This window comes from Gordionus sp. m RMFG-2023, chromosome 3, assembly GCF_954871325.1.
Source record: "Gordionus sp. m RMFG-2023 chromosome 3, tfGorSpeb1-WG-v2, whole genome shotgun sequence".
NCBI classification, from domain to species: domain Eukaryota; kingdom Metazoa; phylum Nematomorpha; class Gordioida; order Chordodea; family Parachordodidae; genus Gordionus; species Gordionus sp. m RMFG-2023.
This window is the reverse complement of record NC_088777.1, coordinates 53,036,517-53,108,605: the sequence shown is the minus strand read 5'-3', so window position 1 is coordinate 53,108,605 and position 72,089 is coordinate 53,036,517. Positions and strand designations below refer to the sequence as shown.

General features: G+C 30.1%; 4 protein-coding genes and 1 long non-coding RNA gene across 6 annotated transcripts in view; 3 read left to right on the top strand and 2 right to left on the bottom strand.

Annotated features, from left to right (window-relative positions):
* Positions 1–5,590: 5,590 nt before the first annotated feature.
* Positions 5,591–26,810, bottom strand: LOC135927487 (uncharacterized). Of its 2 annotated transcripts, XM_065463493.1 has the most exons (24): positions 26,229–26,810; positions 24,856–24,923; positions 23,197–23,428; positions 22,822–22,976; positions 20,823–21,042; positions 19,105–19,418; positions 18,836–18,950; positions 18,270–18,439; positions 17,959–18,045; positions 17,779–17,838; positions 17,395–17,529; positions 12,725–12,840; positions 12,228–12,379; positions 11,989–12,105; positions 10,703–10,818; positions 10,377–10,435; positions 9,972–10,053; positions 9,522–9,721; positions 8,864–9,034; positions 8,184–8,306; positions 7,208–7,331; positions 6,942–7,101; positions 6,548–6,725; positions 5,592–6,115 (listed from the first exon to the last, which is right to left on the bottom strand). In XM_065463493.1, exons 1-24 carry the CDS (start codon positions 26,372–26,374, stop codon positions 6,056–6,058), a joined length of 3,360 nt encoding a protein of 1,119 aa, XP_065319565.1. In that variant the 5' UTR covers positions 26,375–26,810; the 3' UTR covers positions 5,592–6,055. The 2 variants fall into 2 exon arrangements, with proteins under 2 accessions (XP_065319566.1, XP_065319565.1); XM_065463494.1 differs by lacking the exon at positions 17,395–17,529 and having other exon boundaries at positions 5,591–6,115.
* An 8,348-nt stretch (positions 26,811–35,158) lies between these two features.
* On the top strand, positions 35,159–47,560 carry LOC135927368 (methylcrotonoyl-CoA carboxylase beta chain, mitochondrial-like). The gene is made up of 16 exons (XM_065463336.1): positions 35,159–35,255; positions 35,296–35,362; positions 35,408–35,489; positions 35,536–35,634; positions 35,688–35,815; positions 38,968–39,080; positions 39,348–39,461; positions 39,639–39,703; positions 39,765–39,873; positions 40,021–40,104; positions 40,578–40,650; positions 43,109–43,185; positions 45,187–45,253; positions 45,965–46,121; positions 46,332–46,538; positions 47,306–47,560. Exons 2-16 carry the CDS (start codon positions 35,311–35,313, stop codon positions 47,424–47,426), a joined length of 1,548 nt encoding a protein of 515 aa, XP_065319408.1. The 5' UTR covers positions 35,159–35,255; positions 35,296–35,310; the 3' UTR covers positions 47,427–47,560.
* A 4,697-nt stretch (positions 47,561–52,257) lies between these two features.
* On the top strand, positions 52,258–69,516 carry LOC135925859 (sodium/hydrogen exchanger 9B2-like). Its single transcript, XM_065461384.1, has 11 exons — positions 52,258–52,405; positions 52,582–52,716; positions 63,828–63,915; positions 64,499–64,681; positions 66,164–66,348; positions 66,661–66,770; positions 67,085–67,252; positions 68,061–68,169; positions 68,345–68,481; positions 68,689–68,766; positions 69,005–69,516. Exons 1-11 carry the CDS (start codon positions 52,324–52,326, stop codon positions 69,332–69,334), a joined length of 1,605 nt encoding a protein of 534 aa, XP_065317456.1. The 5' UTR covers positions 52,258–52,323; the 3' UTR covers positions 69,335–69,516.
* LOC135925672 (uncharacterized) lies at positions 55,811–56,330 on the top strand. Its single transcript, XR_010571706.1, has 3 exons — positions 55,811–55,832; positions 56,159–56,234; positions 56,290–56,330. It is a non-coding gene; the product is annotated as an uncharacterized LOC135925672 (long non-coding RNA).
* Positions 69,517–71,305: 1,789 nt separating the features above from the next.
* LOC135927104 (zinc finger protein 239-like) overlaps positions 71,306–72,089 on the bottom strand; it is a 14,833-nt gene continuing 14,049 nt past the window's right edge. Inside the window, exon 5 of the mRNA XM_065463042.1 lies at positions 71,306–71,521. Within this exon, the coding sequence (XP_065319114.1) occupies positions 71,306–71,521 (216 nt within the window). The remainder of the gene's footprint in view (positions 71,522–72,089) is intronic.

The following is a 72,089-nucleotide window of genomic DNA, read 5'->3' as shown; positions in this document are numbered from 1 at the left end:
ACTAAACTTACAATCTAAAAATTATTTTTATAAATCAGGCTTGAAAAATATAATGTTCTATTAAAATAAAATGATAATAAGAATTTATCAGTGATAAGGACAAAGTAATTTGTAATTTTCACTTTCATCAAAATTTGTTCAATTTATTTCATATTTTAAAAGATTGGGATCATTATTACATCATTTTTTGGGCCTAGAGCCCACAAACTAGCAAAATATCTTCTTAACCTGGGTAGAAAATTTAAAATGACAATTAAGGGTTAACTAACATCAGATTTAATTCATTAAAATTTAAGGAAATTATAACCTGCGGAATCACAAACTTTATCAGAAAGTTCAATCCAGGCAATTTTTTTGGATCTTCCAATATTGTCCGTTGAAATTTGAGGTGAATATTTGATTCTCTTGTAAAAACACTTGCCAGCTGTTTTAGTCAAGCGTGGGTTCCACTTTATATCAAAATCTTGTGGAAGCTATATATATCTAAATTATATATTTTTTTTAAAAAAAATCATATTTTGAACCTGGTTTTTAAAAATATGGGAGTTATAAATTTCATATAATCTTTGGGTTAATTCATGTTTGAATCTTTGAAAAGAAGTAACATATTTGTTTAACAAATTCTTCTTCTCAGAACCATGTATAACTAAAGATTCTAAGAATTTTTCATTCTGGGCACGTGTATCCAATAAGATATCATCATCTTCTAAACAAAATATAATTATTTATAAAAGTTTTTGAAACATTTATACGTGAGAATATTATAGGTTTTTGAAAAAGTGGTGAAACTAATTTGGGTTTTCTGGTGGTTTGAAATTTGAATGGTGGAAATTTTCCTTTTGTCTAGGAAACATTGTCAGATGTATTTATTTTTTTTAAAAAAATACTACTTTCACAATAGGTGTTGATATAATATCTGGTATTAAGAGATTATCTGTATTAAATTTTAAAATTTCCTCATAAATTTCAACTTCATTGCTAGAATCTTCACTCTCAGAAGATAAAATAAAGAGTTTAATATCATCAAATTGTTTGGGTTGACTTTTAATATTTTTTAAATTGAGTTTTTGAAAAAATGATTCTAATTCATCATTGCTCGAGCAAGATTGGTTCACTTTCAATTTTCCTATGGAATCACATTCTTTGAATGGTGTACTCTCAAATATTAACCCTATTATTGAAATAGTAAAATAAAGCATTAAACAAAAATTACTTTTAAAAATAGTGTCTTTTTCTTTTTTTATGTGTGATATTTCTCTATTAAAAATTAAATCATCTGTTTGGTTCAAATCCGATAAACTTAGTGATTTATGACTATTGTTCAAAGGACTTTCTTTGATTGATATTAAGTCATTAGAATTTACAGTAAAATTGAAAACACTGCTACATTGTGATTCTTCTAATATAGTTAAACCATCATTTTTATATTTTACATTTTTAAGAACCATTTGAATTTAAATTTTGCGCGATTTAAAGATTTTTAGGACAACTATATGACAGCTTATATTTATGATTGATTTGCCATACCCACACAATATTTATAGTAAATGGTTGTTATTTCTGGCAAATAAATTCGAATAATATTAACATCATATAGTTTTTAAAATGATAAAATAAATAAAAGATATTTTCAATATTCTACATATTTATAATAATAATGTTTCTTAAATGGTAATATTCTGAAAGATTCCTTCTGTATTTACTCGTGTGAAAATAAATTAACGGAAAATCTTCAGTTGAATTTGATAGATACAAAGCGTCTACATAAATGGGGGGGGGGGGGTAGGAAGAACGTTTACACCCTTTTTTTTGAGGGGTGTAAGGGGTAGGTGGCTTTAATGGGGGTAGGGAATTTTTTTTTGGGGGGGGGGGGGGGGTTATCTATTATTTTGATATCAAATAGGATAAAATTATTGTAAAAATTAATACTTTTAATATAGACCTATTATAATATAATTCATCAACCAAATCTATATATTGCAAACAATCATAGACATTATTTTCAAAATAAAACTTTCTGCTATCCTTTCAAATGTAATTTAAAAGGTTTAAACATCATTAAAAATGATGATATTCACTGTCGATAGTTGGTAGTAGAGATAAAATAATTTAAGTTATTCTTTTTAAATTTTCTGAAAGAGTATCATTACAATTAAAAAGGTGAAATAAAAAATAGAAACAACAAAATTTTTTTTTTTTGGGGGGGGGAGGGCTAGGAATAGGTATTTGAAGGAGGTTTCCAGTGAAAATCCTGTGATGTAGATGCTGTTAACAACAGAGCATAGGCGTAGCCAAGATTTTCCTAAGGGGGGGGGGATTAAAAATTATCCTTCAGCCCGCTTTTCGGCCGTGTTACCTTAGTTTATATATAGTCATAAAATATTTTTACAAATTTTAATAATAAGTCTGGAACAAATATGAAATATATTTTTATTAGTTTATATAAAATATAATAAATTACTTGTATATACATTAATATAAAAGCATGGTAATAATTTATTCCTGGCAATTATACGAAATTTATTTATAAAAAGTAAGTAGACATATAGTTGATATTCCTATATAAAATTTACTAATCAAGGCTCTTGATAATAAATATAACAACAATTTGCATTCAATTATTTAACGCCATCTATTATTTTAAGTAAAAAATGATATTAAAATTTAATTTTCATATTATTCATCCCACAATGTTTAAAGATATTTTCTGATGTCCTTATCAATATTTTATTTTTTTCTGTAAAATATATAATTCGTTATATTGGTAAAAATTACTTAATTGTCATATGATATTAGATATACTGTAAATCTAAGACATATAATATTCCACTGTTTATATTGTGCTTTAATATTTTTTTTTAATTTATGATTTAATTTTATCAATAGTTTTATAATTATATTTTACTTTTATTAAGATAATAAATTAAAATTACTCACTTTACAAAAAATAAATTTGATATATTTTAGTAATTTTATGAATCTATTATTAATAATTATAATACATTTCACTTTTGTCTTAAGACTTATCGTTCATTTATTAAAAAATATTTTTAGTTCATTTTATATATTAATTTTTCCAAAAATGTATAAATTATGATCAATAGTTTTATAAAAAAAATCAACTTTTACATTCTTTCTTTCAAATTATTATTTAAGATATATGCATACATTTTTAAGGGTCAGGGAGTGGGGGGAAGACTAAGGTAGATATTTTTTTATTAGCCTAAATTGATATTCACAAAAAGTGTTAAATTTCTGAGGGGGTGGGGAATTTCCCTTGCCCCCCCCCCCCGGCTATGTCTATGCAACAGAGAGTTAATATACCGTTGATTTTTCACCCAGGAAGTCAGTTTACCTTTAAAAAACATTATAAGTAAAGGTTAACATTTTGAAGAATTGTTATACTATAATTGAAGTCATATGATTAAATATAGTATGTGGTATTGAAGGGGAGCCAGGATAGTCATAGTATTTGGTGCAATGGCTAACTCTGGGTTGAATTTAGAAGGGGTAGCTTTGACTTGTCAATAGATAGAGGAATCACCAAATTAAATAGTTCTTAAAAAAATAAACGAGCCGACTAACCAATCAAGTCAGAAGTTAGTCGAAGCGAGAAAGAGTATATCGTGATTAGTTGATGAAAAAGGACACATAACGTTCCCACCTAATTTTCGATGTTCTGATTGCCTAATAATAATGCTTAGACTATTTTTGGCTCAAATGCAAAGATTATTATAACTCTAAATACCTTTATTTCTACATACCTAGACAATTTTGCCCATAAATGACTAGACTTTTATGGCTTTGAATGAAGACAGGCTCTAGATAACTAGACTATTGATCTCTAATAACCTAGACCCAGACTATTTTAGATATAGATCCCTAGACTGGCTCTAAATTCTTAGATTATTTTGGTTATAAATGCCTTGACTATCTATAAATGACTAGACTATTTTAGCTGCAAATGTCTAAAATATTTTAGCTATAAACGCCCAAACTGGCACTAAGTGTCCTAACTTTTATGGTTCTAAATGCTTAGATTATTAAAGTTCTAAAACGTTCATATCTGGCAATTACAAATCGACAGTTACACCACAAACAATTTATAATACTTTTTTAAAATTTATTATTAATGGTTTCATTATTTATTTTAAAGATATCATTTGAGGAAGTTACCAAAGCTTTCAAGATTAGCCAGAAATATATTGGCAACTTGGAACGAGGATTTGGCATTGCTGGAAGGTTTTTGGAATAAAGAAAAACAAGTTTGAATCCTGAAAAAGTGGATTTATTATTATTTTAGCATCATAATTACACAAGTAATATTAATTATATATTTTTTTTCATAAATATTTTATTTGATCAAACAAATTCCTCCCCCGTAATTTAAATTGAATATTAATTTCCTAAATTACAAAACTCTTTTTGTAGCGATGTAGCCACGAAATAGATTTTTTTTTTATTAGATGCTTGAAAGTATGGGAATATTTATTTTTTTATATGGGTTAGTCGTGGGTTAAAAATATGGGCCGACTTATGGGTTAACAAGCCGCCCGTTGTAGACCCCGATTTTACGATTTAATCTTTAAATGAATCGAACCGTTTGGCTGAGGCTGGGCTTATTAACAACACTATTTTACTTACTATTCATGTAATTTAAACCCCAAAACGACTATAATATACGCGACAATATTTTTTTTACCAACGATATTTGCAATAAAAAAATAATTTCATGTTATAAAACGGCAAACTATTTTCAAAGGAAAAATTATAACCTTTATTTATATTATCTATCTAAATTTTTAGCCCAATTATACTTAACCTAGAAAAAAAAATAATTAAATATTGGTTATAAAATTTTAAATAGTTAAAAAGAAGGTACGATAAAACTATTATAAACAATAAAAATATTATATAAATAATGCTAATATGAATTATGAAAATATAAAATATGGATCAAAGAAATGATGAATTGGTAATAAAGCTACAAACATTTTTAATATTTAAATCTCCAATAATAATTAATACGATACGCGTTAATATGAATTAAAATGAATGAATTAAGTTCTATAATTTTGTTTGTCTTGTTTTTACATAAATAAATTAATTATTATAATAACACGATAGCTTAAGGTTCATTAAATTTATCATTTTATATATTTTTTAACATAATATAATATAATATAATAATAAATTATTTGATTTTTTTTATGGCTAAATTAATATATTCTTTCGTTTACGTTTTTCGTAAAAATATTATTTATTTATATATTTTTTTTTTATAATATATTATTTAATAAAGAATTGGTATATAAATGTGTATGTAAGGGCATTGTCTGTCACTCAGAAGAAAAATAAAATTAGAACAAAATTCACTGATATCAAAAAAAAAATTCTTTGTTCATAAATAAAAAATAAAACGAAGATGTAAAAAGTATTATTATGAATATTTGTATTTTGATTTGATTATCGAAACATTCATTTAAGTAAACAGAGCCATAATTTTTAAACTTTAAATTTTAGTAGCTAAGCCTTTTTTTACAAAAAAAATGAATTAATATATAAAGTTGTACGTTTTTTTTGTTTTATTTTTTTTAAAAAAAATATCATTATATACCTTATAAAAGTCAAATCTTAAAATATATGTCCATTTTATATTATGATATATATATAAAAAAAAAATATATATTTTGGTAGTAAAAATCTAAATAATATAATAAAATATATTAGGTATCAAGAAATTTCTAACAAATGTGGGAGAGAGAGATGTCAAAGTAAATAAATGCGATCATCTAAAAATGTCTGCCATATAAAAAAAATTAAATATAAATATAAGGTGTATATATCAAATCTAATTCGCCAACCATATATGCACTAACGCAAAATTGGGGACTAGTAAAAAAAAAACAAATAAATAAAATGGTGTATGCCAATCAATCATTTCGAAACGTGGAGTTGGTAATTTTTAGATTTACTAAGATCCATTAAATCAGCATAATTCCGAGGATTTACTTCCGCTTCAGCTCCGACTTTTTTTTCAAATTTATTGCTGTCTTCATTTATTTTCTAATTTCACGATGAGAGCGTTAACCAACTTCAGCTTATTCTTAGACATCTTGATATGATCACATGTTTAAAAAAAATCCTTATTATTTACCAAAAAGTAACTTATAAGGTAAAAATTCCTGCAAGACCCAGCCCGAAGGCTCTGAATCGCAACAGGCTAAAAAAAACGATTTTTTTAGGGACTCATCTAAATTTTATACGGGGATTTGAATAGCAAAAAATATTGATATTATGGTCGTGCAATAGACACGACCCAATCCATCGACCAAGGGTGGGGATTTTTAAAAATCTGACTTGAGCGAAAATGTATTTCAGAACGGGTAGTAGGTGACTTTACCGTTAGCAAGTTTACGTCAAAATGTGTCCGAAACAGATTATAAAACCTGCCGAAAATTGGCCCGTATGATATTGATTTTGAATTCCCCATATATTTAGTTATTCAAAAAAAAATATATATATATATGATGTGTTTGTTCTATACCTTGTAAGCCTGGTAGTACTCGATGTTGGGGACGAAATAGGTTCTTTTACCACCCTCTTCTTTTTTTACCTCCCAGGAATCAGAGGCATCGGCCGGTATGTCAAGAGGAATATACGTCATCTTCTTTAATCTTTTTTTGGCTTCCCGAATCTTTTTGCGCTCTTCCAACAAATCTTGCCTGAAGAAAACCACGCCATCAAAAAAATAATATATATTGCTGCGCTCAATTTTCGGTACAGAGTTTTAGAATGAGTATAATCTATGCTATTACTTTAAAACAAGTGCTATTGAAGGTAACTAATTTAGAGTTACTTTAATTGTAACTATTTAACGATACAATTTTTAAAAAAATAATAATTAAGGGATTATTAGGAGTATACTGTAAAATACTTACAAGGAAGCTGAATGAATGTTGGAATTCATGGAAGCTAAAGTGTTAGGATTAGGAAGCTCGGGAAGTTTGTCCATTTCTTCGATCTGGATTTGAGGTTGGGGAGAGGAGTGGTGGAAAAAACCCGCCCCAATGTCTATATCATCTCTCGTCACGCTTTCATCTAAAAAAATAAAATAAATTTAGATAAGTTCTCTTTAAGTTAGGATCCCAAGAATTTTGAGTGACAACTATGAATGGCATGGAGAGAGGAAAAAATGATAATATACATTGGTGATCGGGGACGTCTTTCTCCCTGCCAAGAGCCGGTAAATCCGAACAAGGAAAATTGAAAAAAGGCCGGGAAGGGTTTAAGAAGGAATCGTAGGCTGGCTGAGGTGACAACATGTTGCTCTGTTATAATGTTTTTTTTTTAAATTAAATTTAAAAAGTATAAATATTTCGAGATTCGTTAAAAGTGTGCGCTACTGTAACGTGCTACCTTCTTTGGTTTCGATAATCAATCCATAACCAATAGCGCGCTATTTTTTTTTGGCCAAAATGGCCATCGTGACGAAATTTCCTAACGATTAAATCAGAGGGATAACTGGCCAACCTGGGTAAACCTAGAAATCGCTATTAAACGGAGAAGAAGTGTTGTTAAACGGCTAAGCAGAGTCGACTTAGCTGCGACTCGAGCCTAGTTTCTAAAAATCGACTCCGACTTGAGTCGACTAAATGAACAGCTTAGTTACTTTAAAGATGCGACTTGCAACTTTCCAATTTAATCATTATAGTTAAGAATTAATTATCAAATATATTTTCCCTTTACAAAAAATATAATAAACTAATAATATTTTAGTAGGGTTACCAATGACGATATTAACCCCTCCCCCTAACCCTGATTTCACCGTTTGCGCAAATTAGCGGATAAGAATACAAAAATAAAGCATATTAAATCATTTTCTTAAAGCATAAAGAAACCTTAAAAATTAAGTAAACAAAACAGCAAATTTAAAATCGGCATTTATTAGGACGATTCTTTGTTATAACCCCCATGGTTTTAGAAGTATCTTTACAATAGATGCTAAAGATGGCCATTAACACGTAATACACGGTGCACTGTCATCTACACGCATATGAGTCTGGCCTATCTAATCGAATGCTGATTGGTGTTTACCACTCTTATTATTAACCAATTACAAAGTTACCATTTGGAGGCGAAAAAAACAAATTTTTTTTAAAAAAAAATATATAAATGTAAACTGGGCTGATTTCGGCCGATTTCGCGTTCTTGTAACGCGAAATTCTGTTCGGGATATCTTCGCTCGAGACGTTCCATTGATGACCTTCTATTATAGTCGGTAGTTCCGGCATGGATATTCTCGGCTAGAAACGATTTTTAAAAAAAAATATATATTCTTTTTAAAAGTTAACTAACCTTGTAGTGTTGCTAAACCATCTAACTTTGGACAGCTCTAGGCGTAAGTCAAGGTTTTATTCTAATAAAAATAGTCTCTATCATTAAGAGGCTAAACCTAGACGTTTAAGTCAATTTTTTAGGGGATAATCTTGACCGCGCCATATTGGAGTGGTCAAAGTCAGGTAATAATACATCACCACAACCTTGATCAAGTTTAAAGCCTGATCTCCTACCAAAATTAAACCATGAAAAACGGGTAATTTAATCGAAATCAGGGACACTGGAGCAATGACAGACATTTTTTTTAGGGTCGCTCTATTCTAGTTCTTTTAAATTATTAAAATCCTTTTTTTAGGAGAACCAAGAAAATTCTGGAATGCTGTATTTTGGATAATTTTGCTTAAATCGTTCCAGTTCACTTCCCCTATTTTTCTTAAAGTATACTTTTTTTTAAGTTATGGAACTTTCTACGTTAACTCATTCACAATAAATGTAAACTGTCCTAAAACATAATAAGAGTTACCGAGTTCCTGGTGAGAATATTTTTGATACGCCTATACTTGCAGTACAACGGCTTCATGATATGCATGATGGACTTGAGGGGGAAAGGCGGTTTGCCGTGGACGCTCTCGAAATGCAGCAACACTTTCTGCAGAATCAATTTTTGCTTGTAAATGCTCTCCTTGTTCAATTCCTGTATTCCATTCATAAGTTTTTTTCAAAAGTTTTCGAATGAGAGTATAACAGTTAAAACAAAAGTTACGAGAAGTCCGAACAATATAGATGACAGAAACGGGCGTGGTTCGTTTCGAAATGCGCAGTCTAAGGGCCGGTCCGGACCAATTTGGACCGGAAGTTAAATTTTATATATATATAAAAGCTCACAAATTAAGAAAAAATTTAACGTCCTTTTCCTACCTAGTATAATTATTAGGGACTGATTGGGCTAATTTAAGTCAGTCCGAAAAATATTCCCGAACATTTTCAGGGGAACAAGTTTGGACGGGGTCTTGTCGACCTTTAATGGATGGAATCCAAGGCTTAAAATAAAGAAACACTTCTAAGCGACACATTAGAATCTTGTATAAAAAAATCGCATGATTCAGGATATGACGACTATTACTTCCAACTTGAGGGATGAGCGATTCTCTAATTTTAATAAAAAAAAATAATATATATACCTCCATAATGAGAGCCAACATATGATCGTATTGGGATGACGAGTCCGAAACGATCTGAGGAAAGGTAGATTTGAAGGCGCGCGTTAGGGTGATGACGGGATCCGGAGGGGAAGAAACTTCTCCCTTATCGCCCACTTGAGTATTCGTAGGTGCCAAGTCTAAGTCTAGATAACTTATCGATTTGCTACGAATCCTTATAGCTTTTGTATCGACATAGATTTAAATCATTATCGGATGTTAAGAGAGCATCGATGAAAATTCTTAAGTGATTAAATTTGCAAATCCCGGACCAACCAAAACCGGGATCAGTGTACTCGGATGTCATAAGTGAATCAAATTATATTTTTCAAAAACCCTCCCCGTTGGATAATGATATTTTTAATAACCGCACCACCGCTGCAGGTTTTTAAGATAAGGGGGGGAGGTAAGGGGATAAAGTAAATCAATTACTTTTGAGCTCTTTCTTGATTTTGTCAATCTTGTTGATGTATTTCTTCATTTCGTAAATAGTCAATTTCTCATCTTGAGTGGCCTAAATATTTATTTTTTTTGATTTATAATAAGTTCCTTATTTTCCAATTCGATATATCCAATATTTACATAAAGAAGTGCTATAGAAAAAGGCCCAATATTAAAAAAAATAATAAACACGATTAAATTTTATATACAAAACCAGTCGCGGTGTTCCCTTAATAAAAAGAACCATAATTTAAGCCGAAAAAAAATATTCAATAGAAAAATAGACGGATAAAATAACATCCGCCTAAAGGCTAGCTCTCTTTAAAAAAAACTGCGACAATCACTGGGGCTCTATCTTTCTTTCCATTAAACAGATTTGTATGGTTAAATCCGTACCTTGTGTCCCCTTTTGCGTTCAAAGCTTTCTTCGTAGCGTTTCAATTTCTTTTCGTAAGCTAAAAAAAAACAAAAATTTTATTTTATTTGTTTTGGCAACCTGACAATTTTCCTGATTTTAGCAACAATTTCCAACCTCGTAGGAGATTTTCCATCCTAAGCTATTCATTCACTTCGGGATGAAAAATCCTAGGAAGTTGGGAAATAGGGATTAGGATTTCTATAAACTAATAATGAGGCTATAGATCGGGTCTAACCCCAATACTCCTCAGAAAAAATAAATGTTCCAAATTGATAAGCGGTAAAAAAAAATAATTCGAACTCACTCTGCAATTTTTTGTTCATCTCGTGAAAGGCCGCTGCGGTAGGCGATAGCGGACACCCATTCCTATCCAATTTCCCGCCGGTGGAGCATTTATTGCGCGCCAGATCGAAAAATTCGCTGTTTTATATTTCGATTTTTTTGGGGGGTGAGAAAAAAAAAATACATTCAAAATTGATTCCAAGGAGGAATAGCTCTCTGAAAATGGCCCACCTATGATGAACTCACATCAAATTAAACATTTTAATTTAGTAAATATCTTGCATCGTTAAAAAAATATTAGCCATATAATATCCGCAAAAAATTAGTTCACAAATCTAGTTGCTAACTTTGTTGCTCACTAACTGAGATCTGTATTATAAAAATAAAGCTTATAAAATCACGTTAAGTTGGTCAAATAAATAAACGAAATTTTATCTTAAAAAGTAAATTGTGTCATATAAACCCCAACCACCAACTTATAATAATAATGTTTAACTAAAATAATATATTTATCCCCAAAACCTTGAGGTTAAACTAAAAAAAATATCGCCTTAAACCCGCAAGGTTAGCCAAAAATATTGGCTCGAACCTTAAGTTTAAGTCACGATGAACAGCTTGAAACTAGGTTTAAGCCCCTTTGGGGTTAGCACGAGTTAATCGCTAGACATAAGAAATGAATGGTAAAAAACTTCTGATATCTGCCAAGCTTTATACCGTGCTTTTCAATCCTAATGGTGATTATATTTTAACCGTGTCTCATATCAGACCGATATTAATCCTAGCTCCATCTACTAAGTTGGTTTAAAGTATAAGCCACCCCTAAATTACCTGCTAAATCTTAACCCTTAACTTAATTTATGTGGAATTAAGCGAAATTATAATTAAATACTGTTTCAACTCCAACCCAAATCAGGTCTTGGTTGATGAAATCAAGGATCGGTAAAATTGAATAGTATTTTAAGTGCTATCCCAACTTTTTCTGTGCTATTTTTTTTTACAATTTTAATACTGTCAAAATTGAGTTAAAATGGGGTTCGGAATGCGGTATATATTAAAATAAAATTGTTTATTCCTCTTATAAAGTAAGAAAACATGGGAAATTATGCAAGGAAACGGTAACAAAAAAAAGTCGGCGTATTAATAATAGTAAGTGTTGTACGGAATAAAGAAGACCTATAACCAATTAGTTATATTCGTTTAACCAATCAAATATGAATATCAATATATTAGACCCTAAGGTTTAATATTATACATGTAATATTCCATATTTTAGAAGGCCTAGAGGAGTTAAAATAAATCTAACCAAACCGATAGCTTTGATGAGAGGATGGAGGAGAAGGGGGAGGTAAATCGTAACAGTTCATCGACGACCTAGTATTTTCTCTGCAATTTTTGTAGTAACTCGGACTTGGTGGGTAGGAATATCTGCAGATGATTTAATTTTTATTTTTTTTAAATTTACATGTTTCGAGGGGATAAATTTTTACGAAATAGTAAGTAGTTTTAAAGTAGCATAAATTATTCCGTTAGTAAAAAAAAAATATAACCTGTTAGAGCGATAGCCAGGAAGATCGAACATCGGAATAATCTCATGATTATAACTGTCGGAAAATCTCACCTTCCCGAAAGTTCTGCCCTGAGAGTCATCGTCATGGATATAGCTAATATCGGTCCAATCATCTTCTTCTACTTCCGAACACTTTAAAATAAAGAGAACCGATAGTGTTATGAGTGAGACATATTTTTAAATAAAAAGATTTGAGGTACGTGTCAGAATCCTACATTTTAATAAATTTAAATAACCCTAACTATAAGAGAGGCCTTAGCTATAGCAACTAGTTTAGGTATTCAGAAAATTTTTGATGTTCAAATTGGTCCTAAAAATATAAAGTGGAAAGGTAGATGGGCATAATTTTCCAGTTGGTGGTCAAATCGAACTATGATAACATTAATTTAAATTCGATCGGACACTAATTTCCCGCCGTTTCTAAGTAAATGATGGCGGCGTTTATATCAGTGGGTAAAATTATATATAAAAAAAAACTTGTGATAATATGTCGCGCAAAGAGTCAATATTGCTATCGGGCATGATGTCAGAGTTATAATTGACCAAAGTAGCGTCCGAGCCCCTCTTGCTAGGAAGCGTGGGTATGTAATCATCTGTTTAGTGTTTAAAGTTATAAAAAACGATCATACATACATAATCCTTTTCTAATAAAAATGTCGCCATATTAAATTTAATATCGTACAATTCCGTCGATCAAATCGCGGCATCAGTGATCACGCCACCGCTATATAAAAATTTGGCGACGTGATTATTTGATTTAAAATAATATTCATTATTTATTAATTATATTAATAGGAAAAAAAAAACTAATTTTTAACTTATTTTAAAACTTAATATTACTTGCTATAAAAGAATTTGATTTATTTAATATGATAACATATTAAATAAGCATCCTTTGCTTCCTTTAAGCATATTCAAAGTGGAAATCAAGGGATGATTAGTTGGATAGATACCCTTGGTTGGATCTGAAGGAAACAAGACCCGGGGGGGGCGATCAAAGAACAAGCTGAGTGAAAGTGCCCGATAATGGCATAAAACTGTTAGGTTTGACCCGGGACGATACCCAGGACCGTGGTAAATAGATTAAAGGGCGAGTAGAAGGGGAAATGAACTACCCGGGTAAACCTGTAAAAGCAGCTAAACGATTGAGAAGAAGATTGGAATAGCATAACACAAAAAATAGCTGTTATTATAATTAAAAATTTGCAAATAACATGTCTGTATATTTTAAACAATTTAGAAAAAGACCTATTTCAGATTGCTGAAGTGCCTGCCATGCAAAAAAATAATATAATAATGTAACAACTTTTCTGTTCGAATGCGTTCAAAAACACTTCATCAAATTAACCTATCGATTAAAAGACCGCTCCAATATATATATTTGTTTTCTTCTCTTTTCATATTATTTGATTCGTATCAGCAATGAATAGCATTCGCTCTACGTTTCAATAAAGAAAATTAATATTTTCTGTTGTAGCTGTTGAAAAAAAGAAGAAATAAATTTAATATAATATATCAAATGTCAGTTATTTTCTGACAGGGGAATTAGTGTTTCCTTGTGGTGGATGGGAGTGAAACGAAATGAACACATGGGTTCTTGGTAAAGAACAATAAAAGTTTCTTTGTGTGCGGTTTGGAGTGAAGAAGACATTATATAGGATGAAGCCAGGATGGATCATATTTTTATATATTTGCACGAATAAATGTTGATATTTATTTAATTATTAGAAAAGGATTGTTTTGGATTGTTACGTTATATTTTTGAGAGGGAAGGGTTGAGAGTAAGGGGCATTCATTATATTTAATTAAGGGTAAAAATAACAATCTATAGGGATGTTGCAATACTATAGGTAGATCAGATAGCACTTCTGTATGTAATACTTTATTATTCTCTGTCTGTAATAATATACTTGCGATTACTAAAGAAGGCCAAGCTTTTAGAACATCAAAATATTTTCTAGGCTCTTGCAATGATAAATGACATATTATATCTATTGTGTCACTAATCTTATCACAAAATATACAAGAAGCATATTTTGTAGAAACACGTTAGAATAGTATGTGTGTTATTAAATAATATTTGGTGTTGATGCAAAATAATAGTAGATTTCCAAAACATAGTCTCTTACCGTTGCAAAGTGTAAGGCTTTCTTGGAACGTGGATGTATTTGTTAACGAGTCATAAATTTGTTCTAATTGGTATTTAATATTATATAATAACAGTAACCACGCAGGAATATTGGGGAGTGTAAATATAATTTTCCTATCGAACCAATATTGTACACTTATTGATGTGCAATCCATTGCAATCTTTAATAATGTTATTAACTCTTCTTCACTATTCACATTATTGTTTCTGAGTTCAGTGGTATTGTTCATCATGATGGGAATAAATTCATGAGGGTCATAACAAATTATATTGTATTGATTTAAATAATCTAACAATAATCTATGTTCCTTTTTAATCGCTTTTGGATTATTTTTATATGCGAACATATAATTAATTTCTGACAAGGACAGTGCTCTAGATATATCCATACGTAAAATGGGTTTTTTCTTGATTTGGTTTATATCCACTGATTGTTGAGTACGTCTTTTGTTAAGGAAAGGGAATATCGCGTCTTCATAATCATCTATATTTATGGAATTGGTGACTTGAATAGATACAACAGGCAAGATGATATTGAGGTCAGATTTTCCCATCTACGGACATGAATGAGACATTGAGGAAGAGTTCCCGTGATTCCTTCCATATGCATTTTCCAACTATGTTTACGTAATAATTGCCCACTCAAGGTTGCACAGGGTTTAAAGTAAGGAATATATTCAATAGTAGGATACAGATTGACTTTATTCTCAAGATATCCGCTATAATTCCTCTCGAGGATCTTGATCTCCTCAAATAATGTGTTTGATCCATCATGTAAATTTGTTGTAATAGCTAGTATAGACCAGCGTTATCGAACTTAGATAAATATTGCTCTTGTATACTAATGTTTGTCAATGAATATAATCGATTTCCTAGTTTAGGATTATATGGTGTTAGAGATATAGAAGTTTGTATTAATTTCTCCTTTTCATCTTCAGCATCATCCCCCATTTTATAGTTTACTTTTCCTCTTGGTGTACAAACTTTCGATCAGAAATTGCAACTCCAACATTTTTAGAATTAGACAATGGGTTCGGCCTCCAAAATATTTACTCATACTCACAGATATTCCCAAAGGAAAGCATTCTCATTTTTCAATACTATTGTAATCATAAGGTGCTGTCATTTGGCATATTGTTCTTTTTAATTTCTCTTCAGACATGGTCATAGTCTGACCCGCTATATATGGGAGAATAAAATCGGCTAAATTCTCTTCCATACACACTTGGTAGATCCTCATTTCATGAGTCATTTTACCATAGAAACGACCTGCTAATTTCAATTCGTTATTTTTAACAATTGCAACTAGAATTTTCCACGAAATAGGGACATGGACATCTCCTACGTTTTAAACTACTTTGGCTAAAGTCTCTACCATCATACAGCATCATTATTGTTAATCACACGGCATATAGGAGGTTTTTACTTTATACGGTAATTTCGCAACTAGAGCTATTAAAGATCCACTCACTTTAAATTTATCTATGGTGAAAACACTATATTCACATCCTATCTATAAAGCTATTATAGGTATTTATATAACTTTTTCCCTGAAACACTCTTTAGATTATGGAAGTCTATTAAAAGACCCGGATAGTCTTCCTATTTCGATGCCAACACAACCAGAGAATTACTTATGATCATGTATAGAACAACTTCCAAAGCTAATTCAGAATTCTGCTATTAAAAGAGTATTTGGATGATGCTGAAGATGAAAAGGAGAAATTAATACAAACTCTTATGTCTCTAACACCATATAATCCTAAACTAGGAAATCGATTATATTCATTGACAAACATTAGCATACAAGAGCAATATTTATCTAAGTTCGATAACGCTAGGTCTATACTAGCTATTACAACAAATTTAAATGATGGATCAAACACATTATTTGAGCAGATCAAAATCCTCGAGAGAAATTATAGCGGATATCCTGAGAATAAAGTCAATCTGTATCCTACTATTGAGTATATTCCTTACTTTAAACCCTGTGCAACTTGAGTGGACAATTACTACGTGAACATAGTTGGAAAATGCATATGGAAGGAATCACGGGAACTCCTCCTCAATGTCTCATTCATGTCCGTAGATGGGAAAATCTGACCTCAACAGTGTAATTGATACAGGATTTAGTTGTCTTTGGATTACTAGGCTGCCAGAGAAATGCTAAGCTGAGCTTCTCTACCTAAACCTCGTCTTCTTACACTGAGTTTATACAGATTTTCACTATGAAGGGGGATTTTAATGAATGCTCTTTACTCTCTAAAAACTTTGCTGCTGTTTGAAGAAAAAAAAGTCCAATAAAAGTCGTTCGTAATTTATGTTCGAAAACAGCTATAAATCATAGAGGATGAACGAAAACTAAACATTTTTTCAAAGTAAATTTGTCCAATCAAATCACTTTCTCTAAAGTATCAATCAATGACATAATAATAACAATATCTAGGCTGACGATGCATTCGTTAAAAGTGTACATCAATAAAAACACTGGGGACGCCATTTTGGTAACCCATATCATTATTAGGAAATTTTAAACGAGAGGCCAATTTATTTCTATGTCTGACGCAAACTTTTTTTAAAGAATTGCCTGATCATCGAGATGATAAGGAGGCGGGTCATCAATTAAACAGTAGTTTTAAACATGAGAATAATTACTACATGGGTTACCAAAATGGCGGGTCCAGCTGATCCGCATTCAACGACGCTTTCAAAAAGCATTGTTACGAATGCGTCGTCAGTCTAGGTATTATTATACGTCATTACATCGATGAGGCATTTATTGGACAAACATTCGACACAAAATTTTAGATTACCTTTCTAGAACATTCTGTAAGCGACCAATGATCTTGAAAATACCTCAAAATAAGATTTTATAACTTAATAAGCGGGGAAAAAAGAAATGCCAACATTGATAAAAACCGCCGGTTTGCTTATATACGTATAATCACGTGTTTGGGATTTTAATACAAACGTAATGAGTGAGCAAATAAAATGTTACCGATGATAACGTCGTCCAATTGCTGACCCAGATCCGAAGATTCCAAGATAGAAAAGGATAGGGAAGCGTCCATTTTTGAGGATCTAATGTCACTGTCCCCGCTACTGCTACTGCTTCCACCGCAGATCCAATGCTCTGGATTGTAAACAAAGTAACAATGTTATGTTTTGTTTACGTACACCATAAATCTCAGATATACCGATGATTATATTAGGCCATATGAAAGTTAAAAAAAATAAGACAGTGGGGTTACCAGGGGACTAGTTTTCCCCCCCCCCCTCCGAAGTTCTTGCCATTGTAACGAAAACTTTATTGAACTTAGACTACGAGGATAAACATAGCCAGTCATTAAAAATATTGAATAAACTGTGCACAAATAAAAACCTCTGGTTTTGGTTAAATTGAATTCGGCGGCAACCTGGTTTTCCTCGAGAATCAGAAGTTCTGAAAGAATAAATAAATAAAAAATATTAAGATAAATAAATAATAGGGAAGGAACCCCCCCCCCTCTTGATTAAAAAATTTAAGAAAGTAATACAAATTATTTTGAGAGAAATAAAACACCTGTGACACTGTTGGTGCTGATTTCGTAGACTTTCGGGATTATAGCAGCTCGCACCATTTCCATCTTAGGTTTCAAAGCCAATGATTCTATATTTATAAAACATCGATTGCCGTTAAATGGGTTTATATAGGTAATAATGGATTATGAGTACCCATATATCGAATTGTAATGGTTATTGATCCCTTGTCAATATTTTGGCATAGGACATAACAATGGAGATAAGTTAAATTCAAATAAGAAGACATATAGCATAATTTAAAGTAAATGGAAGGGTGAGTATATATATATATATAAATTTATGGATTCTTACTATAGGTCGAATGATGATGGTTATGCGCGTGCCGATGATGGTGGTGACTATGACAGTGACCGGATACCGGGGGAGTCGTAGGCCTCACAAAGTTGGAACACAGATCGGGCGAAGATTTGGATGGGTGTAATATGGCGTTGGCGTAAAGGGAGGCATCGATGGATTTCGATCTATCAATTTAAAATAAGCCTTCAAATTTGCCCCAAAAAACTATTCATTATAATACTTTAAATTATTTAACAGTTATAAACAGTATTTCATTTCCGTAAAATGAATCCACATACGAATTACGTTCACTAGAGACTAGGAGGCCCCCTAGGAATGCCCGGTTATAAATTTGATTTTTTTTTAAAAAAAGAGACTGATATTATAAAACCGGAAATGGAACAAATTATATAACCAAAAAATATAACGAATTATTATAACCGGAAAAGGAACGAAAAATTTTAACAGTGTTTTAAAACCAAAACATAACGAAAATGCTTAATCGAGGGCTAGAACTGTTAATTACGAGGTGCTTCTGTTCCCTCTAATTGCCACGAAATTCGATGCTATAATAAAGAAACCTTTTGTTTTGAATGTTGCTGGCCAATTTCTTGACGAGTTCGTTGATCGGCATTATCAAGGTCCTTTCACCTCTCATGATCTTCAAGAACGTTAGGTTATTGATCCCGTCTGGTGCTATTAGGTATATATAAAACGCACATTATTTAATTTTAATAAAATATCTAGTTATCTGTTTTACAAGACTCAAAATTATCTTGAAACACCACGAGCATGACCACCCATTGCTTTTCTTAAATAGCGCAACCGTTAATATTTTATCAAGTTTTACCCGTGCTAGTCGACGTGTGAACCGATGATTGTCGAATATCTTCACTACCCGTCCCGATGACATGGCCGGTTATAATATCCGGTTTCGAATGAAATTGCATATCGGTCCTGAAGATGAGGTGACAATGGCTGAGCAAGGCCCTCACAATTTCAGTCCACCCCTTTATAATGAGGGAATCCTTGGAGGATGGGGCGCCCAGCCTAGCGTTAAGTTGGTGGTGATCCCTAGAATTTTGGTGATGATTGTTTTGGCTGTAGTTCAGCACGAGGGGCCCGTCATAGGATAGCGTGTCCAGCAACGTTTCGTTCTTTTGACTATTCACGGGAAAAAAATTATATAAAATGAAGTTCGAGTTTAACATGGCGAAAATGAATAAATAGATAGAATCCTTTGCTCATATAAAATTATTAGTGATTCATTCATCTCTTTTTTTTTGGTAAAATATAACAGATTGGCAGAGTTGCATCATATGTATCTCCCTATTCCAACAGATACTAAGGATACTGCTCAAAAAAGTTCTATCGTGTTTAACGTATTAATTTGTTATATATACTAAGTGGCCTACAATTTATAAGATAGGTTTTTTCCAAACAAGATAGAATATATTTCCCGGCAAAATCCTATTTTCAAATTTATAAAAAAACACGCTCAAAAAATGATTTAAAAATTTGTAAAAATAATACATTTCCGGAAAAAAAGACATGGACGCTAACAGATTAAATAATGGCAAAAATTTATATTCACACACACACTTTCTATTTTAAATAAACTAATCTTTAAAAAGGACGGGAGCCAATCGCGTGATCATTTTTAACCATAAATAGCTATTTATCAGAGTTGTTAAAGGATCTAGATACAAGTATCTAGATATAAAAATGTGGTATCTGTATCTGAATCTAGATAGATTTTTGATTAAATAATCTGTATCTAGATATTATTTTAGACGTTGTATCTGTATCTAGATCCATTTAAAAAGTATCTTTTAACAACTCTGCTATTTATAAAATAGCGTTATAAACACTATTTCTTCTTTTATATATATATATACAACCTAAATTACAATCGACTTTACATTATCCCTTTTTGCATATCTTTGCAAGCAACCTTCTTTTTTTTTTTAAAATGTAGTTTATTTATACATTTAAATTACAATGATTTTAATAACGGTAATTTACGATTAATTTTCAAGATTCTAATGATTTAATAATTTATTTCGATATAACTTAATTTCGAAGTTGCGATAATTTTATAGCGAATTACCTTACGCTACAGGTGATTCAATCTTTGAAAACTTAAATTAAGATGAAGTTTAAAAAAAAATAGAGATAATTATTTTATATAATATTTAACGAAAATCATACATATAGCTTTTTTTATCGAATTCGTTATATTATTCGCAACATATGTTTTTCAATTTTTATCGTAGCTTTATCATCATAACGCCGCGTTAAATAACGTAAAAAATTTAATTTTTAAAAACATTGTTAGCAACGAGATTTTCCCTCCCCCTAAACTATAGGAATATTTCTATCATTTTCTCTTGACTGTTTCGGAAAGGCGCCAGCCCGACGGGTATTCGAAATTTAAAGGGTGAAGTAAGATAAATTATTTCGGAAATTGAAAGAAATATTGGATAACCGGATGTGACGCAACTCTGTCCCACTGCGAGCCGAAATAATGGCACATTCATTTCTTAAAATAAAAGTTAATTTGATTACATGGAGATGGTGGTACAGGAGAAGCAAGTGACGAAGTTTTCCATGAGATTGGGACTTTTGTTGGATTGGATCCAGAGGTCGTGCAGGAAACTCAAAATGTACACCATGAGTCTGTAGTTCCGGGTGGGCATGCTGCTTTCGAGGCACGCCGAATACTGCCTCAGGAGATCCATATCCTCGTTGCCAACGTCAGAGATCACGTGATGAGTTAAAAGCCACTCTACAGAAGAAATTACAAAAAGTTTTCGTAAAATATGTATATCATTGTTATTTTTAAAACATATTCCAAGCAGCTGCGCAGTGCAGAATATTTACCCTAAGAATTTCGTGGACATATTAATGACATCCACGCATTTAATGGAATGGTTCGGGTTCGCGGCAAAGGGTGTCTAAAAAATTCCTAGGGCAGTTATTCTACGCCGCGCTGAAATACATTTCCGCGGAGAAAAAAACGGATTTAAAGAGCCCGACGACTGACACTTTAATATATTAGCATTTTACATCCTTAACACTCATTCCAAACCATAAACGATATTTTTTTTTTGGTTTTTTTTTAGCAATGACATGATACCTGGACTGACGATGCATTCGTTAAAAGTGTAAATCAATGAAAAACAGCTGGGGACGCCATTTTGATTACCCGTATTATTATTAAAGAAAATTTAAACTTAAGGCCAATTTATTCCTATGTCTAAAGCAAACATTTTTATTAAAGAATTGCCCTGATCACCGAGATAATGAGAGAGAGTTAGTTATCAATTTAATAGTAGTTTTTAACACGGGAATAATTACTGTACGGGTTTCCCAAAATGGCGGGTCCAGCTGATTCGCATTCAACGACGCTTTTCAAAACGCCTTATTATGAATGCGTCGTCGGTCTAGGCATTATCATATGTAATTGCTTTTTTTTAGATAACTTTACAAGTTTGAAAATGACACGTGACAGGATGGTAAAATGGTACACAAAAAGTTACTCAAATAATCGTAGATTATTAAAACTGATAAAACTAACGACGAACACTTATTTAGGTGGATAGGTAGTTAGAGGGGATAATGAGCGAAATCTTACGGGATCATACTTTCGATCGAGTGACCCCTGGTAACGAATTCGTTTAATAATCAATGTTCATTTCCATATGACGATAAAAAAAATATGGATTATTTGACAGCTGTAAATCACGGCGATAGATAAAATGAATGAATGAATAAAACGGATATTAATTTCCCCACTTTTAAATTAAAATCTTAAAACATTCAAGATTAAAGAATGAATGAATAAAACGGATATTAATTTCCCCACTTTTAAATTAAAATCTTAAAACATTCAAGATTTAATATAAATAAAAAAAACATCTTGTTCTTCCTAAAAAATTAACCGAACATAAAAAAAGGGGGAAATTCCGTTTTAAAACGCGCCATTTTTATTGCCTTTTAATTTCGTTAAAAATTTATCATCTGTAAAAATTGACGCGAAACAAAAAAATAAATAAAATATATCTCCCCCTCTTAAATTAAATATCCAATTTTTTTTTTAAAAAAAAAAATAACGTGCGAAAGCCAAATAAAAAGGCGGAATTATTCGGGGAAAAATTTCCCGCTCCCGCCATTTTTTTAAATATAAAAAAAAATTTAAGTAAACATTTGGCGAAGAGTCGAAAAAAAAAACTTAATTTATAACATTTTATCACCGACATAAAATTTACTTCATTAATAATTAATTTCGATTTTTTATAAAAAAAAGATGCCACGAAATAATATAAGGCTTTCAAAAAAAATATAACCATTTCCCTCCCCCCCCCCCCTTAAATTTCCAATATTAATTAATATCTATTACCATTATTTTTTGTTCTATTTTTTACCCCCTAAATCGCGTTATTCCTTACAAGAAGATTAATCCACCAAATTATCGATTAAAAATGAATGAATTCCAGTTTTCGCTGGGTTTAGCGGCCCGCATTTACCCGCCAAAAAAAGAATGGGTAAAAAAGTGAGTAATTACTATCGTGCACGCGGATGAGGGTGAGACCGACGCTGGTCGGCACCAAGCACGCGGGTAGATCCTCGAGGAAGTGGAACATGACGAGCAACATGTCGCTGCACAGGGCCCTTTCGTCGTTTGAATTCCCGTGGCAAGTGGGGGAACATTTCGTGACCCTTTTATTTTAGGTTATAATTGATATAAATTTGCGTCAGGCGTCTAAATATATTAGGGGTCTCGAAAGAGGGCACGGTTTTTAATATGGTCCGCGTCTGACTGATTATAAATTAAGGCACCAAAACTGCTTTTATAGGATACAAACTTAAAACGAATCCAATCGATACTACAACTCGCAATTTGCCTTAAAATATAAATGAATGCATGAAAATGGTATACCCCGCCTGGGCCATGTGAGTGCGGAGCAAGGAAGGCGTCAGGAGATTGCGGGCGGGAAAAAAATAGTTGAAGGGCTTGCTACTGGCGGAGGTCGACAAAAGGGGGTCGCGTTGAGGATGAGGAGGCGTGGATGTCGAGTTGGCCTGCGAGAAGTGTCCGCCCACGTACTGGGCCAAGCCAGTAACCCAGGTAGGCACGTCGATAATTTCGGTTTCCCGCGCTTTTTTACCTCCTTTAGGAAAAAAATAATATGGAAATGATACAGGATACGATAAAATAAATTTCGAAGGAAGGAATGAGCGGAAGGATAAGTTCTTGAAATATTTTACTGGCTGAATGGGCATATTATTTATTTTTTTTTATCAGGCTTTAAGAATTAAAATTTTTATTTTTAAAGAATATTGCATCATATTATTTTTTTTTTAAAAAAAAATCGTAATAATAAACAAAAGGTAAATAAGCAAATGTACCGAGTTCAACCAATCAAAGTTACGGGGGAGGGGCGCCTACAACAGATTCTCTCGCGCGTACAATGACCGCGGAAAGGGACACTTAAAAATTTTAAATAATTATAATCGATAAAATCTGCCCCTTAAAAGTCTATTTTGGGAGAGCGTCGTGCGTAACACGCAAACTCCTCTAGCGATAACTACCGTTTAAACTACGAGTAGCGACGAAGAAAAATAAAATAAGGAGAGTGGTCAGGGATGGGAGATATTTTTAAAAAACGGTTTTATTATATATGGGTACGATTCCTATGGGAAATATAATCTCGCAAAATATTTTATTGGAGATTTTTCATTTATCATTCACAAATTTCAATCATCTTAGATGCTAAATACTAGTGTTGTTAAGCGGCTCTAACACAATATTTCGTCCAGAAAAATATAACGCGAGCCTGAAGATTTTGCTCATAGAAGGAACAGAGGTCTAGATAATATATTATCGAAACCTCGAGGCTCAGACAATAATTTTTCTAGCTGAAGTATTGAGTTAGAGCCGTTTTAAAAAATCGGCTCAAAAATAAGCCGTTTAACGACACTGCTAAATACTCGCGAATTTTCACTCACCTCGGCCATCTTGTCGTCCAAACTGTTTACAAAAATAAATTTAATATTTTGATCTTCGAGGCATTCAAAATTTCTTTAATTAAGCGTGTTTTTATTTACATGCTAGCAGAGTTGTTAAAAGATACTTTTTAAATGGATCTAGATACGGATACAACGTCTAAAATAATATCTAGATACAGATTATTTAATCAAAAATCTATCTAGATACAGATACCACATTTTTATATCTAGATACTTGTATCTAGATCCTTTTAACAACTCTGCATACCAGTCTTATATGTCATTCACATTGTCTTTCGATCCAAATTTATATTACTTCTTATGAAACGTATCGAACCAACGACTTTCTCGTTGGAGTTAAATTAGGAGGGGTTAGAAACTAGAGGTCCGTTAATGGACGAATTTTGGACTATAAAGTCGCCCACCTTGCTGCCCATAGTTTTCAAAATAAATATTCCCGCCCGTCGGCTCATTAGTCTAAAATTTTTTACCCGCACACCCATTACTTGTAAACACGAGTTTTCACATGTGCATTATAAAAAGGTGTTCTTCGCAAAAAAAAAAAGAGAAAATAAAATTATAAAAATACCCGCATCCGACTGAGTTTCATCAACGTCTTCCGCCATTTTATCGCGTTCCGTAGCCGGCAACAAAGGCCTAGAAAAATGTTGATGAATAAATCATATATATACATATATATGTGTACAAAGTGGTTTAATCGTTTTCATAGAGGAATTTTTGTATAATTCGCTCTTTTATAAATTGTTTAATTAGGTAAAATATTTCGTCAAAGACCTGCAGACCCGGCCAGTTATATTTTTAAACCAAATATTTGAAATCGCCATTATTAGCTATAAAAATCAAAAATAGATCGAAAATATTTTTTAAAAAAAAAATCCGGGCCGGATCGAGCCTAAAAATATAAAAACCGGGCACGATCGAAAATATTTTTTAAAAAAAATCCGGGCCGGATCGAGCCTAAAAATATAAAAACCGGGCACGATCGAAAATATTTTTAAAAAAAAATCCGGGCCGGATCGAGCCTAAAAATATAAAAACCGGGCACGATCGAAAATATTTTTAAAAAAAAATCCGGGCCGGATCGAGCCTAAAAATATAAAAACCGGGCACGATCGAATATATTTTTTAAAAAAAATCCGGGCCGAGTATATATTTTGAAAAACAAAATGGGAGTTGACACGCGCGAGGTACTCTCGAAAAAGACATTTTCTCAAACAAAAATATCTGGAAGATTTTAATTGGGTAAGAACTATTTTAGGATCGGAAAAAATTTCAAAATATGAATATGACTTGTATTCCTCTCATAATATATATAGGATTCATTGGAACGTTTATAATAATAAATTAACAGCTGATAAAATGATGGACACCGTGAAAACTATTTTTTTTTATTCCCGTTCCTTTATAAGATTTTTTTAAAAAGTTCAGTTTCCGGTATTTCCGGATAATTTTAAAGCATTTAATATTGAAGAATCTCGGGATTGCATCTCGGATAATTTTCGTCTTATCGTTTTCTAGAAAATATGACATTTTTTTGATCCCGAAGGTTTCTAGAACTCTGTGAGGATAACACGAAACCTTCTCATAAAAATCAGACCTTTTAGAACAGGATGAATGAATATTGGATTGAATCAAATTATAATTTTAATATTCGTTAAAACTAATACCAATTATAAATTATTATAAATTATCAATATTTTCGTTTAGACCTACATAAAATGTTGTTTTTTTTTATCGGTGGAGAGATACTGAGAACGAAACAGAATAATTAGAAATATTCTTCGAAAATCTTATGAGGATTTTTTTCCTTGATAATGCTCACAGATAAATTTTTGATCAAATATTATCTAAAATGCATAATCTTTTATTTCATAATAAATCCCACCTCTTTAAAAAAAAGGGATAATCATATAATAATAAAAATAGAAACAGATGTCAAACCTGGTGACGTCATCACGCTTCTCGGTCGAATCATGTGAGTGGGCTTTATTTTTTTCGGCCCGGAGAGTAGAACGGCGACGGGGCGCGAAACAGAAACAAGATGGTGGCGGGCAACATCTTTTGCAAAGAGAATTATCGGCCAGCATTTTATATATGTGTGTATATATATATAGATAGATTCTTGTTTTTCACGGCACTTGAAGTGTGTAAATATAAATCAAACCAAAAAAAAATTGAAAGTGAATAGATGTGGTTTGGGTGACGAACGCGTACAAATATCGTTACGAGTGCTGGGTGTAGCGTGTAAGTGACGGTTAAATATGATTAGGCGTGCGCGAAAATAAATTTCTAAGCTAAATTAGCTAATTGAGCAAAAAAGAGTGACATAGTAGCTGTGAATTAATTGAGGTGCTACGATGACGGGGGTAAAAGGATCTCAAGGTTGCTTCAAAGATCTTGAACAAACTATCAAGGTGTGATGATGCATTTATTTTGCCAGCATTGTTTTTTATTTATGTTTTGTTTCGGGGATAAAAATATTTCCAAAAAAATTTCTCTTTCCTAGTGGAATTTAAAAGTTGTTCGATTTTTTTGTCGCGTTTTCTAAATTCACGATTTTTTTTTTTTATCGAATCTTCTAATAAATGAATTAAATTTTTACGTTAGCAGAAATGGATAAATTTTTTTTTAAATTTTGTAGTTTTTTTTTCCGGAAAAATTTGAAATTATTTTTTGTTGATTCGATGTCGAATTTCAGCTTTGAAAGATGATTTGGGTGACAAATATTTCGCTAAGATCGTCGGAGTCAATCATTTTGTATTCACCTAGTGGAGTTATATATTTTTTTTAAAAAATTCATATAAATCAAAATAATTTTTTTACGAATTTTGATGATTGAATTCAAAGAATCTAAAAAAATAATATCCATATTATAGATGATAAGAAAGAAACAAATTACAAAGAAAATAAAGTGACGTTAGATAATAGGGGAAATCAATCGATCAAGAACGGAACTGGGATTAAGTTAAAAGTGCTATTAAAAAATATAAAAAAATATCAGTCATAATAGGAAAAATATATCAAAATCAATAAAAAAAAATTTCAGAATTTATCGAATCAATACATTATATTATTTTATTTTGGATTTAAATTCAAAAAAAAATATTTTTTTTAATTTTCTGTTATAAATTATTCTGGATTCACTCCAAAAAAGCCATTTTTTTTTAAATAACTTTTTTTCGTGGAGTGAATTTGCGGTTTTGTAAGGAAAAATAAATTTTTATTACATGAGCAGCCATTTTGGTTGGTATTTTTTTTTATTTAAAAAATATTGGTTACCTTATTACCCCTACAAGATGATAGGCGTCGTTGAATGCAAATCAGCTGGACCCGCCATTTTGGGAACCCGTATAGTAATTAATTCTCGTGTTAAAAAAAAACTACTATTATTAAATTGATAACTTGCTTCTTTAATAATAAAGTTTGCGGTTAGACTCAGAACATATTTGATAGTGAGTCCCCCAGCTGTTTTTTAATTGACGTACACTTTTATAACGAATGCACCGTGAGTCTAGGTATTATCATGTCATTGGTAGGTAGGTAGTAAGATTTAAAATGGCTATAGCGGGTGGAATATTTATGGTAAATTAGTTTCACCCCCACGAGGAAACTTTAAAAAAAAAACTTTTTCGGCGCCAAACGCGCTCGAAACTAACTTAAAATAATCCCTTAAAAATAATTTGCGTATTTAATTATCTATTCTAATTCAAATATTTTTATTTTTGAGAAAAAATAATATAATTATCGATAATTTTATTTTCACCTGTCATTTTTTTTGTAAAAAAATATATATATTAGTGTTACCTATGAAAATAAAATATGATCCGTCATTGTACAGGTGTCGCGAAAATAAAGACAAATGCCAAAAACTAATTATTCCGTTTTCCTTACTTTGCTGTCGTGTTAAACTAATATGCAGTTTTCAAAAAAAATGGCGAAATATTCTTCCAATCGGTTGTGTTGATGGGGGGGGGGGGGGGTTGCAGATTTCTTAATCAGGCCAGAAATGTTCTAGAAATGGGAAAAGGAATAACACCAATCGTTCTTTTTCTAACGAAATTCCTCCTATTGGGGATAAACTCTTTTAACATTAAATTTATTGATATCCTCCTACATCTCAAATCTACCCCAAAGCGCTTACCCTATCAGAAGTTCATTCCAAATGCTAACAACTATTTCTGGAATACCTAAATGAGCCCGTATAATTACTAACTGATTATTTTTAACCTTAACTCTTACATCCAATGATATCCCTCTGCTAGGCGGCTTGATGCTTTACCTAGTGACAGAGTAAAGGGATATTAAGTGATGATGAATTAAGAATTGCGGTAGGCCTTTGTCTGGGATGTCATACATCGCCTCACCAGTGCATTAGATGTTCTAACAGTTGATAATTAAGGTAAACATTGTTTACTTTCTCTAATTCAATAGGTCTTTCATTTAATAACTTACGTTCAGATTGTGTCACTATGACTCCCTAGTAGAGAGGTAGGATATCGACTTAGCCGATAGCCACGAGATCAATAAATATTAAAAATTTCCATCTAGATTCATATTTAAAGTTCTCGTCTTAAATTCGTGCAGATCCTTTAGAACCAAATTATGCTTGCAAAATGACCCCAAAAACCATGTACTTTAAACAAACAAAAAAAATTAAATTGGAAATATTTTCCAGGTTTGGGTTCGATAAATAACAACGGTTTAACCGTTTAGTTCAGGTTTGAATATCTAGAAGAAGGTCCAACCCGACCGAACCGAGTTCTGCCGGATAGTAAACGGGCAAAATCACATTTTTACTAGCGTCGATGTTATATTCCCGTACCAATCAAATCCAACATGTTTTCGATATAAATATTTTTTTTTACCTCATTTAAAATCCTACATCATCCTCAGTTGTGGGAGCTTTGGTATCAAAAATTTTGAAATTTTGTGGAGCAGTTTAAAAAAAAAATGTTTAACTTAAAGTCAGCGCAGAGCTTAGCTACCCTTAATTCCACCAGGAATCAAACTCAAAATATCATTTCACTTCATCAAATCTTTCATTTTAACGAGATATAATATTTTATTTTCTTATTTAATTTGTAAATTGGGAACAAAGTTAGTCAAAATGTATATATTTTTTTTTGATAAACAAATATTGAAGAAAAAATATATATATTCATTGATTGTTAACAACGCACACATGTTAGAGTCACGTAACATTTTTATTTTCAATATTTTTCATTTATTTAAAATTTTTTTTACTTTTCTTTCTTTCTTTCTCGTTTGTAAAGTGTCGCTCGCGTTCGTTAAAATTAAATAATTATGCGAAAAAGGTATTTAGGGCGTCTAGCGTCGTTTCACGCCTTTTAACAGCTGATTAAGATTATTTTTTTTAAAAACCAACAATATTTTAGCTTAAATCACTAATTCTCGGTCCAATTAAGAAATTTAGTTTATAGTGTCTAACGTTATATTTTTTTAATATAAAACACCTTTTAAGGTGCGGTATTTTTAGATAAAAACAAAAATCAATATGAAGATGGAGGAGGTAAACATTTGGTAAAAAATACCTCAAAACAAAAACTCATCAATTTCTAGTAGATGATGAATGATGACGTCATTAAAAAGATTTCGTAAATTCGACCTGTTTCAAATTGGTAAATGATGTATAGCTTTGAACGTTATTGATTTTTTTTAATTCATATATTTAGATAGAGTTGTAATTTTTTATCTTAAACAAAAAAAAATTGATGTTTTCGAGTGACGTCTGTGGCATTTTCGGTTCGATGCATGTATCTCGATCCTAAAGTTGGTTCGAATTCAGCGAGAACCATGTTTTTTTTCTAAAGCCTGCTAAGTGGTTCAGTCATTTAGAGGATGATATGCAGTAGATCGGACTAGAACACGTGATCCCGTATCACATATTAAAAAAAAAAGTGTCTTTCTTATTGATTTTCCTGAAACAAATTTGACATTCGAAGCAGCCAATAAGAATTAAGAATATTTTTCTTAGAATTATCTTTCTTAAACAACGAGCTGTGAACGAACTTCCAGTAAACCATATATGATCAAAAACAGACCGGGAGCCAATCAGAATTAACTGGGTAGAAGCCTATTCGATGAACAGTTGAACGCAAATCAGTGAAGCAAATTGATCTTGGTAAAATATTCAATTATTTATGCAAATGCGAAACATTGCCGGGAATATTATAAAAGTTAAGGGGAGCGAGAATATAGATTTAATTCCAATCCAGTCCCTAAATACCTACCCCAAACAGATGATTTGTTCATTAAAATGCGTGTCGAAGCGTCGTCGAATACAAACAGCTGGTGACACGCTATTTTTGGTTTCCAGTATAAGAAATTTTTTTTATAATCAATTTTTAATGCATTATTTTATATACGGAAACCCAATATGGCGCGAAACCAGCTGATTTGTTCTAAAATTTTTATACGCCATTGATAGTAGGTACGTTATTTACGATACTTTTACCTATCCAAAAGTACAAGAGGCCTTGTAACGTTTTACAATACCAAGGATAGATATATCGAAAATATTTTTAAAATAATTATATTTTTTATCAGAGAAGTAATTACGGTACATTAAGAAATATTAAGGTATGCCTAGAGGATATTTTTCATATTATTTTTTTAAAAAAAATTGACAATATTAAAAAAAAAATTATATTATTTGCCAACCAACTCAAAAATTTAAATCAAATTATTGAGTTTTATCTTAAAAGACTATTTCGTCGAATAAACAAAAATAAAAAAAAAGAAATCTAGTTTGGACCAAAATACGAAAAAAAAATAAAATACAAAAAATGATGATTGAATTTGGCATGCCAATGCTGCCTATAAACTTCCGGTGCTAAGGTTCAGAAGCCAGAGTTTGTAGGTGTTTCCAATCATTTTTTTTCTCTAACACCGCTCTTCTCAAAAATTTAAGAAATATAGATGGACCCATGGAACAGATCATTACAACGTAGACGTCTAAGCATTTTTAAAAACCATCCGATAAAATGCGCTATTTGAACGTGTGTCTATATATATTTATTTATATATTATAATGTGGCATTAAGGAATTTGGTGTAACAATTATCCAACATTTCCTGGTCAAGTCTTCCGTTAAATGTTGAATCAACGTTAATTCAAGCATTGTGGGTAGAATTTTTGTTTAAAATAATTAATCGAGGGTAACCCACCAAATTTCGTGTCGAAATTTCTAAGGTAGAACTCTATACTATAGATCTGCAAAGTTAGGCCCGACCCGTACAAGACCCGAACGGGCTTCGGTCCGGGCCTAATTCTTATTAACAATAATCGGTTCGGTCCGGGCCTAATATTTTTAAAAAAATTCGGGCCTGGTCGGGTCGTACCCTGGAAATTTTTTTAAAATATATTTAAATTTATCAATTTTATATTGAATAATTTTTTATGTAAAATAAAAAATTTTTGATTTTATTCATTGAAACTAAACGCCATATAACAATATGTCTTTTATTTTGAGTAATTACAAAAATTAATTTCTTCTATATTTAAATAAATTCGAGCCGGGCTTGAAAAATTATGCCCGATGCAGATCACTACTCTATACACACATGGTAGAATACGATTCTGGCAAAATTAAAAATGCGCCCAAAAAATGATTCAAATTGTGAAGATTCTTCCATACTCAGCCGAATTCCTACATACCACCCCAAGTTATATTATATATTTAGAGCCCTGGGGAAGGACCTTCATAGTAACTAACTCGAACAGACATTCCATGGACTTGGATCGAGTATAGGGCCTTGATTTTATGTTCATCTGAGCTAGCTGGATTTGGAGAATTATTTGCTTAAACCCTGGGCCAGATTTTATTTGATCAAATTGGGCCGGGTGAGAAAAAATAGGTCCGATGTAGGACATTAGTTATAACAATAAAATTTCCTTTTTACCCGCGAGGGAAAACATTTCACCGGGCAATTGGGCCTCTATCGAACGGCCACTCACTTTAAAGAATTTAAAAAAAAAAAAAATTTGTCATAAATTTTATGGACTAAACAAAACTAGGTGATGTCAAAGGATTTTTTTAAAATATTATGACGCGAAAATACATGAATTCTAGGATGATATACGAAGGTCCGACCACTACAAGACAGAATTAAAAAGCCAGGAACAGATGAAGCTCGAAGATAAGAACAGGATTCGCCCTAAGCCCTCTTCTCGTTTAGACGTTCAACTTCCTCAGCAGGCTAAAAGTCGACTAATTTGGCTCAATCTTCAAGCGCCTGTCGGAGAAAATCCGTCAACATTGAAGTGTTTTAATTTGTATCAGTTTTTTTTTTCAAATTTGAGCCGCCATCTCTTTAAGAAAAATCACGAGCCAAGATGATAGTCTTCGGCTAAAAACTAGGTTTTGCCGGTTTAAAAAAATTGGCTTAAACGGCTAAAAATATAGTAATTAACCAACTATACCCATAAGGTAGTATTATTATTAAGATAAAGATTTTTTGGTAGATCTTAGGCGAGATTTATGGATAATCGAAATTATCTTTGTGAATAGTGAACACAGGACGAAGACAGTGCCAAAAAAATGAATATAACAATAAGAAGCAAAATATTGAATGTCAGACCAAACGATATTGGAACAAAGGCCTAATTTATAGTAAAACGCGTTTCGTACGCGATTACGATATTTAACGCTATCAAGATCAGCTGATTCTTCGCAGCTATAATAAAATTACATTCGTTTTTTTTTTCAAAATTTTATCGTAGCGTTTTCGCTCCATATATATTGGCTCGATTTTGGAAATAACGCGGCGTTATTTACCGCACCGCTGGAACAAAACGCGTTTATCTAGAAAATGAGGCGTAAGGCTAATATTTTATTACTATTGCATCATTTTATATCGAATATCAGAAAAAATAAAAAATTCGCTTATCTCATTATTTTAATGAGTCATTTATTTTGGATATATTTAAAAAAAATAGGAGGGGGGTGTGTTTGGTTATTCAAATAAATGCAGCGTTTTTTGGAATAAATTAAATAGGGAGGGAATATAAAAGTAAACAAAATATGATGAAAGATAAACGAATTTATTTTTCACAAAATACAAAGCGACTTGTTCAGTTTGAGCATATCCAAAAATAATGATTGGGCTCTAAAATTAAATTATTTTCCTTTAAATCATTTTTTGTAGAAAATTTTTTTTTCTCACAGAATATATTTGTGTGAGATTCATATATATTAAGTCCTCAACCCCCCCCCCCCCTTGGTCCAATAAGTAAAATATAATTCATCCAAATATAAAATGGGCATCAGCTATGTTTGTTCATTAAAAAGGGTACCCTCTTAGATTTTAATAACATTGATTAATATGTCTCCCCTCATGTTAGAGCATGTAGATATTTACAAATAATTTAACTTAATTTATTCTCAGGATATTACATGTTATATAATATGGAGTTTCTATTGATAAATGTAAGTTAATAAGTAGTATTAAATGTTATTACTTTACTATTAAATTCTTGTTAAATGATGATAGGGCCTATTATAAGTTTTTAGAAATAAATTTTGGAACAAATTCCTTTTATAGTCCTAAGTATCTATAAGTAACTAAAAAATAAGTATAGAAATTTTGAATTGATATTAATATTGTATTTTAGGAAATAAATGGAATTTATATTATTTTCAAAAATTAATCATGACTAAAAAGTTTTAATCTTAAACAATCCTTTTTATCTAGGTTCCAAAATTTGGTGGTGCACATTAAAATTTTTAAAGAAATAGAATGCATTTTTTTTATGAAGCAATAAATAATACTTCGTATATATATACTTATTTTAAATATTATTATATATTTCTGAGGCCAAACAATAAGATTGTATTGATTTTTAGCAATCTAAATATTCATACAAATTTATAAAACAAAGTAGACTATTATACATGTGATATTAAAAAGGAAAAAATATTATATTTAACAAATATAATCATTTATTTTAAAATATAATCTAGTATTTGAAATAACTTACAAGTAGTATATTGCACAATTTTTCAGATTTTAGAAATATATGGCCATTTAAATTACAAATCGACTAAATATATTTGAAATGAAAAAATAAATTAATTTAAATAAAAATGATTCTTAATTTTTTAATAGAGAAAAATATAATATAATATTGCATATAAATGTTCATTATTAAAAAATTTATGAATAAATATTGAAATAATTTTTATAAAAAATTGAGTTAAGAATTTATTGCATGAACTTACTTTTAAATTTTAAAATGGAGGGAGTAGACTTCAATATAATATAAAGGTAGTTAGTTAATTTATTTTATTGCGAAACCTTAGCTGTTTGAATAAAATATTAATGAAATAGAATGCTTATTTTAAGAATAAGTAATTATTTTGAAGAAATAAAAGGGTTTAGGTTGAATATTGAGCACGTAGAATTGAGCGATGATTATAATGATCCGATCAGTATGATCAAATTAAACTATATTATTTGAGAAATTGAAAAATCATTTAAAAACAAAATATTTATTACGGCAAATGATTATATAAAATAAAACCTCAAATTTTCTTAGAAATCATAATCATTTAAAGAATATGTTTAGTTTGTTAATCGACTAGACTTATTTTAAAAAACGGAAATCAATATTTTATCCAGAAAAAAATGACCCAATCATGATAATTTTGGTCAAGATAGCCCAAAGGTTAAGACGTCTAAGTCTAGGCAATATTTGACTGAATAAAATATTGGTTTTGTCGTTTTTAAAAAACGGCTAGAATTGATCTGTTTACACTAAATATATTGGGTGGACCCTAACCATATATTAAAAAGTTTATTAAATATGCCTTGTGGACATCATGAAAATCATATGTTTTTTAAATATCATATGTTATGCAAACATAGATACCTCACAAAAGTAAGAAATTTCAGAAACTTTTCTAAATTTGCTTTGCAATCTCAGGTTGATAAGGATCAAGATTTCCAAGTAATATGTCATTTATAAATGAAAAGTTAAATACATTTAGTTCAATGATAAATCTATGCGAAAATTGGTGCTCGATCTCAAAAACAAAACAAATGAAATTGAGAAAGGTATTTCATAATTTCATGTTTCTTTTGTGATCTCCTTAATTATAGGAAATGAAAAATTGAAACTTTATCATAAATCTAAAGGTAAATTGTTAGTTAGAGAAAGAATTGACTACCTGCTAGATGATGGGTATAAACTTTAATTTTATCATAGGTCTTTTCAACTTTAATTTTAGATCACCATTCTTGGAAACTTCTCAACTAGCAGCATTTGGCATGTATGATGACAGTATTAATTCTGCTGGAATAGTTACTGGAATTGGGGCTATATCAGGGTATTTAATTGTTTTTTGTGCACAAAAATAATTAAACATAAAAAATAAAATAGAATTAAATGCATGATAATAGCCAATGATGCAACTGTAAAGGGTGGCACTTATTATCCTATGACTGTAAAGAAACATTTAAGGGCTCAAGAAATTGCTTGGCAAAATATGTTACCCTGCATATATTTAGGTATTTGATGTACTAATTATATTTAATATTTTTTTATTTCAACCCCTAAATTAATAATAAAAAATTTCCATAATCGGTGATAGATAATGTGAAATAATGGTTGTTCTAAATTTCATCTCCATGGTTCAAGTTATATTTATCTAAATGATGAATCAATCACAAAATGAAGTGATCATCTTATGTCACTAATACAAACCTCCCCCCCCCCTCTCCATAATATTTTGATATTATCTCGCTCTAAAAACGTTTATTTTTACAAAAAATGCATGTGACTTGACATTATAATAAAAATCGAAGACAAACTTGCTGAAAATAAGCATTTTTAGCCATTTTGAATCTTTGCTAATTAGGAATCAATTTTAAAAATGAAATTGATCTTGACACCTCCAGGTGATTCAGATCCCCAAATACATCAGAACTATATTTATTTTGTGATATTCTAAGGTAAAGCAATTTAGTTTAATAATTGAGCTTAAAAAAGTTATTCAATAGAAAACAAATGATTATAATTTTTATTTATCAAACATGCTATATATTTTAAGTGAAATATAAAGAGAGAAAGAAATAAAGAAAGAGATTTTTTTTATCAGACATGCAATATATTTCAAGTGAAATATAATATATAATGAATTATAAAATGGGGTAAGTTAGCAAAACAATTAATTTGACTGAATAAAAATTAAGGTATATTTCAACAAAGCTATTAATCAATAAAAATGATTAAAAAAATATTACAATTGATTTAAATAATTATAATAAAAGTATAATAACTAATAGTTTAAATGCTGCTCACAATGATAATATATTTTTAATTTAAAAAAATGGTAATTGAAAGGGAGTGTGGTAATTCTTTCTTTTGTCCTTTTACCTATCTTCTCTATATATAGGTGTATTATTATTGAATCTTTATAGAATGGTATGCTCCTGAAGTATTCTTTCACTTGACTTAATCACTAGAAACTATAAAGGGCTAAACATGATATTACTTTTGTATTTTTTAAGCAATGCATAATTAGCAAGCATAGGGATCCATAGATTAGTCAATAAATTTTAAATATTAATTATTTAAAACTAATGTTTACAATTTCTATATCACCATGAAGATTTAAGCATATGCATAATTAATAAGGATTCATAATTAAATGGGAATTTATATTTTAGTCAACCATTTTTATCAATTTGATCATCAAGATCAATTAATTCATCAGATTCCATATATATATATATATATATGATTATACCAGACATTTGGTAAATGTCTAAATTAAGTCATTTAAAATTTGTATTTTAAGTCCTATAAACAAACAGATTCAAGCACGTAACCAATTGGGGGGAAAGGGCGAAATCTCCCCACCCCCTCATCGCAAATTTGAGTGTTTTCATAAATATCATTTTAAGCTAATAAAAATTTACCCCCCCCCCCCCTAATAAAATTTTACAAATATTTGAATATCAATATTCTAACATAAAACTTATTTTTTATAAATAAATTTTATTAAAATTTCCTTTACATTAACATTATTCTAAAATATTGATAAAATGGAAAAATTTTAAGTCAAAGAGATTGAAATAAAATGGTAATTTATTTTATTATTATGTATAATTATTTTATTAAATTCAAAATTATTAGTGAGTTAGAATTAATAAATATTTTTAATAATAATTTAATTATTAATAATTATCTATAATTTTTTTAATATTTATCATTTTTACTTCCATTTTGCAGAACAGAAGAAATAGAAATACAAAAGTATAAGACTGAGCATGAAAAAAAGTAATGTGTCGTCAGAAGCGATATCATTATTGAATTCAATTGATCAATCAGAGTTTATCATTGCTGCTAGTTGCATCAATAAATTATTTTCCTTACTTTGTAGAAATTTACAAAAACCAAATTTAGATTTGGTTCAGTTATTGATTTGGCGATAGGTAGATACAATAAGCATGAATGTAGATGAATATTTTCATAATATTTATCTAGACGTTGAATCGAAGGCTAAATTTTATTAGACAATTATTGAGATGTAAAATAAATATTGGCTCAACTGAAGAATATTATAAAATATCCATTTTCATCCAATTCTTAGATACTTTTTTATCACAAATAAAAGTACGGTTTTTGGATAAAAAACAAGTCTTTAGCAATCTTCAAGTTTTATTACCCAAAGATCCTTCTTCGTTTTTTAATGCCACTATTGGTAAAATTAGATATAGCAAAATTTTATTCCTATGATATAGATACTGAAATAAATTTAATCAATGAATTCGAATTGTGGTATAAATATTTATTACGTTTAGCTATTTTCCCTGAGCATGCTATTGTTCGCTCATTCGGTGTAAAAAAACCTTGGCTCAATTTCCTAATATTTTAAAGTTGTTTTATATTCTTGCATATTGGCCTATTACAACATGTACGAATGAAAGTTTCCAGCTTGAGAAGGTTGAAAACATATTTACGAAGTACTACTTCCGAATCTCGGCTAAATGGGTTAGCTCTGTTAAATATGAGATTTGGTTCCAACGACAAACGAAATTCTTGATGAATTGGCAACATTTCCACGCAAATTAAAAATCACATTATAGTTATAGTCTTTAATAAAAAAAATTGTATAATATTGTATTTAATAAGAAGTTAAAAAAAAATTATTTTTTAAATTTTTTTCTAGTCAATATTATATATACGCTACTATTAGTATTTTCAATAAAAAAAATTATATTCTACTTATATTGTATGAGAATTTAAGCTGAGGCTAGTTTTTAAAGCAAATTTTATAAAAAAAAAATGACATTAAACTTTATTTCAACTTTACATTTAAAAAAAACTTTATTAAATATAATATACCTAACTTAAATATAATGTAACTAACTTAAAATAATAAAAAAAATAGGCTTGTAATATCCATAAGCACGAATTAGTAAATAATAGTTAAAAATAGAAATATAATTGTTATTAAATTATGAATAATTTAATAGAATAGCTAAAACATAAGACCCGGCAGAAGGCCTGGGAAAAGCTGGCCGAAGGTCAGGTAAGAAGGGTTTGGGGGCGAACCCCCCAAAAAAATTCCCCCCCCCCCATAAGAAAATCCTGGATACGCCACTGAACAGATTACAATTATATATTTTTTTAAAAATATTATTATTGATTGTAGTTGACTCAGGTGGGGCCAATCTACCCCGACAAGCCGAAGTTTTTCCTGACAAAGAACATTTCGGAAGAATATTTTACAATCAAGCCAATATGTCGTCTCTCAAAATACCCCAAGTAGTATATACCATTCCATAATTAAAACCGGCCTGACCGTCACAAAGATTTGTAAGTTTTTTTTAAACTTGGAAGGGATTCCTTATTGACTGATTACGGCCAGGCCATCTATATCTCTGGATGTTAGGGAGCTTTCAGGCTATGTCCTGGCATGTTGCGATTTCGCCATTCCCAAATACAAACCTGTGATAATTGCGTTCTTGGACGTAGGCTAAGAGGATATATATATATTTTTTTTACTATTTCTATTTAATATTATGCATAAAGATAGCAATCGTGATGGGAAGTTGTACCGCTGGAGGCGCCTACGTGCCAGCCATGGCCGACCAAAACGTTATAGTCAAACAGCAAGCCACTATTTTCCTTGGGGGTCCTCCCTTGGTAAAAAAAAAATTTTCTTTTATAAATATTATAAATTACTGCCTCAGAGATGGGGAAAAAAAAATTTTAAAGAAAAAGACCAGTGCACCGATTGAAAATATTATAATAATACACACAAATAAAAAAAATAGATGTAACAATTTTTTTCTAGTTCTCATATCGAATAATTTTTAAAAGGTGAAAGCGGCAACCGGTGAAGAGATATCGGCCGAACAATTAGGGGGCGCGGATTTGCACTGCAAGTTTCAATTATTATGCACTTGTATTATGCTGGAATTAAAAAATTATAAACTGCTTGTTTAGGACATCTGGAGTTTGCGATTATTACGCGGAAAACGATTTCCATGCTTTGAGCCTATGTAAGGACATTGTTAAGGACTTAAATTACCAGACCGACAAAGGCCTTGCTCAGGTTACCACCTGATACTTATCACCAAACACATTGGAGTGAGAGGGAGAAGGAAAAAGTGGAAAGGAAGAATTTATCTAATTATATTATTATTGAATAGAAATGTATCTACCTTATTGTTTTTATAAACATGGCAAGATGAAGATCCAGGATTACGAGGAACCCTTATACGACCCAGAAGAAATTTACGGAATAGTGGGGTCCAACTTGAAAAGGGCCTACGATGTTAGAGAGGTAATAACGTTCCAATATTCATAATTATGCCTTTATTGATTAGCTCAATATTTAGGAATTAAACGAGATAAACAACGATGTTATAAGATAAACTAACCTAAGATGTTTTTGGGACTTATTTTTAATAGTAAAATTAATAAAAAGATGTCGGTAGATAGCCACATACCGATTATTGTATATGGAATTCGGGCTTAGGCGAAGGTGTAATATTGAGAGGTTAGATCCAAAAAAATGTGCCGCCAAATTCCACATAGTTTTTTTTTTAAAAAAACATGGTTTAAAATCTAGATATCAGCAACTTATCTCCTATCTTTTAACATTGAAAGCGTTTTAAAAGTAGCGTAATTTAACTAGAACGCCCCTTATACCGAATTTATTTTAAAATCGCCAGATATTCTTGACTATTAAATCAAGTTCCCTGATTATAACCGAAATATTTTAATTATTTTTTTTGCGTTTTTTTTAAAAATAAGCTGATTATGAGGATAGTTGACGGAAGCGAATTCCGCGAATTCAAAGCCTTATACGGGGATACCATCGTAACGGGTTTACTTTATTTTATAAAAAAAAATTTTTTACCAATTTAATTTTGAAAAAATATCATATTCGTCTTATTTTGTAAAATCATTGAGGGGAAACAGAAAAGTCAGGCTATTCATTTTTATATATGAACCAATGACATATATAATACTTAGACTGACGATTCATTTCTAAAAGTGTACATCAATATCAGCTGGAGACGTCATCTTGGATACACTAATCATTATTAAAATTTTAAACGAGAGCCTAATTTATTCCAATATCTGATGCAAAATTTATTAAAGAAATACCGGATTTTATAAGGAAGCTAGTTATCAATTTAATACTAGTTTTTAACATGAGAATAATTCCTAATACAAAATGGCGGGTCCAGCTGATTTGCTTTTAGCGACGCTTAAAAATGGGTTAGGGTCCACTAGATCGTATGAACATTTGTGAAAAAACGTCAAATGACCTAAAATGGCCACAAATATATTTGAAGCGTTATAAAATTGTATAATTTTGAAACGTTGTAACAGATTTGACAAATAAATTAAAAAATGCTCTTTATTTTAAATTAAATTTAAATGGCTAAATGGTAATTAATATTTATATTAATACAAGAACAGTATATATTAAAAAATAAATAGCAGATAATTTATAATATTTTAGCAAACTCTTAATACTCTAGATCCATTTATATATAATAGACAGCACAATTGTTTTATAAATATATCTTTGATATAACATTATTAAAATTTATATCAAATATCTCATAATAAAAATTTTAATTAATATATAAAAATGCAATCTCTTTTTTTTGCATGATAATGTATAAATTGAATTAAATTTTTGTTAGAATAGTTAATATTATTGTTGTATTTTGATTTAATCAAACTATATAGAACCATATGATTATTAGAATTTGAATAATAGCTTTGTTTAAAAATGATATAAATAGCAGATAATTTACAATATTTTAGCAAACTCTTAATACTCTAGATCCATTAATATATAATAGACAGCACAATTGCATTATAAATATATCTTTGATATAACATTATTAAAATTTATATCAAATATCTCATAATAAAAATTTTAATTAATATATAAAAATGCAATCTCTTTTTTTTGCATGATAATGTATAAATTGAATTAAATTTTTGTTAGAATAGATAATATTATTGTTGTATTTTGATTTAATCAAACTATATTGAACCATTTGATTATTAGAATTTGAATAATAGCTTTGTTTAAAAATGATATAAATATCTAAAAGATACTATTTACTTGGACTAATGGTCTCCATAAAATATGCACTCTTTGTTTTGTCTAGTTTTCTAAAAAAATTAATTATTATATGCAAATTAAATAATATATACTTTAATTTCCAATTTTCTTATTGATAATTGTTGCGATTTAGCTTTAATCTCTTGGATTTTCATAATTATTTTGGGAACAAACTACTTTGGGAACGAACTATTGCAAATTGGCTTTTTTTGGGGAACGAACTATTGCAATACGACAAAAAACCTATTTCCTAAATTTTCATACGAATTAGAGGGACGATACCTAAAAATGCATTTTAAGAATCGTCAGTCTAGGTATTATATATATGCCATTGACTTAAAACTAATAATTCTTCGAATTGTTAAATCCTTTTTATTTATAATTTTTATTATTCAAAAATTTCACGTCAAAAATACATTATTTTTTACAAATGGAAGATCTTTTATATGATCATAATATCTATTGCGAAAAATAAGGAATAATTAATTATACTTTCTATTCATTTTTTCTATGAACTACAACATGATATATCAACGGTATTAAACACCTTTGCCGTTTTTGGGGGCTAAGGTGTCATATCAATTTAACTTGTAAATTTTCATAACATTACTGTATTCACTCCGTTTTCCAATAATAATTCTTTCAAAATCCTCCGTGATTCCTTCCGCGACTCTTCCCCAATATAGCCACTACCCCTTATCGATTGAGATCGCATTCTCTTATTAGCCAATGGCTCTTCCTACGTGGAATACGATGAATTACTTTGGAGTCCTAATTATGCACTTTTACCCATGCCACACAATTTATAGACCCTTCTTAAACAGCTGATCACACCTCGGGGGTCCGCCGATATATCCGAAGGGATCACCAATCTTGAGGTTACATTGCTCCACCTAAGTATCCCCTTATGTCCTACCGATCAACAACAGGCTCAATTATCCTCGACTCTTATCCATATCTATCATCAAGAATCAGGAATACACCCTGTTAAGTGTCAGGAGTCAGAAATATTAAAGGGCGAGATATGATAGCCCTGACATTCATGTCTCCATCAAATTTTACGTACTTTTCTTGCGGCGCTTCAGGAATGAAAATAGGAAGAAAAAAAAAGAAATCTTACATTATGACATTTGATAAATTTTCCAAATCATTCAAAAATATTATATATATATAATCTTTATTTTTACCGGAATAGGATATAGCAAGATTCACGGCATCCAAGTCGGCATTATAGGCAATAATGGAGTCTTATTTTCCGAATCTGCCCTAAAGGTTAGTTTTATCACGAGCTAGAAATATGAGAGAAAGAAGGGAAGGAATCGATAAAATTGAGTTATATATTACGAATCATGTTATGCATGAAATTACATTAAACATATTAGCCCTCGAGAAAAACGAATCAAGTAAAGGATATTGTTTCCTGTCCTGAATAGTTGGTTTTAGATTCTAAATTTAAGCCCTGTTTTCCAGGGTGATATTTCCGGTTCCAAACTTATTTTATAACTAAATATACTACACTAATGATCTGCATCGGGCCTAGTTTTTCGAGCCCGGCGCTCAGCCCGATCCCAAACGATTTTTTTTTGTCCCGAAAAGCCCCACCCGGAAATAGAAATTATACCCCCCCCCCTTTGGCCAGAATTTATTTAGATATTATACAAATATAAATTTTTCTAATATAGTTTTATAATTTTTTGCACTGAACGTAATCGAATTTTAGATCATCTTACCAACAAATAGAAATTATAGGAGCATTGTGTCTCGCGAGAATATTATATAAATATATCATTTCTATTTAAGACCGGTTCGGCACGAATTTGTTTTACTAGGTCCCGGTCCAAGTCCAACCCGAACCAATATGAAGTAGGCCCAACCTGAAGCCCGTTCGGGCAGGCTTACTTTTTCAGATTACTGCCCCACCTTATTCTTATGCAAGAGCACCCAGGCTTACATTAAATCTTAGGAATTCATAAATAATTATTGATCTCTTAAGAAAAATTAAAAATCTTAATTAATAGCAATTATATATATAATTAGTGTATAAATATATATTTTTATAATTAATAAGAAAATAATACCTTATCGCTACGATCATTCAAATAGTCTCATATAGAAAAAACAATCATCTGCTTTTTTAAAAAACAATCGTCTGCTTTTTTTAAAAAAAACAATTATAACTTAATTAATTTATACCATTAATTTTATTTTCTTCAACTGGATAAAAGCGTGAACAAATATAATTGCCAGAACAGATGAAATTATGGAAGAAAGATGAATTAATTTGCCATATGTTAATTTTCCATTAGAGATATATTAAAGAAATGTGTAAATATCGGTGGTTTTCAGCCTTCACAGATTAGAGGACATCTTAAGAGGAATTCTTCAAAAATAAAAAAAGTTTCATGGAATTTCTGCAATTAATATCAACCTATCTACTAAGATAGACATTCTTTCTATAATATAAAAAAGCTCATTTGAAATGTTTACATCATGCTATTTCATATAGTCTAAGAAGAAACTATTTATAACGACATTACTAAAGCAGATTATTGGTAGAAATAGTTAAATTAGACAAAATACAACGGGGAACTCAATCATTGATGAATTAAAATATTGTACAGATTTTGTTGCAATATGAAATAAAGTTATAAAGACATAAGCAAAATCTTCTATCCTTATTGCTTACAAAGAATAGTTAAGTTTCCACATAGCATAATAGTATGGGGTTGTATAAGTGCAACAGGTATTGGATATATTATGTTTAATATAATAATGACTCTTAAATATCGATATCGTCAACTAAGTGCTGATTCTACCAATTCATTTGTTAGGACAAGTCAAACCTTCCAGTGAGATGGGTTCCCTTTTTCATACCACTAAATCTGCAAAAACCTTGAAAGGATCATAATATAAATCTGTTACCATTCTCCAGATAGGATCTTATTGAAAACATATGAGATTTAAAACGAAAGTTTAGAAATCAGCGACCTAGAACTAAATTTATTTTGGAGAATAAATTAGTTTATAGTTGTCACAAAACGTGTATGTCACGCCTCAATCAAAGGTAAAGGTATATGCAACACAATTTTAATATAAGTGGGCAAGTGTACAATAATATTAAATAATATAATTTACAATAATATAAAATAATATAATTTAACACAGGTCAATTTATGATTAGCTAAGCGCTTTATAGAAAGCTGTTTTTAATCTTAAATTAAATATTGGTAATATTTTATTTTAATATATATTTTTTTATATTGATTGGTAAAGGCTACTCATTTCATTCAGCTTTGTTGCCAGAGAAAAATACCGCTCATCTTCCTGCAAAATATAACTGGTAAAACTTTTTTTAAAGAAAATATAAATTTAGACAATATAATTTTAAATCTTTTCCTAAAATCTTAAAAAAATATGTTTATCATTAATTCGATGATTTTTATTTTGAAAAGGATTATTTTAAAGCAGATAGCACTGTCGGCCCTGATTTTTTTGAAAAAATATACTCGGCCCGGGTTTTATGTTTTCAAAGCCGGCCTGGACCGGATTTTTTTGCCCCGACCCGGGAACATTTATATAAATTAAAATACGGCTCGAACTTAGGGCCTTCAGGTCCCCGATTTTAAGGGTTGTATTATTAGGCGGATATTCGCCAAAAAAAAATTAACCGTTTTATAATAAACGCGCATAGGACGCTACACAAACGCGAGTCTGAGGAGCGGTTCCTTTTAGTTTCTTTATATAGGTAAATTGGAATTGAGGAGCTATAGATATGAAGAGGCATGTAAAAGAATAGCGAGACTCTTGGATGATTAGTGTTTGTGGCTTATGGATTATTTACATGATTCCTCTCTCACTCTAAGGAATTTATTATCGCGTGAAGGAATCAATTCCGCTCGAAAGTCCTTAATCCATTTTGGCTGACTTGCTCTATTTTTAGACGGACATGAAAACGAAGAATATTAAACTTTACAGCGCGGAAAATTTAATTTAGAAACGTTCATTTTTATTTTATTATTTATACCATTTTTTTAAAAAAAAAATATGAAAGGTTTTATGGTAGGCCAAAGAGCCGAAAGCGAAGGAATAGCTAAGCACGGGGCCAAAATGGTGAACGCGGTTGCTTGCGCCACTGTCCCCAAAATAACCTGCATAGTTGGTGGGTCTTACGGGGCCGGAAATTATGGGATGTGCGGGCGAGCTTTCAAGTTTTTCAAAAAAAAAATACTTTCTTCTCGCTTCTGCTATATTTAAACGTCGTTCTTGATGACTTCTTTTTACACCCCCCGTTTAAAACGCAAAAACGCTATTTTTTACCGTCATTATTTAGCTCAGCACCCTGCGTTCAAGAAGTGATCTAGGACTTATAGTTATTTCAACATAGTTTATTCCCTTATTTATTTATTTTTACATATTAGTCCTCGCTTTTTGTTCTCCTGGCCCAATAGTCGCATATCGGTGATGGGTGGGGAGCAAGCGGCCAATGTTCTCGAACAAATAGCTGCCGATAAAGTGGCTCGCAACGAAGGACGGAAAGCGTTGAGCGCCGAAGAAAGTGGGAAGATTAAAAATCCCATCTTGGAACAGTTCGAGTTTGAGGGCAGCCCTTATTATTCTACAGCCAGGTAATGGGTATTTTTTTAAATTTTATTTAATGATATTAGATGACTCTGGCCTTTTATCGTTTGATGATATTGGGCATTTCTTGAGTCATTATCTTTTTATGGACACATGTTAAGAAAGTTACCTTTTGAAAATAGCAAGCTATTTTATATAAATATAATGACCCATTTACACCCTATTTAGGCATCTTCACTCTATTTTAATTTAAAAAAAATAATATTTATATAAAACCATCCTTCAAGTCTAGAGTGGCTATCACTTACTTTTAGTTGTTGCCTTTTATTAATCCCAAATTAACGTTGTGAACAATGGGGTTTTAATTTTATAACAAATATTTTTTAATATAACGGAAATTATTTAGAGCTGGATTATTCCACAATTTTTAACATACCGATTCAATATTTTCACCTCTCTATTTCGTCAGATTTCTAAGCCTTTCCTACATTCATAGGCAAAATGTCTAAGCTTAGGCAATTTACTTTTAGCCATAACTTTGCGTATTTATTTATTCCAGCCAATCAGAGAATTATTTACAGTAAGACAGTAAAGGAAGAAGATCAAGTTGAGTCTTGGAATGCTTAACTTATACTTTAAAGTAATCATTTTCAATGGTTTTAATCTCATTTCGGGGTAGTGATATTGACTCCTAAAACAAAATAATTTTGTGAAGTTGGCTATTTGAAAAAACGATGATAAGATATTTAAGTAATTATTTTTGTAACCTTAGAATTTTATAATTATTGAACCATGCTTATAACACAAAAAATAGGTTATGGGATGACGGGATTATAGATCCTCTAGACACGCGGAAGGTGTTAGCTTTAAGTCTTTCAGTTTGTCTCAACGCCCCTATCGAACATCACGTCAAATATGGCATATTTAGGATGTGAAAACAAATGGCGATTTAATAACATCACTTCAATTTTATATTTTCAGTGATCTTCGTTTATTATAGTATATATTTGTTTTCTACATTTTATATTTTAAATAATCATATAAAATAAAAAAATTATTTAAGCTCCAATCGTCTTTTATTATATCAAAAAGTGCTGAGATTAGGAAACACCGTCGTAACTCAATATTTTGGCCAGAGAAATATTGCTTAAACCTCAATATTTCGCTATTAGAATGTCCAAATCTTTGTGCCAGCAAAATCTTTAGGTTTTTGCTTAATATTCTTCTAGATAAAATACTGAGTTAGCCGTTTTATCAAAGGTCGTAAATGGTAAAGAAATGTTTTTCGGTTTTATAATTATTCAACTAAACATATTAAACAATACAGTAAATCTATATTCCAGGGTCCACAAAAATTTTCAAATCTGATAAAATGAAAAGGAACTCACATTCAGAGTGATTCAATCAGGAAAAAAAAATGACTAGAAAATTTTAAAAGAATCGGAATTGCGATACTTAAAAAAAAAGTATCTGTATCGCTATCTTATTTTTTTTATGGAAAGATCAAGTTCGCAAATCGAATCAAAAGAATCGTTTAACGTACACGCCGTCAACCCCATAGGTATAGGAGGACCACCCCTCCCCAAATTTTTTTTTATTTAACCCTAAACGCTTACAACGGAACCGCAAGACCAGTCTCGGCGTGTATAAAAAAATTTTTTCTGAAATAATTGTGATTAGTGATGAATTTGAAAATTATTAATATCATTCTTTTATAAATGCTACTTATAACTTACCTTACTATATATGGTTAATTTGATTGTATGATTCTATACCACCTAAAATAATTATAATTAGTATATAATTTGAAAACAATTTTATTCTTCTTATATAAACTAGTAAAGTATTTTCTAACGATAGATATAAATATTTTTCAATTGGAAATATGAGAAGTGAATCAACGTGGTATATTATTTTATGATTGCAACAATTTTTAAATATACTTTGTTATTAAAATCTTTAGGCTTAAACAATATATTTTTGGCTAAAATATTAAGATGTCCATTTTCGAAAATCAGCTGAAATGAAGCCATTTTGTATTACTACTCGGTAGTACTTCGGGGTATATTAACGGAGTTAAGGAGTTTATAAAAAATTTTCATTAAAAATATCTTCTTCGATAATATTGTCGAAGTCCAGCTATCTTTTTCATATTCAATTATTTTAAATCTTTGCGCTAGATTTATCCATGCTTCTCGTCAAATTGATTATCTAGGTTCTTAATTCCATTTTCTTTTTGAATAAAGAATGATTCGGAAAGAATTCCTAAAATAATAATTCGATTCAAATTTATTCAAATCATTTTACCCTCGTTTTCAAAGCTATCCATTAGACTGCGTAGCGTGATTATAAATTGGTCTATCCTTAATCGTACTCGTTTTGGATTTAATCTTAAATTTTTAAATAAAAGAAATTTCCGAATCTGGCAATATCTTTAAATATTTACATACGAAGATAGATGATGAATGTGGAAGGGGGGGGGGGGAGGTAGAAATCCAAAGTGGTGTAAGGAGGCATCTAAAGATGGCATGGGAAAATAAAAACTTATTTCTATTTGATTAAAAATAAAAATAATTGACTAAAAAAATAAATCTAATAGTACATATAAGGTGAAGTTCTACATTTGTGGCTAATGTTTAAAATACGGTTAGCAAATAGTTGATTATCACCAACTAATGTTTATTTCTTATACCTGGTCTATATAATAATAAAGCCTGGAGTTAAATTAGAATTGTTTGAAAGTTATTAATGGTATTTAATACAATATTTTTAATTAATATGATGGGATTGTTATGGTATAATGGATATGTGAAGTTATTTTGGAGGGGTAGGGGTAGATTTTGGAGGTTTGCTACCAATTAATTTTCTGTCATATAGACAGTGTTTACATAATATTTTCTTAATGTCGATACGTTCATAAAAATTTCTTTTGTTTAAAAATAATTCAATCAGAAATTACTCATTGGCAAAAGATTACCGAGGCAGCTGATTAAAAAAAATATTCCAAATTATTTCTTCCCGGGTTTTGGAATGAATTAATGGTAAATTGATTAGTCTTAACAGCTGTAACCTTATTTATTTGAAACAAATTCCTCTTCATATTAAAATGATTTTGCTAAATTTGGACTATTTCTTGTTTGTTCAACAAATAGTACTGAAAATATACAACATAAACACATTATTTGGAAGATCAATTGTGACTGATATGGCATCGCCATTTCTGGGAAAATATGTAAATTTAGCAAAAACTTAGAAAACATATTTTAATATTGCCATATTACCCTAAATTAGCCAAGTTGAAAGAGTATAAACTTAAAAAATATTTCTTGGAAAAACGAATAACCCTAAAGAAGAAATAGAAAAATTTCAATTCGCCTACAGAATTAGCCCACACAATACAATGAGAAGGAGATTATATGAAAAATACAAAAAGGTCTAAGATAGAAGAAGAGATCTGGGATTGGCACGAGAATTTCAAAGAAAACCATGATAAGAAAACAGATCGTCCGGTGTCATATCTTGAATAAGAAATAGGATTTTAAAGAAGATCCTAAAACCAAAAATCAGAGTTGACAACAACTTAGATATTACAATTGAGATAACAAATCCTGCAGAATTGGTAAATGAGGAATGAACTAAAAATTGATTAGTATTAGATAAAACATAGCTAAAAAAGGAGAAAATAATGAAACCCTAATTGTTACAATGGCGGTGGTATGCACGACAATAATATTCTCTTTACAATTATAACAATCTTTTTGAAGGAGAACCATCTACATTGAAACCAATCTTCAAATACTCGAACGACTTGATATCGATAATAGAGACAGACCCAGCGTCTACATGAGTGGGAGGGGTAGGAACAGTTTGCATCCTATTTTTTTGAGGGGGTAGGGGATAAGCTGATCTAATGGGGGTAGGATAAATTTTTTGGGGGGTTATCTATTAAATTTTGAGATGAAATAGGACAAAATTTATTGCTGTAAAAATTAATACTTTTATTATAGTATTATTATAATACAATTCATCGAACAAATCGATATATTACAAACAATCATACACATTGTTTTCCAAATAAACTATCCTTTTAAATGTAATTTAAAAGGTTTAGATATTTTAGCAAGCTCATAATGCCATAATAATTAATTCATTGTAAAAATGGAGGTTTAAATTGAATATATTATCTAAAAAATAAATTCTTTATACAAAATATCGATAGTTGGTAGTAAGATTAATTTAAGTTGTCCTTTATAAATTCTTTTAAAAGAATATCAATAAATAAATAGGTGAAAATAATGATAATTCTTAGGGGGGTAGGCAAGGTTTTTGAAGGGGGTTTGCATCCAGTGAAAATCCTGTCATATAGACGCTGGACAGACCTTTTGGAAATGCGATATCCTTCCCGATTAAGATTACCCACAGAGAAATAGGAAAATTGATGACTATGTTTTATCTTATACATCGCACATAGATTAGCAGGTAGGAGCATCTTACTTCCAAATATTTTGAAGAGAAGTAGGGGATAGGCATCTACATATGAAAGGGGTCGAGTAAATTTTGAGAGGTTATCAATTAAATTTTTTAAATTAAATAGGACAAATTATAATGCTGTAAAAATGTATTTAACATATTTTTCCTACTTATTATATAATATTGCTAAATATCGACCAAATGTATATATTGCATATAATCATATTCATTGATTTTCATCCGGATAATTTCCTGTTATATTTTTAAATATAATTTAATATGGTTAGACATTCTATCCGTAATATTTATACCAAACAATTTCCAATATTAGTGTACATCGTAAATGAGAGGTCTTTAATTTAATTATGTTTTAAAAATTAACTCTTATACATTATCAAATTTTTTTAGTTTTATAATAGAGTTTCGATAACATATTATTCTTTTAAAAATATTTTTTTTAAGTGAGTGGGTGCCTCAAGTGAATATTCTGTCACTTAGGTGTGCTTATATAAAATATATAGAGATAAATCTATTGCTTTCATGTTAAAAAAATAATTGTTTAGATGTAATTTTAGTTTAACCTTTCCATATTATACAATTGATTTTTTTAATATTATTTTATTTTTCATCTTATTGATTAAAATTTAAAGTTAATTGTTTTTATGTAATACATATAATGACGATAATTTAAATAAATATTGATGTTCAAGAATTAACAACGAAAATATATGTTATTATTTGATATTTAAAGATTATTGATATAGAAAGAGCACATATTATAGTATGTTAATATATTATTTGAAGATTATCAACCTTAAAATTTTTACTATATATTCTGATTGCTATCAAAATTAATTATTATTCTTCCCTGCTTTTGGCTATAGGGTGGGGGGAAGGTACAAAAAATATTCCAATAAGTGGCTGAAAGATAATAAAAAAAAATTTCTAAGTAATATTAAAATGATTCATACTCAAGAAAAGAGGCTTGAATGTAGGCCAAAGAGGGAAGGGGACTGTTAAAAAATATGCTGAAAAGGGTATCAAAATAGTTAATAAAAGTATCTGTGCATTGTTATATTTTCAAAATTACGTATTTTCTAAAGAACTTCCAGCGGCTCTTCAAATTTTTTAGGGGGGGTTGAGCACCTATGTTTTCATCGGTGAAACTAGTGTTTAGCCCGCGTTTTGATATAATATATAAAACATAATTTTATGTCAAAAATTGATTGGCTTTAAATCAGACTAATTTTTCGTCAAATATATAGCATGATAAAAAACAGCTGATAAATAATTTTTTGGTAAACTCCAGCCAGTATACTTTCTTTTTTGATAGATTCAGTATTCTAAATTACCTTTTAAATTATGAAAAGATTAAAAATTTTAAAATATGATTGTATACGCATCGTAAACATATATATATCCTATATAATTCTTATATTATTTAGTAAAAAACCTCTTCTATTCTAGCTTTTTAAAACTTTAATAATTTTTTTTTGTGTGCATATTTTCAAATTTAGAAACATTATGGGTGTTTTAATTTAATCATGTAATATTAAATTTTAAATATAAGCTTACATGTATAGTTAAATAAATTTAAATTTTTTTTTACATCCATTACAGTTTATGGAACATTATGGACTGTTTTTCAAGCCCAGATGTACCCAGGGAAAAATTTATTCAGTTTTTTTATTCTATTCCTAGCATGTTATTTTTCTGGCCATCTTGTGAATTCTATTGGATTACCACCATTACTAGGTTATATCAAGTTTTTAATTTTATATGTAAAATAAAATAATTACAGATGTATTGGATTCAAATTTAGACCAGTACTTGTAGTCACTTATTATGTTTTCAGCATATGATCCTATATTATATTTTTTTTGTATTCATTTATTTTAGAATTAAATTTAATAAAATCTTATTGACTTTGCCATAAGGGAATAGGATTATATACTGAAAAATGGTATGGTAATCTTTATAATATAACTATGATTTTGCTAATAATATATGAGTACCAAAATATCTATTAAATATTGAAAATATTAAATTAAAATACATTAATATTTAGGAATTATACCAAAATTTATTTATATTTGTAATATTATATTTTTAAGGAGTTTGAGTGGGGTCCAAATCAATATTTTAAAAAAAGGGTAGGGTGGTGTTGAATTTATATGATGAATTAATTATAATTTTAAAGAAACAGTTAATTTGAATATAAAATTTGTAAGGATAATTGAAAAATTGTAAAGGTAATTGAATTTAAATTGTAAGCAAGTTAAAGGACAATTATATAAAATATACATATTAGATATCAAAATGTAAAAAAAAAGAAGAAAGAAAAAGAATTTTTTTAAATATAATTTTTTAGTTTTTATGTTTTTTTTAGAATGATTTTAATTAACTATATATGTTAATAAATTAATTAAACCTTTTGTATTCTAAAAGTTAGTTTGAAGGATTTTTTTGAAAAAAAATTAAAAATGTAAAAGTGGACTCCACATTACAAATCTTATCATCCTTTATATGACATGATGTTAAATTTACATTGTTTCAATACAAGCCAAAATATATTTATTTAACAGCTACCTTTCTTAGGATATACAAAATAATTCCATCTAAGTTTCAAGATTTTGCCAACAAAAGAGAAACCTTTCTGCCATCTGTTGGTGAAAAGAAAACCCAATGTTTAGATAATATATATTTTGTCTTAACACTTGGTTTTTTTTTATATTGGTTTAATAGATTAGATGAATAGTTATTTTTTTTATGTATGTATACTGTAAATTGTCATATTTATCATTATTATTTATTTTTAAAAATTATTTTGTTTAATATTTATCAAATTTATAAATAAGTCGCCTGAGTTAGTCTTTTTTAAAAATGGGCTCAAAGCACCCCCTTCCCCATCAAGTTTTTACAATACAATTTTTTAATCACGTGTAAAACCTGTGATCTCCAAAAGTATAAAAAGGGAGAAGATTTTATAATTATGATGACTTTTTGTTTTTTTAAAATATATTTAATCAATAAAATTGGGAATTGAAAAATTTATTAATTTTAGTTTCAGAGTTGAGTTGGTAAATCGAGTGAGTTATAAAATGGCCTTATATTGGTTGTTTTTTTTTATAATGTATAATTATCATATAAATAATGAAATAAAGATAAGCTAATAATTATTACGACATATTTATTTTAAAGTTTGTCTTAAAATTTCATGCCAAAAATTAAATATATGAATGAAAGGCTGTCATTTTTTTTATATTATATTGATGATGGTAAAATTACTAGAAATTTGATAAAACATGTATTAAATTGTACCTATAATGTTGTGATTGACGTTGGAGTCTCGAGAACTTTCTATCAAGGATTATTAATTATTATTTTATCTATATATAACAAGACTGGCAGTTCTTTGTACAAAATAGTACAATGGTAGATCCACATCTCCCATTTATTTTTGGATGTTATATATAAAGATATATTAATTAATAATCCTTGATTGAAAACTCTCAAGACCACCATCAATTACAACACCTTCTCTCTTTATTAATCCTACAATATACCACTCTAAGAGAAGACATCATGACTGATTCAATAACTAATCCCAAATTAACATCTCCCATTCGCCTCACTTCCAATCATTCATCTTCCATTTGCATATCCATCCACTCTTTTACATCTTGCATTTGCATTTACAATTGACATCACTTCATTCAATCATTCCACCTTGCTCCAATATATCCCTTCATCACATCTCATTCCATTTGTCCATTTTGTTTCATCCATACCAATTAACCATTCGAACATCTCCCATCAGCCCATCTTGCTCCATAAAAGTTATAACAATAATCATCCAATTACCCCTTTTGATTTATCTCATACCTATCCAATGTACACCACCATTAACCATTCAAACTCTTCCTTTTGCCCATTTTAACATCCCATTTTTCCATCTATCCAATGTACTCCCCTGAACCATACCATCAGCATTAACTATTCAAACCCTTTCATTTGATCCATATCCATCCACCATAATATCATCATTCGGCCAAACATTCCATCTGTTCCATTTTGCTCCCTAATCACCTCCATCAACCATAGGACCATTCTTCATATCTAGCCATTTGACCATTGCCCATCTTTCCTAAATCTAGCCATATTGATTAACCACAAGATCCTCCCAGTTGATCAATCCATTTTGACCCATACCCATCAATTATAACCCATTAAACCAAAGACCAGATCCATCCATCCGCCCATTCGATGTCTCTCTATACTTCAACTTTTCTTTCCTCTTTCCAATTTTTATAGATCTTTCTTTTTAATTTTTTTATTTAGATTTTTTTTCTATTTTTTCCTTTTAATATTCTGTTTCATTTACTTCTTTTTTTTTAAACTGTTTCTTTTTAAACATCGATACCCAGTATTTCATACATATAATATTGCTCTCAAAAACTCTACATATATAGGTTAATGATGCTTACGGCTAATGATAATGCACCCTAACCGTGCACTGTTTTTTCATGATTTTCATAAATTACCTAGCACGCCAAAAACGTCATATGTTTATTATTTTTTTTATTTGAAAAACTAAACAATTATTTAAACATTCAATTTATATTATAAAAGTAATCGTATTTATATACTTAGTTACAATATTTAAAATTTAATAAAACAGGTTATTCCTTTTACAGTACCTATTCCTTTTACAGTACCTGTTCCTTTTACAGTACCTTGATAGCCAAGTTTTTTTATACTCAATTTATATTATAAAAGTATATTGTATTTATATACTTAGTTACAATAATAATTTTATATTTAAAATTTAATAAAACAGGTTATTCCTTTTACAGTACCTTGATAGCCAAGTATTTTTATACTCAATTTATATTATAAAAGAATAATAATTGTTTAATTTATAGTTATGCTTATACAGGCACACTGGACAGGTTAAATGTTAGCCTTTGTGCTACCCACATGGTTAAATTAAATATACTACCCCTTATTTACCATCTCTCTATTAATTCAAGATTATGATATAAATATTAGCACAAAAAAAATCCAAATAATAATGATTATTAATTTATACCCAACTCATTAATATTTTTTACCCCACTCAGGCCAAATAAAATTTTCAAAATATTGCTCAGACTGGCTTATCATGAATATTTTTTTTTAAAAAATCTTATATTAGATTCTTATGGATGAATATCAAAGCAATTTTGATTTAGATGAAGAAATAACTTCTACAAGTCAAAAAAAAATTAGAAGTAACAATGCATATTTTTTTTAATAAGGTTATCTATTCTATAATTTATTTTATAGGTTGGGGCACAATTTGAATCATTTAATGATTTGCGAGAAGCTATAGATAAATATGTAAATCTAGGGTAAAATGTTAAATTTAAAAAACTTTGATATTGTATCAAAAAAAATCTAAAAATACGCCAATTGAACGAAAAGGTAACATTCAAAAATTTCTACCAAAATCCAGACAATCTAAAAAAAATAAAAATAATATATGAAAATTCCATGATTTAATCTGTTACCAAAATCTATATTAGATTCTTATGGATGAATATCAGCAATTTTGATTTAGATGAAGAAATAACTTCTACAAGTCAAAAAAATTAGAAGTAACAATGCATATTTTTATAATAAGGTTATCTATTCTAATCTATTTCATAGTTGGAGCACAATTTGAATCATTTAATGATTTGCGAGAAGCTATAGATAAATATGAAAATCTAGTGTTTACTAATTACCATATAGCAACATATACCAAGCTTGGTAATTTTGATGAAAACATAATTCAAACAATACAATACAAATTTATACGTTATATTTGTATCCATGGAGGAAGACACTTTAAAAGTCGTGGGAAAGGAAAACCACCCAAACTTTACAACTAAATTTCCCAGACAGCTTTTCAGTAAAGCACATAATAATAGGGGATCTACATAGGCTAGAGGTTTCCAAAATGAATAGTGGGCATAATCATGATTTGGGTATATATTTTTAAGAAATATACAATTTTTATTTATTAATTTAGATTATAATTTATTCATGCGTTTACCTAAGCAACGTAAAATAAATGATGAATCAAGATCATTAATTGTTAAGTGCTTAGAATATGATGCTTTAATTCCTAAAATAAAATATGACCTCCAAAAAATAGTAATTTATGCTACAAATCGTGATTTATATAATATAAAAAAGAAAATACTATATCAACCAGGGGACTCTGAGCTCTTGGATGTTATCAACTTATTAAAAAATCAAAACCCTGATAATATTATCAAAATAGTTAGTGAAAATAATAGCCTTCAGGGGATATATTACCAGACCCAAATATGAAGGAATACTTTAGTGCATTTCCAGAGATTCTCCTGGTTGATGCAACTTATAAATTAAATTATTATCAAATGCCAGTATTTACTCTCTTTGTTATTGATGGCGAAGAATAAACGAGATTTGCTGCTATCTAGATAGTCAAATCTGAGAATTATTTAATTGTTAAAAATATGTGTGATTTATTTAAATCGTACAATGATAATAATAACAAAATTAAAGTAATAATCGCAGACAAAGACTTTGCTGATAGGCATGCTTATAGAGAAGCCTTTCCTATGGCCTCTCTTGAAATATGTATATTTCATGTTCAACAAACATTTATTAGAGAAATAACTGCTAAAAAGAGAAATATAAATTCTACACAAGTAAAAATTGTGCTAAATTTATTGAAAAAAATCATATATTCAAAAACAGAAAAGCATTATTGGGAAATATATAATTCATTGGTTGCATTAAATTTTCCAGATGTGGAAGAATATTTTAATAATAATTGGCATAACATTCGACACGAGTGGTCTCATCAGATAGCAGCAAATCTCGTTTGTTCTTTGCCATCAATAACAAAGAGAGTAAATACTGGCATTTGATAATAATTTAATTTATAAGTTGCATCAACCAGGAGAATCTCTGGAAATGCACTAAAGTATTCCTTCATATTTGGGGTCTGGTAATATATCCCCTGAAGGCTATTATTTTCACTAACTATTTTGATAATATTATCAGGGTTTTGATTTTTTAATAAGTTGATAACATCCAAGAGCTCAGAGTCCCCTGGTTGATATAGTATTTTCTTTTTTATATTATATAAATCACGATTTGTAGCATAAATTACTATTTTTTTGGAGGTCATATTTTATTTTAGGAATTAAAGCATCAGATTCTAAGCACTTAACAATTAATGATCTTGATTCATCATTTATTTTACGTTGCTTAGGTAAACGCATGAATAAATTATAAATTATAATCTAAATTAATAAATAAAAATTGTATATTTCTTAAAAATATATACCCAAATCATGATTATGCCCACTATTCATTTTGGAAACCTCTAGCCTATGTAGATCCCCTATTATTATGTGCTTTACTGAAAAGCTGTGTGGGCAATTTAGTTGTAAAGTTTGGGTGAGTCGTTTTCCTTTCCCACGACTTTTAAAGTGTCTTCCTCCATGGATACAAACATAACGTATAATTTATATTGTATTGTTTGAATTATGTTTTCATCAAAATTACCAAGCTTGGTACATGTTGCTATATGGTAATTAGTAAACACTAGATTTTCATATTTATCTATAGCTTCTCGCAAATCATTAAATGATTCAAATTGTGCTCCAACCTATGAAATAGATTATAGAATAGATAACCATATTAAAAAAAATATGCATTGTTACTTCTAATTTTTTTTTGACTTGTAGAAGTTATTTCTTCATCTAAATCAAAATTGCTTTGATATTCATAAATAAGAATCTAATATAAGATTTTGGTAACAGATTAAATCATGAGGAAATTTTCATATATTATTTTTATTTTTTTTTTAGATCGTCTGGATTTTGGTAGAAATTTTTGAATGTTACCTTTTTCGTTCAATTGGCGTATTTTTAGATTTTTTTTTTGATACAATCAATATCAAAGTTTTTTAAATTTAACATTTTACCTCTTTATGGATAACATAAATTTCACCAATATGTGTATTTCTTATACAAGGACCATGGCTTTTTTAAAAGATCATGAGTTTCTTATCAACCACACATGTTGCCTATTTTTATTACATTCTTAAATATACTGCTTTTCTAAATTCTTAAATATACTCTTTTTTTCTAAATTCTTAAATATACCCTTTTTTTCTAAATTCTTAAATATACTCTTTTTTTCTAAATTCTTAAATATACTCTTTTTTTCTAAATTCTTAAATATACTCTTTTTTTCTAAATTCTTAAATATACTTAAGATTTTTTTTAAATTTAAAAAAAATAATAAATAAAAAAGTATATTTTAAAAAAAATAATATATGAAAATTTCCCCATGATTTAATCTGTTACCAAGATTTTTTAAAAAAAATATTCATGATAGGCCAGTCTGAGCAATATTTTAAAAATTTTATTTGGCCTGAGTTGGGTAAAAAATATTAATGAGTTGGGTATAAATTAATAATCATTATTATTTGGATTTTTTTGTGCTAATATTTATATCATGATCTTGAATTAATAGAGAGATGGTAAATAAGGGGTAGTATATTTAATTTAACCATGTGGGTAGCACAAAGGCTAACATTTAACCTGTCCAGTGTGCCTGTATAAGCATAACTATAAATTAAACAATTATTATTCTTTTATAATATAAATTGAGTATAAAAATACTTGGCTATCAAGGTACTGTAAAAGAACGTATTAAAACAATGCTTTTTATTAAATTTTAAATATTGATAACTAAGTATATTAAATACGATTACTTCTTATAATATAAATTGAATGTTTAAATAATTGTTTAGTTAAAAAAAATAATAAACAATAATATTTACATTCGTAAGTTTATATATTTACTTATATAAAAATAAACATATGACGTTTTTGGCGTGCTAGGTAATTTATGAAAATCATGAAAAAACAGTGCACGCTTAGCGTGCATTATCATTAGCCTGCTGCTTACTACCAAGTGAATGTATGCAAATATTTTAAATACCAACCTAATTTGCTAAACAACGACCATAATTTATTAAAATGTAATAAGTCCCTTATTATTTAATATATTAATACGGAATCACGTGGTCGAGTAACATACATGTGTCCAATCAAACATTAAATATTGATTTTAAATTTACATATACAATCATTTACCTTCCTCCCACCCCACTTTTCCTTCATAATCACCATAACAATCACCATCAATATTGTCGAAATAAGACAGTCCAACAATAATTCCTAATTGGCAGAAAAAAAACAACCAATCCAATCAGTTTTCGATGAGAATTCAAATTTCATTATCCAATTAAAATATTACCCTAAATTCCAATTTCAATCATAATATCTTTGAATCATCGTATAACCATTTTCAACATAAATAATCCACGATTACAATTACAATATCATAATTAACAAACAAAATCTCGTCTGTGAAATATCAACATCACATTCAAACCAACAAATTAACACCCAAAAATCCCTCCAATTACCTTACAAATTCCATAATTAATTCACTGAGATAAAGTTGTCCAACCAAAAAAATTTCTTCTTTTAATCGTATCCTATTAATAATAAACCTAATGATATATTTAATTAATAATCTTAAATCGATATCTTACTTATTATTTTACGAAGAAATAACTTGTAAATGAATACGACATTAATATTGTTTATTCCACATTTCGTTAAATAAATATAAAATAAATTATCAAACCAAAAATAATTACTTTTAAATTTATATTCTAATTTTAAAAAAAACATTTAATTCTTAAAATAAACATTTACATCTTCCTTTAAGGCTGTGTCCTACATATCGAAAATATAATTAGTAAACTTTTCGAAACTTTAACGAAAAAAAAGAAGAAGAAGGAAATCAGCTGTTTTTAAATATAAAAATAAAAACATGTGTCCTAAGCATAATTCTATAAAATATTTAAAAAATATTTCAACATACGATTTGGTTAAAATTTAAAATCAAACCAGATTTAGGACATAGCCTTAACTAACACATCGATATTTTGTTCCTATAGTAAACAACAACAAAAAAAAATGGCTTAACAGCTGCATCTTTACTCACTACTTTTTTAACCTTCTATTTTCGCCATTCACCAAAACAAACATATATTTATCGATAATACTTCCGTCCTTTGGGGGGGGGGGGTGATATATTGGAGATCGGACTCGACCACGTGACTCCCTTATAATATATGTCAACCTAATTTATAAAATAAGAATTAATCTAAATTTACGAACTAATATATATATCAACAACCTAAATTTACTGTTTCTTAGCATACCAACAAAAGCAATATCCTCCTTAAAATTTCTAATCCTCCTACTTGCACGTAGTGTTGTTTAAACGGCTAACTCAATATTTTAGCCAGAAAAATATTGCTTAAGCCTGGAGATTTTGAATTCCTTCTATGAGCAAAATTTTCAGGCTTCCCTAATGTTTTTCTGGATAAAATATTGAGTTAGCCCTCAAAACGACCCGTTTAACAACACTACTTGCACGTAATATCCTTAATTATTGCAATTACTCTTTCATTTATACCATGACAATCTAGATATTCTTGTTTCTTTCTCCTGTCTCCCATTTAGCCTTGACATCTGTATGTAAGTAATCTTTTGATTATATTTTCGATCAAAATTTGTGAAGATAAATTCTGACGAGGTTTAAAATCAGAAAACCTAATATAAAGTTCAGTAAAAAATTCCATCTAAGTTAGCCAAAAAAAAAATATTCCATTATAAAAATCTTACTCTTTACACTTCCCCGTCCTGATTAATACAATTTCCTTATTATCATTTACTTCCCGCTAAACCCGTATTCCCAATTGTTTAACGTGTGCCTAATAACTGCATTCCCCCCCCCTCTATCTAACCTCCACTTTCTTCAGCCTAATATTTTTCGTTACCACTCCTCTTCGCCCACTTGCGTGGTCCATTCCATACTAATACCTATACCGTCATTCCCAACTTAAACATCGACTTCTTCCCCACGTCTGCTCTATCCCCCTTTTTTTCTTTCTCTTATATATATATATATCTAATGGTTTCCTTGTTCTTCTTCCCCAAAAACAATTCTGCAGGCGATCCAGCCTCCCTCGTTGAATTATTATAGAGCAACTATGCTAACCGCAGCTTTCCCTTCCCACACATCTCTTTCTTCAACCATCCCTTCACTATTCCCACCATTCGTTCGGCCTGCCCATTCGACCTAGGATAGTCAAGGGGGTGACCTGACAGGATATATAAATTATCCCCACCTCACTTTGGCATAAAACTCCTTTGAACCCCTTACTCTGAAAAGCTGGACCTCCACCCGAAACAATTGTCTCAATATATACAATAACGCCCAGAAAATTCTTTAATCCTTTTATTAATCACCATTTTTCTTCGTCAAACCCGTCACTCAAACTGAAATCTATCCATTTCCTATAAGCCTCCACCACCAAAAAATAGTACTTCCTGTCTAACTCAAAAAAAAAATTCCGCGTGTAATCGCTCACCAACCCGTTGGCGCTTTCTCCCATATATCATTCTTATTATTGATCATATGGGAGGATCTTGTGGTTAATGAATATGACTAGGTTTAGGAAAGGTGGGCATAGGTCAAATGGATAGATATACAGAATGGTTCCATGGTTGGTGGAAGTGATTAGGGGGCAAAATGGAACAGATGGAATGTTTGATCGCATGATGATCTTAAGGTGGATGATCAATGAAATGGGCAAAAGGAAGGAGGAATGGGTTTATGGGGCAGAAAATGAAGTTGGGTTTCGTTGGTGAATTTCAAATGCGAATGGAATGTGGTGGGGTGATCTTAAGGCTAATGGTATACTGTAGGATTAGTAAAAGGGGGGGGGGGGGGGTGATTGACGTTATAGTCTTGAGAGCTGTCAATCAAGGATTATTATTACATTCGTTTTGGTTTATATTGTAATATTGCCATTGGGGTATTCTGTAATTTCATGATATTATATAATATCGTTGAAGGATTTACATTATAATAAATAATCACAAATTAGTACAGATTTGCGACACTATATTTTACACTTCATTTAAATAATTTAAATTTATAGGCAACATTGTATGTAATTATTATCTTTTTTTGACAGTTTCTTAGGGTTTTGACATGATTTTAGGATTCTATGCATATCACAAAATATTCTTCCATTTTTTTTCCTCAGGATAGACTCTTATTTAGCAAAATTTTGTAACCTGATTCTAATTCTATTGAATAATAAATAATCTTACCTCCCCCCCCCCCCGCAATTTTAAAGATATTATTGCGTTCTAGCCATCTAATGCCAACTTTGATGAGGATATATTATTCAGAGTTTGTTAGAAACCTCCGTGGAATTTAGCTAGCCCAGTCCTTAATTATTTTATTTGTAAAATACATTTTGTATAAGTTTTTTTTCCAACCTGTATTTTTTTTTTGAAGAAAAGTTATATTTTGGTTAATTATTATCTTTAAAAATGTTTGTCTTTGGTTGGGTCGAATTTCTTTCTTTCTTTCTTTCTTTCTTTCTTTCTTTCTTTCTTTCTTTCTTTCTTTCTTTCTTTCTTTCTTTCTTTCCTTTCTTTCTTTCTTTCTTTCTTTCTTTCTTTCTTACTTACTTAAATGAATATTTGTAGGGGAGGTAATGATAGACAGGATAGGGTTATTTATCTATTTTAATCGATATCCTATATTCGATTCAATTATCTGTTTTAAATAATATAATTTTTTTACCTAAAAATATCACCCTATATACATTTATTTATCGATACTTTATGCCACAAAATCTAAATTTTACAAACGCAAATAAATGATACATCAAAAAGGTATGCTGATTGCTGGTATACTTTTGAGAAACATTGCAGCTATCAATATAGCCAAAGATATAAATCTCAGATGGAGTATAGTCATAAAGTTAGATAATAAATTAAATGTTGACAATGCATATATATAATATACAACTATTTTATAATATTAAATAATTTTTGGCAATATTTAATATTTAATTAATATTGATTTCTTTTTTAATTTGATTTTATAATAAAATTTAAATATAAATTTTACTGTGTTAGTGGTGTCAATGTCTTTTTTTTCCGGCCATATGTTATTTTTACAATTTTAAATTATTTAAATTTTAAAAATTCTGATTTTGCCGGATGTTGAGAATACCTAGCTTATAAATTGCGGATTTATTTTAACGTTGACTTTTTTGAGTCATTTTTTGTGAAAAATCTACGGAAAATTCTCATATGGCTAATATTAAGTTCTCAAAGGTTCATGACAAAATTGTCCGAAATTCGTAGGTTATACATATTTCAAAACATGATGAATCACATTTCCCGGTAAAATCAAATTTATCAAATTTAAAAAAAACGCGCTCAAAAAAATGATTTAAAGTTGACATAAATAAACACACTGCCGCTAACATGCGTATCTCCAGGAGAGAGTCAGACACCAGGAAAAATTATATATATATATATTTTTTTTATTAATACAGAAGCCTCTCCTTAGTAATAATTCTTATCCACGGGGGTCTCAAATGTGATTCGGCCGTATTATTGCGCTTCAAATGTCTCGTGACCCTTCTCTCCTGCGTTCCTTGCATAGGCGAAGCTATCGCGATAGCCATTGTGACGCGTTACGTTTTGGCATTTCCGTGGGCTTGGAGCTTTGTCATGGGGTTATTTACTTTTCCCATTTTTTCCGCCCTTATTTAGTCGCGATTTTTTCTTTCGGTTATTAGCTTCTCGATAATTAGACCCGTTTTTCTGACGGAACTATCGGAGGCCGGCGGCGCGTTGCTTATTTTGCCGCCGTTGATATAGGCGGCGTAAAAAAAATATTTAAATCGCTAATTAATAAATTTAAAAAAAAATCACTAAATTAAATTAAAAATGGACGCTACAGATGTATCGATATATTTTTACATTTTTTTTTTTATTTAAGAAAGAATAACTATAAATTCGAACTTCAAAATATAAAAATAATTTTGCCGGAAATAAAAATAATCATTCCATATCAACCCAATGGGGTAGAGCGAATACGTCACTGACTTATGCTAGGTGCCGAAACAACGTAAATTTATTTGGCTAACGTGGGAAGATCCAGAAGTTCGACCTCAAAAATTGTAGGAATATCCGTATCCCGCGAATGGCGTTTTTCCGAGAGGAATACGGAATTCTTGTTCTGGGCGGCTTAAAGAGGATTCATAATGTGTGCTTTTGTTGTAGAATGTTTATTTGCTGACATAATCAGATAACTTTTATTTGTTTTTCCCCCCTTTTGGCTTCGACGATTACACAATTTCGCTCTCATTATATATTTTTGACATAATTATTTTGAAATAAAAAGTGAAATCACTTAGAATATTATTGACAGATCTTGAACGGGAAATCTTAACGCTAGTTTTTGTAACATATTTCCCATAAGCGCTAATGATTTTCGGAGCTACATCGCTTACGCGTTTCAATTTTACTTCCGTTAAGTAATACCGAGTTTAGTTAATAGGCCTTTATTGCGAATATAGAAATTCGCAACAGTTTCTTCAAAGTTTCGATTAAAAGTTTTGGTTTCGAAGCATAGTTAGGAAGTTTGAAATAATGGTTTCCAATTCTTTTCAAAAACATGAGAGTTTTTTTTACGAATATGCTTTCCCATCTGGTTGGGAAATTTAATTTTGACGTTTCCTTTTGAGGGCTTCATTGATATTATCATCATTGGATTCGCTAATTTGAAACCGGATATCAGGTTAGGATCAGTGCTGTATTTCAGGCATTTTATCTGTTGACAGTTTAGCAGATCACGACAGTGACAATGACCATTTATTAGGATAAAAAAAATGTAAAAAAATTTATGCGCCCGCCCACGCGTTTGTCGATATGAAATTTCAGCGGCGCGTCAATTCGATTCTCTTAAACGGTGATGTTTTCCTCCTGATCAAAAATATCGGCGCTGGCCAATGGCAGAAGCGCAGGTCTAATAATTGATTTGTCTCTCCGCATATTTTTTTTTTGTAGGCTCCCTTGCCTTTCTTTAGGTTAGTAAACAGCTGTTTCGGATTTATATTTATTTACGTTTTTTTATGGCGGAAAACTAATAATTTAATTATATCGAATTTATAATTGCTTATTTTTTTTTTTAAATTTATTTTTATGAAAACTAGTTTTGTGATGAGCCCACTTTCACCCGCCGTTATAGTACCCCAACTGGTCAAGATACAGGAGTTGGGTTACGGCATCGACAAAGGTATTCCCACCCTCATCCTCGCTGCCTCGAGTATAGACGGCACCATCGCCATTATGGGTTTCGCCATTTTCGCTCAATTAGCCCAACCTACCCCCGAACATAGTATATGTTTTAGCTACCTATCAAATACATAATACATCTGTTGTTTTATGATTTTCTTTATTTGTAATAAGTTATTTAAATGACTAGATCAGTTTGTTGAGCATTTAGTGCTTTAACAGCATGGCTAGGCCCTAAAATTTAGAATGTTAAACTAATAAAGAAGAAAAAAAAATTACTTTTATTTCTAAGCTAATTAGGCAAGTTTAACCCAACACTCTTATAAATAACGGAGTTATCAAATTTTCGAAATAAATAATTCAAAAACTATCAAATAAAATAATATATTTTGTTAAATATTAAATTCTCTATTAGAAGAAAGCCTAACTTTCACAGTGCTGCACGGACCTCTCGAAGTTCTGATAGGGCTCTTATATGGGTTCGGCGTTGGTGTCTTATTCTGGTATATTCCTTCCTATGAATTAGTTGAGTGGGAAATCGCTTACAAATATGATACATGATATGAATACAAAAATTAATATTATATATAATATCTTAGCTAAATTGCACATTTATAAAGTGAGGCACTCTGGGATCTCTGTTAGAGTATAGCTAAGCTTCTTTTTTTTGAATCGCTAAACATAATATTAGAAATATTACATTACATTGCAAATTCTCATTTAGCTAAAATTTCTATTCCATTTATCTTTGTTTATAAGTCAGGGTTATTCCAGTATTCTTGAAAGTTGCCTCAATTTTATAATATTTATTTATTCTTATTAATTTATTAACACGTTAGTCGGAACCGTTCAAGTCTCGGTTCAGGTACAGTCTTTTAGCGTCTGCCGGCGTTTTTGCGGTTTTCGGCGGAAAATTGGCTACTTTTTCCGGGGCCGGGGCATTTGGGACCCTTACGCTCACTCTCGTTGCAAATTATGGCTGGTTCAAACGAGGAAATAAATACGATGTTTGTATTTTTAATTTTAATTTTTTATATAAAGCATATATTATCTTATCTCGTTTAAGACATTTTTCCCCCCATAAATTCCTGTTAATCCTTTTATGAAATATTTTATTAATATGCTACCCAAGGAAAATCTCCATTCTCAAGCCTACCTTACTTGAAACATTTGCAACTATAGTTCTACGCACAATCTGATTAGGTTTTCTGTTGTGTGTCTTATACATTCCAATTGCTCTGAATTCTTATCATAAACCATTTTTTTTTATGAAGGATGATCATAGACTACTATGGGAATTAGTTGTTCTCTCGAATCATTATTGTTTATCCCCTCTTTCAACTATGCGATTTAACCTTGGTTGGCCATAATTCATGGGTGATATGTGGGTAGTTAACTAGGGTTATCTTAATTTCATTATGACTCAAAAATAATATAATATCTCAAATTAGAGACCTGATAAGATCTGTACGAAAAATAATTATATTTTTCCGCGAATCCCATCCAGGCCTGAACATAAGATTAATCCCATATTTCCAATCCGACCCCAAAAATCAAAATAATATAAAATATATTTATTTATTTTATTTTACTATGTTATACAAAGAAACATTCTAAAAAAAGGGAATAAAATTGTAAAATAATACATATACAACATTCAAACCATCATTTGTTCGAGATCACTGATCAAATTCAAAAATTTTTTTGAGTCATACCCAATACGACCCCACCTAAAAAAAATTAACCCTGGGTGTGTTGGGTCGGATTTTAGCGGACCTCGAAATAAATACGTATCCAATTATATACCATATTCAGAATGTCGTCAGCAGAGATTTCAAATTCATCTGGGACTTTTTCCAGCCCCTCTTATTCGGGCTTATAGGCACTCAAATGGACATCTACTCCATACAACTCAAATTTCTAGGTTTATTTTTTTGATTGGTAAATATGATAATAAATACTATATTTTCAATATGATGATTAACTTTCCCCTTCTTTAAGCCGAGAATGAACGAACTAATGAAGAGGATTTATTAGCTATTTGACTTCACTTATCCCCTATATCTTCACTGGTTCATTTTAGTTCATATTTTACAAAGGTTACTGCATCCTGCTGATAGTGGTTGGTCTCATCGCTAGAGCCTCGCTTGCTATTCTCTCGGTCACGAACATTGGATTCACTTGGAAGGAAAAGCTGTTCGTGGGAATAACCTGGACACCTAAGGCTACAGTTCAAGTTACATATTCCATTAAACTAAAAAAAATTTATATACGATTACTTTTTTAGAAATCTTGTCAAATAATGATTAACTTGTGACTTCAATTTAACATCTCTTTCTAAGGATCTATTCTACCTCAATGGTAGCTTAAAATGTAATTCCATCTACTTATTTTACAAAAATTTATTTTATTTTTATGGATCAATGTGCATTCATATTTGCAGGCTGCCATAGGATCATTAGCATTGGATACAGCTATTCTTAGGCAATCTCCAGAGACAACGATGAACTTAGCTAGAATGGTTTTAAAATCTTTGATTTATTTTTTTTTTTTAAATTTCTTTTATTCTTTAATTCCTTCCTTCCCTTTATTAAAATATTATATGTTTTATTTATTTACCTCAAAAAATTTGAAAATATGTTTCGAAAATTAACGAGCCAATGACTTGCAAACCCATGCTTCCACAGTTTTTCTACTCACAACCCCCTACATTATTTATTTTACATTTATTACCGATAACAAACACATTAAACAATCAGGTCCTTATAGCCTCTATCATAGTGATTCTTGTAACGGCTCCGCTGGGGGCTATAGCTATAGATAAGGCCGGTCCCCGATTACTTACCCGCTCGCCCACTTTACCCAGACAAAAAATGGAGGAAGCGATATTCGACGATTCCATTCCTATTAAAGATTTGAATCGTAAAACTGATTTTCCTATCGGTCCAACGAATCGTCAAGGTATCACCAATCAAAATTTCCGAGATGATATTCACGCTAAATCCGGGAAAATATTCCCCGCCGATATACCGTCAGAGCCAGACGGGGATGAGCACTCTGGTGTTAAGGAACTCGTTACAAAGTTGTGACAGAATTCTCAATAACCCTTTTCTAATAATTATTGAGGAAACAATTATACGTCATTTTTTTAAAAATATTTTTATAAATCTCACACTTCCATTCGATAAAATTTTGTAAATCTTTTTAACCTTATAATATGGCATTATTTTGTAAATATCACGATTATATCGTATTACTAAGAGAAAAAGGAAAGAAGAAATGATAATGAATAAATCTCTCATTTCTTCAATAAAAGGTAAAATCATCTTTAAAAAAAGAGTGTATTTTTGTAAAATTTCAAATATTTATTTTGTGTCTTAAAAAACTAGCGTCGCTAACAATCGACAGATGCCTATTTTTTGGAAATTCGTTTAAAAGTAGATTTCGTCATTTTTATATTCAAAAAAAAAAATATTATGGGTTTTGGAGTGGCATATATGGCTCAGCGGCTAAAGGCCCTTGATTTATAAGGAACTACAGCAGCTAGCTTCAACCCGTGTTTGATTCCAGATGGGACAAAATTTTTTTCTGAAGCTAACCACCCAAGGTATTTCTGTGCTATGGGGAATGCGCATAATATAGTAGATATGGCCAAGGCATAATTTTGAACACAGCAATCAAATATTTAATATAAATATCAGAGACCTGTCATAAGGGTACCATTTACATGTCGAATTTTTTCGGCCCGACCACCCGGGTTTTTTTATTGTCAAGCTCGGTTAATTTTTTAGTTATATTAATGACGATTTAAAATATTCAACCCGGCGGTTTTTAAAAAAAATACGGCCCCACCCGTGTATCCGGGCCTAGAGCTTGCAGGTCTTAGTTATATACGGGTCTTATTTCATTTGAAATCAAATTTAGGTGTCGTTTACCAAATAAATGCTGATATGATAACTTTTAAACTGTGTTCCCTTCAATGACATATAATAATACCTAGACTGACAATCAGCGTCTACATGAACGGGGTGGGAGGTAGGAACAGTTTGCATCCTAATATCTATAAAGGGGTAGGCTATAATAATCTAGAAAATTTTCCATTACATTTTTTAAATTATCTATGGATAACATTTTGGTATATAGGGGGAGGGGGTAGATATATATTTTTGAGGGGGGGGGGGGGGTTGCATCCAGTAAATATACTGTCATGTAGACGCTGCTGACAATGCATTTGGAAGCGTCGTTGAACGCGAATCAGCTGGCCACGCCATTTTGGTAACCCGTATAGTAAATATTCTCGTGTTGAGAACTACCATTAAATTGATAACTCGCTTCCTCATATCATCTCTATGATCAGGCAATTATTTGATAAAGTTTACGTCAGACATAGGATTGGCCTCTCGTTTAAAATTTTTAACAATGATATACGGGTAATCAAAATGGCGTCCCCAGCTGTTTTTCATTTGATGTGCACTTTTAAATGCATAGTCAGTTTAGTTATAAGACATTGGTTCCGTTATCGGTTTAGGGTCCTGACACGGGCTGTCACGGGTCGGGCTCGGACACGGAAGACTTTTTTTCTCGGGATGTAAGAGGCCCGAAAATTTAAAATGTCTGAAATATCCTTAATAACCATTTTTGTTTTCATCGAAATATCAAAAAAATGAGAATCACCTGTCATTTTTCATCTAACCCATTTCACGTAAAATTAATACCATAAAATATTTTATTATTTTTTTCCTATTAAATTTTTTATAATAAATATAAATACTAAATATATTAAAAAAAAATTTCCACAAAAAAAAATATAAATTAAATTCCGTTTTCCCCTTTTTTTCTAAACGATATTATAATAAATATATTTTTAATTTATTGAGCAAAATTGGTGTTTATTGTATAATCGTATAACGTTTTTTCATTTAGATGGCGCAAAACTCACCGGAAAGCTAGTTTGGACGCGTTAAATCGAAAATATTTTTTTCCCCATCATTATTTTATAGTGGCCATTTTACTTTTGCGTTTCCATTATTAAAACTTAGACGTCGGATACGTTGCGCATTTTATGCCTTTTCAAAATCTATTTCCTTTTTGTTTTGCGATTTAAAATGATTATTATGCAGCGCCATATGGGTCCTAAGGTTGCTCATCTTGCTGAATCCTTTGTGACAATCTTTGCATTTTAGGGGCCAATTTCCGGTGTGAGTGTACGAGTGACTTTTTAAGTCACCGGGAGTGGCGAAAGATTTGTCGCAGTATTTACACTTGTGAGGTTTTATCTTAAAATTAAGTTTAAAAATTCGGAATAATTTAACTAAAATGGATTATTTTTGATTAGATAAGATAGATTATAACATTATAAATGAACAAAGCCAATCATATAAATATATATATTTGCCATCGACAATTATATCCATGGTCACGCCCTATTTGAAGCCGGAAGTAATCAATGCAGACGGTATTAAATCAATATACCATAATTTGATACTTCCCACAAAAGACTTCGCGGCAATCGGACCGACCATGGATATCTTACGAAACAAAAATAATGATTTCGTCTGATCATAATAGTACACACAAATTGAACGTTTACGTTTCGCGGTAATTTTTTAATATAAAAAAAACGTAACGCGTCCCTTGTTCAAATTCGGGTTGCCTTTTTATTAATATCTTCGATTCAAAATTTTAAATATGTTCTGTCTTCGAAAATTGTATTTATCGTCTGCGTTCTTATTTCTTTTAATTTTCGAAATATTTCATTTTTAGGGATAATAAGTAAGTTATCTATATTACATTTTTATATAATACTAGCTAATGACCCGTCAAGAATGACGGGGTTGAAGGGTA

Bases quoted from the DNA above. Each gene is read 5' to 3' on its own strand.
- LOC135927487 (XM_065463493.1), bottom strand. From the start codon at position 26,374: ATGCTGGCCGATAATTCTCTTTGCAAAAGATGTTGCCCGCCACCATCT. The intron at 9,722-9,971 runs GTAATTGATTTA...TCGATACAAAAG, and splicing joins AATCAAGAAAGAGCTCAAAA to CTATAAGGATTCGTAGCAAA. The intron at 7,102-7,207 runs GTATATTATCAT...TTATTTTTTTAG, and splicing joins AGACGTCCCCGATCACCAAT to ATGAAAGCGTGACGAGAGAT.
- LOC135927368 (XM_065463336.1), top strand. From the start codon at position 35,311: ATGCGAAAATTGGTGCTCGATCTCAAAAACAAAACAAATGAAATTGAG. The intron at 43,186-45,186 runs GTTAGTTTTATC...TGATTGGTAAAG, and splicing joins TTTCCGAATCTGCCCTAAAG to GCTACTCATTTCATTCAGCT. The intron at 46,122-46,331 runs GTTTTTCAAAAA...TTTACATATTAG, and splicing joins ATGTGCGGGCGAGCTTTCAA to TCCTCGCTTTTTGTTCTCCT.
- LOC135925859 (XM_065461384.1), top strand. From the start codon at position 52,324: ATGAAAAGATTAAAAATTTTAAAATATGATTGTATACGCATCGTAAAC. The intron at 63,916-64,498 runs GTTAGATAATAA...TTATTAATACAG, and splicing joins AGATGGAGTATAGTCATAAA to AAGCCTCTCCTTAGTAATAA. The intron at 68,767-69,004 runs GTTTTAAAATCT...TTAAACAATCAG, and splicing joins CGATGAACTTAGCTAGAATG to GTCCTTATAGCCTCTATCAT.